This window comes from Mya arenaria, chromosome 4 (genome assembly GCF_026914265.1).
Source record: "Mya arenaria isolate MELC-2E11 chromosome 4, ASM2691426v1".
Classification (NCBI taxonomy): Eukaryota; Metazoa; Mollusca; class Bivalvia; order Myida; family Myidae; genus Mya; species Mya arenaria.
Genome location: NC_069125.1, coordinates 35634298 through 35705236, shown reverse-complemented (window position 1 = coordinate 35705236; position 70939 = coordinate 35634298). Strand labels below are relative to the sequence as shown.

Below are 70939 nucleotides of genomic sequence, written 5' to 3'. Positions count from 1 at the left end.
CCCAAGGGCTTTTGCAAATCAACAATAAAAAATCGGTATTACTGCAGCTTAATGTATATACGTACGCTAGTTTTAACCATTGGTTAAAGTTGTCCAGCGGTTATCTTTGAACAAATCTGTCATTTTATCCAATACATTTATACCCTTATATAAGCGCAAAATTTCGACAGCTTGGATAACTTTAAACTAACCGAAACTCATTAAAACAGCCCACAACGCAACGAAAAACATTCTGCCGGTCAGTTAACGTTTATCCAAATGTCCAAATATCCAAAAGATAATCGCTAGTAAAGACTTACTTACGTTAATACAATTCACTGCTGATAACAAACGTTTAGTGCCCGAACACCGCCCCCCCCCCCCCGCACACCCTCCCTCCCTTCCCATCCAAAAACAGCCAAACAAATGCATTTATATGGAATCAATGTGTACATTTGTTTGAGGCCCCGAAAAACCGTAGCACTAGCCTGTTTATATGAAGGAAGTAAGATGAAGCATTATATCATACTCACCTTACCTTTTCGATATAAATGTCTATACCTACACGAGGGTTTCGCATACAGAGAATTCGCAATGCACAACACACACTCAAAATGAAAACTTAGGTACAGAAACTTGAAGACCACAAGAGGGTATTAATCAAACTTACCAGGCTAGCTCCGGGTGGGACATATATATATATACAAAAAAGTATATCCGAAATCGTTTCAGACACGATTAATTTGAATTTCCATGAAAATAGATTTTTGATAATATACCAAACCTGACCCCACGAGCATAATGGCTAGCTTACTCTACATATTAAATAAATAAAACCCAAACACTTGTCTCAATGTTCACGGGACATTTTATCTCGAAAAAAAATAACGAAATAGGTATGATCGAGGCAATCATTTATAAGCGTATTTATTTGCATTAAGTGACATACCAAAAAATAACACATCTGTTTTTGTTTTTCTTCTATCACATACAAACTGGTTCCGCTTAATGGTTTAAACCGGTTTATGTCAGGAAATGCAATAACGACACTATAGATACCAGTCATTACAAATGTCTAACGAACAATATCCATTTGCTTACATGTATAATCCCAAGCATGTTAAAAGAAAAGGAATACATTTCAACAAAGGTACCATTAGTATCAATGTAAATTGCGGTGTTAGGGTTCCTATCTCATCAGTAATTATATATTCGAGCTTCCTCATAGTGGGTTAACACGAACGTCTGTTGGCTCACCATTGTGCGCAAGAAATATTGAAAAAATGAAACGCTTCTTTTCATAGGGATAGACATCAAAAGGTTAGCGTTACTTGAACAGTCAAAGTGACACTCTTATTCAAAATCAATACATACACATGTATAACAAAAATCAATTTTGACTGATAAACCTTAACTACTTACTAAATAATGCATTTAAGGAAAATATTAATTACTGATAACAAGATTGTAACCGTGTATTTGATAGCAGAAATCGCAAAAATGTTAAATGATTGGTGAATGCTAATCGATTTACTGTGGTCTACTTTAGTCTCTCTATGTATGAATACCATGTTTTAATATCATTTCTTTCAAATTAATCTCGGTATCCTTCATATGAACCATTGTTTTCGACATTTATTCATCCTTTTTGGAATATCAAAACAATATTATTATTAATTGTGGTAAATATTATTTGGAAGTAAAAGTGCATCTTTAAGAATTGTGTACTGTTAACTAAATAAGAGAACTCTGGTTTCACAAATTTGATGAAAGGACAAGTTAATGTTAGATTAACATGTAAAATTTATGAAACCTTAATTTGACACTGAAATATTTCGATAAATTTACGATAATGCAATTTATAAGTTTCGATAAGTTCAAAAACTCATTATCGTTATTACATCCATATTATTTGATGACAAATATCCATCAGATTCAATTGCTGTCGTCCATACATAAGTAACACAATTTATAAGTGAAACTGGGTCCCGTGGTATTTGTGTTCGTTCAATTACGGATATCGAAGTGGACTATTTCGTTTAAGCTACTGGAACATTCCCATGTTTATGACTTCAACATTAAAGCTATATTATACTCAATTCAATTTAAAATATCAAGCCCATGTGTTGCTTCAACCTACAGCGTTACTATAAAATCGTTAAAATATGATGATGGGTTAACATATATGTAGTGACTTCCTTCTTTAAGCAAAGTGTTTACATTTGGTGTAGTAAAAGAAATAACTGACTTTGTATTTTATTTCACCCAAAAAGCGCTTGCGATGATGGCTGCTATATCAATGTGTAAAAGTCATCTAAAATCGCGCTTTTTGACTTTAATTTGTTTTTATTTTTAAATAGAACTGTAATATGAATATATATATTAGATTTCAAGGATCGACAAATGTCATTAAGTTATTTTCATAGACAGTACAGTACAAGAAATACGAAGTGGTGCATTTTTGTGTGCGACTCATCTGGCATAGGGGATGGAATTTTCAAGGACGCCTAGTTTCACAATTAATGCCATGTGTCATACAAAAGTCCATCTGTGTTTATTGTGCTGTAATACATATCTTCGGTTGAGTTCAAACAAGTATTTAGATTTTCCCTTTATTTCAGCTGTTAGGATTATATACACACATATTTATTATATTCAAAAATATACACAATATTACTTGACAAGACTACCTTGAAAGAAGTCTTTAGTGAGAGGTCATTATCATAACGTTCGAATTAATTGTTGCTTTCCAACATATCACTCGCACATTATTCATTTACAGAGTTTTTCAAACGAACTGGACATTTTCTGGAATAAACGACATCGTTGTTTTTCGAAAATCAAACTCAAGACAGCCAGACATCTATTCAGTAGAGCACCGTGACTGGTTAACTTAATTATCTTCGTAAGGAAACATATAACATTTACTCCTAATGTGGAACATTTCTATTCGTGCCTAATAGAGGAATAAGTTAAATGGAAACCAATTATCGGATCTGTCATAACTGCGGACGAGGTGAAAGATCCTCCACAGTATAATTCTTCTAAGGCATGTAGAAAACTCCTGTTTTTTGTATTCTGTATCGCAGACTAATGTATTTCGGCCCATAATGATCGTACCTAGCTTGACTTACTCAACAGTGTTAAAGTGCTCTATATTTCTGTTATTTTTGTCGGCTAATTTCCATTAAGACCATATCCAATTCTTCACTGTTATCCACTTAGGGCAGGGACAAGGAAACATATACATCTCCATATATAATGTCATGTTCCAAATACTTAAAAGCATATATATTGCGTCGCATTTGAGATGGGATAAAGAAATGTAAGAAAAAATGTAGGCCGATACACTCATTTGAGTAGGAAGTAAACGCTCTGATCTCGATGGCTGACACAAAATGATAATATTGTCCAGCGTGATCTGTGTCGTCACTTTTCCGCTCTCTTATGTTTTTGAAATACAGTAATTATAATAAAATAAGGTAATATATCAAATCTATATATTAAACGTTTTTTTTTTATGAAAAGCCTTACATTTATGGTTATTGGGGTCGACGGTCGCAAGAGCATATTTGCCTGAAGGCGACACCTTGGACGCTTTACCTTCATTTTTTAATTAGGGTCTGCCCACCTAAATCGAGCATGTTGTAAAAAGGGCCATTCATGAAAGAATTGAAAGGTCAAAGTAACGAACTAGTTCTGTACAATCATTTTTCAGAGTTGATTAACAACTCCCTGAGAAGTATTTGGCTCTAGGCCGGCCGTTTAGAAAAATTAACTTGAATATTCAGACATAACCATTTTTCATTGTCATTTCGTTTAATAGTGCGTTGTGGAACTTTTTGAATATGTAACAATTGTCTTCCATAAATCATACGACGCCTGATAAATATTCGTTCAGTTGAAGCAGACATAATATTAACAAAGATGGCGGAAAGACAAACAACCGTGTCTGTTGTATGTCAATCATGAACGATTTGATGTATTGTTGTGCCATGTAAATCATTTGCTTTGCCATAATTATTATTAAAATAAGCAGCAAGGGAACTTTTGATTAAACTTTAGTTTATCTAAATATATATCTAGAGAATTTTCGATTATAACGTCAAAATAGGCAGCCAGCGAGGGGCTTTTCGAATATAACGTTTTTGATAAAATGCAAAGAAAGAAAAAGTCTTTGATGTGATTAGTCTGTTGTTGTTTAAGACGTTTGTTTAACATGCAATTCACCTCCTTTATTTGACATATCAATGCCACTCTGACATCGATGGTTGCTCTCTCATAATAGGTGGAATTTAGTTTTTTAATGCTAGATTGAGCGGTCGTTCACTTGTTTTAAGCACTTAGTGAGATGGTACTGACGGTACTGTGCCAATGCGCCAACAGTAATTACGATATTCCTTATGTTTGTTCAATGTGGTTGTTTTCATGTGACATATCGCTATCTCGTGTAAGTGCTTGTTTAGCATTGAAAATACGGCATTTAAACAGGATCTTAGTAAAATTTAGGGCTTCTCCCGGCAGTTTTAAATATTTTCTAATAAAAAATCTAAACTGCTCAAAGAGCCAGTGTATGAAAGCAAACCTGTACTTTATTTTGATCGTATATGGATGGGCTCTAGTTTGTCAACGTTCTCAATTTGATTTCCGAAATACATTAACATATTAAAGTTAAAGTAGTTATGTATTTAAAACAAATGGAATGAAAATCACTCAACATAGCAACAGGAAGATCGTTGGTGTGAAATTGTATTCCAAAATGGAGAGCGTAGTCCAATATTTATACGAAAAGCTACAGAAACAAGCTCAGTAGCAAAACGTTTAAACATAATCCCAGTTTAATGGTACTGGGCATAAAATCACAAAGAAAAAACCCATGGAAGAACAGTACAAAACTCCACAAACAGCACAGTGCATACATACTATATAAAAAAATAGGTATGTTTATCAAGGATTGTTAGGTACCGCCTTGTGACGGACAGTAAAATGTAAATTTACTGGGGGTTTAAACCAGTTTGTGTGCACAACCTCACAACCCCATTTATTTGATTACATTAAAAACACATGTATATTTTTCCCTTACGAGCCTGTGAAGACAGTATGCTCCGAATTCTGATAGAACACACCAGGTCGTATTTCCCCATTTCATTATGTTTGTCTTAAATACAGGGTAACATAACATCTCAGGCCGCTGGGCAGATACTATCTCTATCCAAAACCTAAACCTGATATTCTTCATGAATAATATAGATTTTCCCATAGGGTTCAAGCCACCATCAATCAAATCAAAAACATTCACTTTCGCAAGATTTGTGTACAAAAATGTAATAATTTCCTGCTGACACGCATGATATATTTGTTCATAAAACAGTTCAAGTCTAGTCAAAACATGTCTTGTCGGACATCATTCTGCATTTGTGATATGAGCTGACGATGCTAGTTTTCTATTTTGATCTGGTGTTACCGTAGATTATTATTTTTGAAAGTACAACATTGAAGTTCAGACTATGTGTGTTGTTTTGCAAACAAATTAATGTTGCCCTCGGATGAGCTAACCTTGACCTCTTGACCTACTTTCGGAATAAACTTTGGACCATGTGTATAGTTTTGGATGAATTTAACCACTACAAAAATACTCAACCATAGCTTAATCCCTAAGTGCATTGACATAAAACAATAAACTCATTCATTTCATAAAGATGGTTTGAAACATTCTCTCAGTTGAACGATTTAGGGCCAACATGGCCCTCTTGTTTAATTACCCTTGTATTATGTAATTTGTAAATTTAGCTTAGTAGAAGTACATTTATGTGAGGGAAACAAACGTGCGAGAAATAAATGATAATGATAAGCTAATAGTGTTATTCTTGCCACACATTTACCGTGAATATACATTATAAAACATAATATTTCTAGGGACACGGATGTGATACAAATTTTACTTAAATAAATGTTGTGTTTGCAATTCGAATGTCTTAAACTGACATTATTGCTATAATATACTGGGTCCCTGGATATGTTTTTCTGTACACAGTTGTCTATTCAACGCCTTTAACCCCTTAGAGGCCACAGTATTATTTGTTGCTGCATTTTAAATACGCATGGGAAGGATGACATTGTTTTTCATAATTAACGCCATTGATTAAGGAGACCCACCTTTTTTAATATCCCGTTTCCAAAGTTTCCCCACCTCTTGTTCTTGCTGAATTCATGCATGTATCGTTCTCATCGATATACAAATACGAGTGTTATACTTATTTAAAAATGTTTTCGCGTAATAATATATCTCACAATGTTAGTCAGATCTACATGTATACATACGCTATTAATTTGTACCAATACCATTATCATTTTGCGACTTGTGTTTAACTTCATTGTAGATCGTTTTTTAAAATTGTTCTTTTTTATATAACTGCGTTATAATATATCTCACACAGTAAGTAAGATCTACAGATATACCACCGCTATTAATTAGTACAAATACAACCAGACAAAGCAGTCTCTGTATTTTACCTGTTTTATCCAGAATACAAGACAGGTATGGGCCAAAAAGGAGTTCAAAACACAACCCTTTTTCTTTATTACACTTATATTATGAAACTGGTCAGGTATAATAATAATACAAATACATATAAGACACACTCTAATAGATACGAATATGAAATGGGAAACAGAATAGTTATATTGATACACTGACCTTTTATTATTTGTGTTTGACCAATCAGAATAAGGCTATATTTGCTTTACTGATTTGATTCATTTTCTGTATTACTTATAACTTGTGATTTACTTCCATTTACTACATAATCAACAACAACAAATAAAAAAACGTATTTTATAATCATATCTAATCAGTAGCATCAATACCAACAATAACTATTGCAACAAAACTAACAACAACAACAACAACAAGAAAAACATTTGCTAACACAATGTCACAATTATTACAAATTTCATTTTTATCAATTCCACATAAAATTTGTAATTCTTTGTACACTTTCCCAAACTCCATCTTGATAAAGATAACTTATTGACTAATAATAAATGGCAGCCATAAAAGATGAAAGTGTACTCCGAGATAACAGTGTAATTTAATGCATTATACACATAACATTGCAACAATGAGATTGATTATAGGCATCAAGATAATTCTCAAACAAATCTAACAAGGAAGATTAGTTGATTTCACATCAGTATGTACCGAAGCATTTTTTTCTTAAAGGTTGGGTTGGAATTCGTTTTACTTTAATTCATCATGTTTCTTTTTCAGAGCAAAGATGAGGAAAATGCCAAAACATTAAAACATCAGCACGATGGTCCTTAAAATATTTTATCAAATGAATTGAAATAAGGAATGAGCCCGGTTTGGATGTCAATGGAAAACGTTGACATTGTAGAATGCCTCGACTCAACAAAATGCCAATCTGAAATGATTGTAGAAACCCGTGTAAAAGATTGCGATTAAAAATGTATTTAGAAAACCAATCTAACAGATCGCTAACCAGAAGTTGCTATAAAAACAATCTAACCGAACGCCAATCAGAAGTGGCTATGGAAACCATTCTTACTAGTCGATCGCCAATCAGAACTGGTTTCCTTTCACAATAATACTGTAAAACTAAAGATATTAAAACGATTTCTTTAAAAATGTAAAGGGTACGTGTTTACAAGTAAGGACATGTATTGCGCATTTTAAATACTAAATTTAATGTCAACCACAAGTAACCATTACAAAATTACCTTACCTAAATGACAATCAATAGTCATACTTATTTTCTTAGTGAAGTTGTTATCCTTAGGCGAAATCTTTTTGGAAATTAAGTAGAAAAACGTTTGATGATTCACATTTTGCATTTTAAAAATTCGGGCCGTTTAAGGCCGACATTATATATGCAGTCAAAAACAGTTCGGAACGAAATCCGTTGTTGTTATTAAAACACAGGGAAGTAAAGTTATAATTATTAAATCATTAATCGTCAGTTGTCATTTTGAAAAGTAAAAGACAGAAACAAATCGCGCGATTTGCCCATATTAGGCTATCGATCATACTCTATTTCTTTGGTGGGCACAGGCAAGAAATGACATTAATTAATATATACATCAAAAGTCAAATTAAAGGAAATAAATGTTTTGACTGTATACTTACCGATCTAGTATTCCATCGGGAAATTTTAGTCAAATTTGCTTAGCAAGTCAGGATACTCGATGAACCAAAAGATATGCAATCCTTAACATTGCGGAATTCATAACATACGGGAACTTTGGTTTCTCAAATCCGATAAAATAATAAGATAACATAAGTTTAAAATTTAAAAAATCGAGCCTTGATTTAGCCATGAAACATTTTGATTGATTGATTTAAGAAAATTCATGAATTGTTTTTGAAAAATGGTTTATTTTGTAAAAGAGTTTGGGTTTGTTCGGCAACTTTATTATTGTAATTAGAAACGTAATCGTATATGACAAATATCCGTCGGAATCAGTTACTCAAACAAAAAAATGTAAATATAAAACAAGGGTTCCGACAAGAAAAACACCGCTGTATTTAAATCGTAGTTACGGATAATGAATTTAACAATTTTGCAAAAGCTGCTTTAAGAACGGTTTCTATGTTTTAAATTTTAATAGTAAAGATATATTCTGCATAGCTTAGTTTATATTGCATCCATGTGCTCATTGGAAATAACAGGGTTACTTATATTCGTGTTTTTTTGTAAGCTTACATGTAGGGATATTTTCCTTTGTAGACTTCAGTTATTTCTATAATGCAACAGTCAGTTGATGTCCTATGCCGTGTAAGCATCTTTAACAGCACTTTATTAAAAGACTTCATTAATGAGAATTAATTTGATCCATTGACACTAAGCCATGTTTAAATATGCTTCGTAAAAACACCGATTGCAAACAGTACATTAACACAAATTACTATATTTGTTTCATCTATAATAAGAATGAAGATTTTTTGTATTTTTAGACCAACACCATTCATTAACCCCTCAATTAAAATAATGGACGGCCACGCAGCGTGCGAGAGGGTAAGATTATTCGATGAGAACCAGAAACATATGAATGTTCCTCTATCTTGAATATCTTAAATTAGTCTGTTGTTAATAAAATGTAGGAAAAACAAACGCTTTTTATCATTACCATTTACCGAAATTAGATCGTGTGGATTTCCCTAAATATTCCTTCAACATTAACAATATAACTTGACTGACTTCTTCAAAAGAATCTGTAGTGAGAGCTGATTATCATATCGTTCCAATTAATTGTTGCATTCTGACATTTCACTCGTATATTATTAATTGCCAGAAGTCATAAATTGACAGAGTTTTTCAAACCAATTAAACAGTCCATGGAATAAACGACATCATCGCTTTTCGAATATACGTAAATCAAAACCAAGACAGTTAGACATTCATCAAGTAACATATACTGACTGGTAAATTTGATTATGTTCGAAAGGAATCACATTACATTTACTCCTGATGTAGAACATTCCTACTCGTGCATAAAAAGGTACCAGTGTAACGCAAACCAATTATCGGATCGGTCATAACATCGGACGAGGTGAAAGATCGTCCACAGAATAATTAGTCTGAGAATTGTAAAAATAATCCTGTTTGTATTCTGTATCACATACTTAAGTGTTTCGGTCCGTAACGATTGCCCCAAGCTTGTTTTACACAAGTGTGTTCAAGTGCTCTATATTTATGTTATCTCAGTCGGCTAATTTCCATTAAGACAATATCCAATTCTTCACCCTCATCCACTTAAGGGGACAGCCAAGTAAACATATACGTCTCCGTATATAATAGTATGTACAGGCAACTCAGAAACATATAAATTGGGCCGTATTTTAGTTGGGATAAAGAAATGGAAGATAAATATAGGTCAATACACTTATTTTATTATAACACAAACGCTCTGATCTCAACGACTGACTAAAATGTTGATAGTATACAGCGTGATCTTCTGCGCAGTCACTTTTCATCTCTTACAAGAGAAGCACTGTAAAAATAATGAAATCGTAATCAAAGCTTGGTAATTTAAATATAAAAACTATTAAAAATATCTGTTTTTATAAAAAAATGAGTGTTTTGGGCAATAAATGTGTATTTTTGTAATTGCAGACTCTTTGGTATATTTAATTTTCTGGTAACACGCTGCGTGATAGTCTTCATTAAGTGTCAATCCTTTTCCTGATAGCATGTTCACATGAGTTGTTTGAGGGTTAGTTTGTAGCGAATTCCCCCAAAAGTTTGTATATTGAGATATATCTTTGTGATCATCAACTACCTAAATTGCGTTTGCAAAATCGCTTCAACTGCTGTTGGTTGCATATTTCTAATGTGATGGATACTTATAAGTCAGTTAATATACATACATATATATCATCATATATATCATAGTAATGTACACATTGCATAAGAATTAAAAAAATATCAGATGTGAACAAAACAATCGTTACTATTTAGTATTTACGTTGATTCCATTCCGCCTTTCAAGTTATTTTATGCCTATAGTTTTGTTTTATGTGATATAGGATGCAATATGGAACATTATGTTCACTATCGATAACATAATGTATACTAATTGATTATAACTTAATTAAACAACCAATTTAATGACATTATTGTACGATTCAATGTTAAAAAGTCATAATAATTGGTAATTCTAGCGAAACTTTAATATTTTTATTTTTTATTTTTTGAAAAGGTTTAACAAATGTCAAAACTCAAAACTACTTTGCAGTTACAGCTTGTATTGCTGTTCTTTCATTCAACTCAGGGCTTAAAAACTAATAATATATATAAGTTTTGGTACGTGTTTTACATATGTTTGATCTACAAATAACAATCTTTAAATTGGAAGCTAAATAAAAGGCGGTTACTATGCATCCGAAATTGATATAATTGAGTATCAGGTTACTTATATGTTACACTAAGGGAACTTATTATGAGATGAGGACTATCACACAAAACTACCTTATGTAGCCTTTATAACGACCAATTCCAAATCTCGACTTAAACCTGAGCTACATTCAACATTTATCAAATGAAATTAGTAAAACTGATAGTGAATTGTAAAAACACATCAGTGTTTTTAGCGGAATGTTTATGTGAAAAGAACAAAACTTCCTTGCATCGCCTTTTAAACGATTTTATTTTCCCTTTGGTCAAGTTTGCAACGACATAACGGACAATAATGCTAGAAAGCATGAGGTTGAACGATTGTCGGTATGTAATTATTTGCTTATTGACATATCAGCCATAAAATGCCATTTATAACATTAACCTCGAATATTTAGGAGGGGAAGCGTTAATTCAGAAGGCTTGAGCTCAGAAATGAAATATGGTTTTCCCGCAACGTATCTAAATATCTCTAAAAGAACATTTTTAAATCAAAACAATATCAAAATTTAATGTCACATGGGATAATCCGTATAGAGTTTTGTTTGTGTTGATGACATTCTTCGAGCCTAATGATATAAATCCTAAAACAAAATTGCGCTTTAAATCGAAGCTAAATATCTTTTCAGACTACAATCACATAACAAAAGGCAACTGCAAGTCCCAAGACGGGATCATTTTCACGTCTTATCACGTACTATGAGTTGTATATAGCGTCAGAACGTGACTCAAGGGACGCGTTAACTTCATGTTCGTTCATTCGGGTTTAGTACCTACAATAAAGTACGAAATCTGTAGATAAAAACAACATTCTTGTAAGAATTCAAAACGATATGGCGTTGTTTGCAGTGAAAAACCTCGTGTACAGAATGGGACCAGAATTTTTTATGTCTATGTTAACGCTATTTCTGTATTCAATTAGTGCAATTAGACATCTCTCGTTCATGTCTTTGTATACAGCCACTTTACAGAATTTGTACTTCCTACAAAAATAAGGTAAAATACGAACTTGTTCTGTCCAACGGTTTTTCAGAGATGCTTTATAATTTCCAGAAAATAATGATAAGGTCAAAGTATTTGGCTCTAGACTGTTTTGAAATGTTAACTAGCTTCGACAGACTTATATCATTTTTTTTCATTTTGTTAAATCCCCGCCGTATGGTGACAGAACATGGGTCAATACTATTTGTATATGTAACAATTGTCTTCCACAAATCATATGACACCTTATACAAATTAATTTAGTCGCAGCAGACATAATATGAACAAAGAAGGCGGAGGGAAAAACATTCGTGTCTGTTGTATGTTAATCATTAACAATATGATGTATTGTAATGTCATGTAAATAATTTTCTTTGCCATAAACTTAAGCTTATTGAAATAAGCAGCGAGGAAATTTTCGATTATAACGTTATTGATAAAATGCAGAAAAAGTAAAAGTATTTGATGGAATATGTCTACAATTGTTTTGGACGTTTGTTTAACATGCAATTTACCTCCTTTTTATAACAGATCAATGACAAGCTGAAACAGAGGGTTGCTCTTTCATAATAGGTGGCATTTAGTATCAAACTTAAGATTGAACGCTCGTCAACTGGTTTAAACATCAGTGAGACGTTACTTAGTTATCATTTTCTGTGCCAATGCCAACTAAGTCGATATCTTTTAATATTTGTTTAATGCGATTGTTATCACAAGGCTTAACGCTTGCTTCTTGTTAGTGTTTACTTGGCGTTGAAAAGTAGGCATTTGAACAGGATCTTGGTTAGACGTTATCACGTTTCCCTGTAGTTTCATTATTTTATAATCATTGATTAGTTTTTCTGGAATCCTTTAAGAACCAATGTGTTTCGACAAACCTTTAGTTAATTTAGCTTGAACTTGTATAGGCACTAGTTTCCACTCTTTCAATTGATTTCAGAAATGGTAACACATGTTAAAGTAAAGCTAGGTTTGTATTTCAATCGGAATGAGAATCTCTCATCATAGAAACAATCGATCGTAAGTGTGGAATCGTATGAAAAGTTGAGAGCATAGTTCTTAATGAGCAAGTCCATATTACTTCCAAAAATGCCCTCGCTGAAACTTATTTGCACCATACTTCGACAGAACACACTAGGACGTTTTGCTCATTGGATTCTATTTGTCTTGGTAACAGGGTTATATAATGTCCGTAAGTCTGTGATTGATGGAACAAGCTGCAGGCCAGAAATGTCTATACCCTGTACCTAAATTTGACATTCCTAATACAGAAGTTTGCTTTCCTGTCAGAGTCAAAGGACACTCAATCCAATCACAAGCGAACCTCTTTTGCACGACTGTTTACAAGAATGTGATAATTTGCTGCTGAAACGCTAAACACATTTTCTATTGGAGGGTTCATGTCCAGTCCAAATCTGTCTTGTTTGTATCATTCTCACTGATTTCCCTGAACTAAGTGGCTTTGTTGTCACATTGTCTCCGTTAAAAAAACGGTCTTAGTGATTCACCAATTAAAGAACGTATTCCGTACAATTTATGCTTACTCTTAGGAAATCGTTAAAAGAAACGATGACAATTTCCATTGTATGTTGGACGTTAATCGTGTTGTGTTTATTTATTTACATAATTAGATTACAATTGTTTTATTGCTCTCATAAGTCCCCTTAACTTTTGATCAATTGAACTCGTTTTTAATACTTTGAATAGCCCTTGTAGTATTATACTTATCTAAATAACTAGCAGTTAGGCTAAGTTAAGCATGAAGTGCTTTTTTCCTTCTCTAAAGAGTTGTTGGCCCGAACGAACGTTCAGAAACCTATATGAGACATCTCCGTCATCATAATTCATCTTGGTTCAGTCAGATTTCAGATCGTTAAACATCACAATGAACATTTAGCTTAATTTGTCGGTCTGTTTTTGTTTTGCAATTTGTCATTGAATAGCGAACGGAAAAAATATCTATATTTATGGGAAGAAAGAATGATGTGACTTTCCAAAACGTTCTTGAAATTGGTGGTTTTTGACATTGAATGGTTTTGATAAGCTTTGCTTCAGACAAATTACCAATAAAATAATACTTGCGTTAACAAAAATGTTGACAATGGATTCTTCTTTCTTTTGCAGAAGTCGATTAAACTGCAATGTTATTTATTTCCTTTGGTCTCGTTCCGAATAAACTGAAAACGAAACTTGTATTACACGTCAAACTGCGAACGCTCAGATGGGTATTAAACAAATCCTATAACAACCGGATGCAACATTTATTACATGTTTTGAGTCTTTATTCCCATAAATTAATTTCAACATGATATAAAAAACTATTGAATAGTTAATATCACGGTCACAGAAAATCTATCAATGAAGACATTTTGCTTTATGTAAATTCCACTTCCTGTTTAGACTTTATATGACTTCAGGAGATAAGATTTACGAAATGCAATAATGCAGTATCTTATTTAATACATATCATATACAAAACTATTGTAGTTTTTGTCACTAGGTGATTTAGGGCGCACTAGCAGCCCCCTCCCCAAATCTCTTAAATCGTCTTAATGTTATTTTTATGTCGAAATCGGACAAATAAATATAATAAATTCTCAAAACACACCATTTTGGATTTGAAATGGTTAAAACAAATTCGAGGGAGTATTTTTGATCGCCCCTACCTACACTTTAAACCATTAGTATTTTTGTTTCATTTGTGCTGTCTAAGGAATATATGCTGGGGGCGGTGATGAAGACGTAGGGGATTGGTAACGATTACAAGCTAATGCTACATACATGTTCTTTATGGTCATGTGAAGTCATCAGTCCTGAATGTATTTATTTGCATAAAAACCTTACAAACGCTACACATAACACTCCTTTTACTAAAGTAACATATAAAGCTGCACTCTCACAGACTGACCGTTTTGACAATGTATTTTTAGTTTTTGTCTTCGAATCAGCAAATGTTTGCCAATTTCTGCCTTAATGTCTAGAAACCAGTTATACAAGACTGCAAGCAAAATATCAAATGCAGTTTTTAAATATGTTATGTTCGAAAATTGGTGTTTCATGGCTTAAAGCGTTATTGACGCTTTGAGAAAAATGAAATTTTTCGGCAGTTTCCCAAACAGTTGATATCTGTTCTATTGTGAGTTATTTTATATGTATGAATAGAAGGCATTGGTACCAAAATCCGAGATAAAAACTAAAACAAATTTCTAAAGTCTCAATCTGTGAGAGTGCGGCTTAACACCCTTAATAGGTAATGCCAAAGCAAAAGAACCATTAGCTGTAATGAGTATCAGCGTGAATTGCGGTGTAATTCTTTAAACGCCATCAGCAATGACATATACGATCTACCTCATAGTGTGTTATCCCATAAATCAGTTGTCTTTGAAATATTATTCAACATTTTCGTAGGAAACCTTGAACTAAAGTATTTTTATTATGCAATTGCACTGCATTTTCCCTTTACAATTTGCATGTGAAAAGCATAGTGGTATCTCAAAGATGCCTTCTTCAACGGTGCCATGAGATGTGAACTTAACTTGATAAGGTTCGAGATTGCAGGACATGCAATCCTTAACTGCATTTTTATCGGATATCCTGCATAATTCATGACATACGAGAACTTTGGTCTTTTTTAAATCCGATAAAAAAATAACGTAACATAATCTAAAATTTAAAAGAAATCTAGCCTAGATTTAGCCATGAAAGATTTTGATTTATTTACGAAAATGCATGAATAGTTTTTGAAAAGTGTTTTGTTTTATAAAAGACAACTTTATTCTCGTAATTGTATATGACAAATATCCATCGAAATCAGTTACTTAAGCAAAACAATATAACAGGGGTTTAGACGAGAAAAATAACGCGTTATTTGAATTCTAGTTACGATTATTGAAGATAACAATTTTGAAATAGCTACTTAAAGAACGGTTTCTATGTTTCAGACTTCAATAGTAAAGATAAATTCTGCATAGATCAGTTTATATTGAATCTATATGTCCATTGGAAATAACAGGGTTACTTATAAATAATGTTTTTGTAAGCTTACATGTAGGGATAATTCACTTTGTAAGCAAAATGTGTGTACGTTTAATTATTTAAATTTAGCTATTTCTAAATTTCAACAGTCAGTTGATGTTCTATGCCGCATGAGCATCTTTAACGGCACTTTAAGACTCTTCATTAGTTGAATTTAAATGTGATCCATTTATACTATGTCATGTTTAAAAGTGTTTGAGGAATGACACTGTTTGCAAACAGTACATTAACACAAATGACTATATTTGTTTCATCTATAATTAGAAAGATTTGTTGTATTTTTACTCCATCACCATTTATTAACCTCTCATTTTAAAGAATGGCTGGCCACGCAGCGTGCGCGAGGGTCAGATTTTTCGATGCAAACCGGAAACATATGAATGTTCCTCTATCTTGAATATCTTAAATTATCCAGTTGTTAATAATATGTAGGAAAAGCAAACGCTTTTTATCATCACCATTTAACAAAATTAGATTTAATGGATTTCCTTAAATATTCCTACAACATTAACAACATAACTTGACTGACTTCTTTAAAAGAAGTCTGTAGTGGGAGCTGATTATCATAACGTTCCAATTAATTGTTGCGCTCTGATACATCACTCGTTTAATATTAATTGCCAGATGTCATAAATTGACAGAGGTTTTCAAACAAATTGAACAGTCCATTGAATAACGACATCATCGCTTTTCGAAAATCCGTAAATATAAACTAAGACAGTCAGACATTAATCAAGTAATGCATACTGACTGGTAAATTTGATTATCTTCGTAAGGAATCACATAACATTTACTCCTAGTGTAGAACATTCCCTCTCGTGCACAAATGGCTACCAGTGTAACGCAAAAAAAAAACAATCATCGGATTCGTCATAACATCGGACGAGGAAAACGATCCTTCAAAGCATAATAAGTCTGAGGAATGTAAAAAAAACCTCCTATATGAATTCTGTATCACAGACTTAGGTGTTTCGGTACGTAACAATTGTTCCTAGCTTGTTTTACACAAGAGAGTTCAAGGGCTCGATATTACTGTTATCTCAGTCGGCTAATTTCCATTAAGACAATATCCGATTCCTCACCGTTATTCACATAAGAGGACAGCCAAGTAAACATATATGTCTCCGTATAAATTATTGTTTACAGAAAACTCAAAGGCGTATATATTGAGTTGTATTTTAGATGGAAAATAGAAATTGAGAAAAATGTAGGTCAATACACTTATTTTATTATGGAAAAAAAACGCTCTGATCTCAACGGCTGATACAAACGTTAAATTATCCAGCGTGATCTTCTGCGTAGTCACTTTTCCGCTCTCTCATTACAAACTTCAGTAATTATAATGATTTCGTTATCAAAGCTTGGTAATTTTAACATTATAAGCTATGTTAAACGTCATTGTTTATATAAAAAACTGAGCGTTTTTGGCAATTAATGTCTTTTTTTGCAATTGCAAATCTGTTTGTTATTTAATTTTCTGGTAACACATTGCGTGATAGTCTTCCTTAAGTGTCAATCCTTTTCCTGATAGCATGTTCACATGAGTTGTTTGAGGTTGAATTTGTAGTGAATTCCGCTTAATGTTAATTTATTAATTAAGATATATCTTCATCAACTACCTAAATTGCGTTTGCGAATTCGTTTTAACTGCTGTTGGTAGCATATTTCTAATGTGATGGATACTTATTAGTCAGTTAATATACATACATATATATCATCATATATATCTTAATAATGTACACATTGCATAAGAATAAAAAAAAAATATCAGATGTGAACAAAACAATCGTTACTATTTAGTATTTACGTTGATTCCATTCCGCCTTTCAAGTTATTTTATGCCAATAGTTTGTTTTATGTGATATATGATGCAATACGGAACATTATGTTCACTATTAATAACATATGTGTACTAATTGGTTATAACTTAATTAAACAACCAATTTAATGACATTATTGTACGATTCAATGTTAAAAAGTCATAATAATTGATAATACTAGCGAAACTTAAATATTGTTTATAATATTTTTTGAAAAGGTTTAACAAATGTCAAAACTACTTTGCAGTTACAGCCTGCATTGTTGTTCTTTCATTCAACTCAGGGCTCAAAAACTGATCAGATATATAAGTTTTGGTAAGCGTTGTACATATCTGTGATCTACAAATAACAATATTATAATTGGAAGCTAAAAAGGGTGGTTAGTATGCATCCGAAATTAATATAATTGAGTATCGGGTAACTTAAATGCTAGACTGAGATAATGACTATAACACAAAACTACTTTATTTTGCCTATTAAACGACCAATTCCGAATCTCGACTCAAACCTGAGCTACATTCAGCATTTATTAAAGTCAAGTCATAAAAATGAAAGTGAATTCTAACAAAACATCAAACAATGATGTACCAAAGTACAATGTTAGTTTGAGTGGAATGTTTATGTGAAAAGAACTGATCGCAGAGCATCGCCTTTTAAACAATTTTATGTTCCCTTTGGTCAAGTTTGCAACGACATAACCGCCAATAATGCTAGCAGGCATGAGGTTGAACGATTGTTGGTATGTAACAATTTGCTTATTGACATATCAGCCATAAAATGCTATTAATTACGTTAACATCGAATATTTAGCAAAGGAATCGTTAATTAAGCAGGCTCGAGTTCAGAAATGAAAGATGCTTTTCCGCGACGTATGTAGATATCACTAAAAGAATATTTTCAAATCAAAACAATATTAAAATTTAATATCAATTACATGGGATAACTCGTAAAGAGTTTTGTCTCCTCTGTTTGGGTTGATGACATTCGTCGAGCCTAATATTATTAATCCTAAAACGGAATTGCCCGTCTATTCGAAACTTAATATCTTTTCAGACAACAATAACAAAAGACAACTGCAAGTTCCAAGACGGAATCATTTTCACGCATTATCAAGTACTAGCAGTTGTCTAGAACGTGACGCAAGGGACGCGTTAACTTCATGCTCGTAAACTCCGGTTTACTTCCTACAAAGTACGAATTTTGTAGATAGAAAACATTTGTGTAAGAATTCAAAACGATAGGGCGTTGTTTGCAGTGAAAAACCTCGTGTACAGAATCGGACCAGAATTTTTAATGTCTATATTAACGCTATTTCTGCTTTCAATTTATGCAGTGAGACATCTCTCGTTCATGTCATTGTATACAGCCACTTTGCAGAATATGAACTCCCTTGTTCTGTCCAACCGTGTTTCAGAGATGCTTTACCGTTTCCAGAAAATATTGATAAGGTCAATGTTTTTGGCTCTAGACTGTTTTGAACTGTTAACTAGCTTAGACAGAATTATACCATTTTTTTCATTCTGTTAAATGTTTGGCCGTATGGATACAAAACATGGGTCAATACTATTTGAATATGTAACAATTGTCTGCAATATATCATATGACGCCTGAAACAAATTAATTTAGTTGAAGCAGACATAATATGAACAAAGAAGGCGGAAGAAAAAAAAACATTCGTGTCTGTTTTATGTCAATCATTAACAATATGATGTATTGTAATGCCATGTAAATCATTTTCTTTGCCATAAACTTAAGCTTATTGAAATAAGCAGCGAGAAAACTTTCGATTTTAACGCTATTGATAAAATGCGGGGAAAATGTAAAAGTATTTCATAGTTGTCAACAGTTGTCTTAGACGTTCGTTTAACATGCAATTTACATTTATTTAACATATCAATGACACTCTGATATAGAGGATTTCTCTCTCACAGGTGGCATTTAGTTTTCAAACGTTAGATTGAACGCTCGTCATCAGGTTTAAACACTCAGTAAGACTTAGTTATTATTTTCTGTGCCAATGCCAACTAAGTCAATATTTTTTATGTTTTTGTTTAATGCGATTGTTATCACAAGACTTAACGCTTGCCTCTTGTTAATGTTTATTTGGCGTTGAAAAATATGCATTTGAACAGGATCCTGGTTAAACGTTCAGACTTTTCCCTGAAGTTTCATTATTTTATAATCATTGATTGTTTTTTTTTCTGGAATGCTTTAAGAACCAGTGTGTTTAGACAAACCTTTTTTTATTTATCTTGAACATGTATATACTCTAGTGTTCACTCTTTCAATTTTATTTTAGAAATGATAACACTTGTTAAAGTAAAGACGCATGTTAAAGTAAAGAGAGTTTTGCATTTCAACCGGAATGAGAATCTCTCAGCATAGAAACAATCGACCGTTAGTGTGGAATCGTATGAAAAGTTGAGAGCACAGTTCTTAAAAAGCACGTCCATATTACTTCTCAAAATTCCTTCGCAGACACTTACTTGCACCATACTTCGACAGAACATACTAAGACGTTTTGCTCATTGGATTCTATTTGTCTTGGTAACAGGGTTATATAATGTCCGTAAGTCTGTGACTGATGGAATCAGGCTGCAGGCCAGAGAATATCTTTATTCTGTACCTAAATTGGACATTCCTAATTCAGAAGTTTGTTTTCCCGTCAGAGTCAAAGGACCATCAATCCAATCACAAGCGAACCTCTTTCGCACGACTGTTTACAAGAATGTAGTAATTTGCTGCTGACACGCTAGACACCATTTTCTATTGGAGGGTGCATGTCTAGTCAAAAACCTTTCTTGTTTGCATTATTCTCACTGACTTCCCTGAACTGAGTGCCATTCTTGTAACAGTGTCTCCGTGAGAAAATACAAGAAAAGGCTTTAGTGATTCACCAATTTAAGAACGTATTCCGAACAATTTATGCTTACTCTTAGGAAATCATTGAAAGAAACGATAACAATTTTAATTGTATGTTGGACGTTATTTAAAGCAATTGTGCACCAGATGATCAATTTGCAAGAAAAAAAGAAAATTGTCGTAATTTGTCATAAACTTGGTATTAATGTGTACAATGCATTGGAACTTACTAACACTAAGTAGCACATAGTTTACAATTTATTAAAGATTAGCAGTTATTTCGTATTTTTCCATTAAAAAAAGATTACTGGGTATGTCTACCTAGTAGAATTCATTCCTTATGCGTGATTGGCTAGTCGGTGTTATCACGTGATATTACCGAGTTAGGCGTATAACTTAATTATGTCACCCTTTTAGAGTAAGCCGTCGTAGCTCAGTGAATACGACGCTGGATTGCTATTTTGGAGACACGGGTTCGAGCCCGGTCTCCGACACATTTTATTTTATACATTTTGGTACTTTATTTTACAATTATGATAGAAAAGTGTAACACATTCTATTAAATAATTGTCCTGAGATTCGTTACAGTAAAAAACTTTTTTGGTGCCAATCTGGTGTACAGTCCCTTTCATCGTTTTTTGTTCATGTATTTACATAATTAGAGTATTATTGTGTTATTGCTCTCATCATTCCCCTTCCCTTTTCAAAGTAATTTTTACTCGTTTTTAATACTTTGAATAGCCCTTGTAGTATAACACTTATCGTAATAACTTGCTTTATAGAAACACATTTATGTTAGGCAAACGAATGTGTGGCAAAGTAATAATGATAAAGTTAGCTAAGTTAATAATGTAATTCTTGACAAACAATTACCCGGAATATCCGTTAGGAAAATTAACATTTCTAGGAACACGGGTGTAATACAATTTACTAAAAATAAGTTATGCGTTTGCTATTCGAATGTCTAATACTGAAACTATGGCGATCCGCTGGAAGACCCGGCGCGCATAATTTTCTTCTGTATACAGATGTATTATATATTCAACGCCTTTAACTCATTAGAGACTAAAGTATTTTCGGTCGCCGCGTTCTAAATACGCTTGGGAAGGATGATATTGCTATTTCTTATGACCGCCATTGATAACGGAGACCACCTTTTCAATATCGTGTTTGCCATGTATTCATTCCCGCATCTCCTATCCGTGTTGAATTTATGCATGAATCGTCTTCATCGATATACAAAAACGAGTATTATGCTGATCATAACATGGATCCGCGTTATAATATCTCTCATATTGTTAGTCAGATTCATAGATATATAAACGATAGTTGAACTAATACCTTTATCTTTTTCGAATTGTGTTAAAGTTGCATGATAAAACGTTGTTTAAATATATTTTTATCGTTTTAAATTACTTTGAAGATACTCATAAAATTAATTATGTCACAGTTTTTGCAACTGTTTCGTGATCATACCGAGTGAAATAGTCCAAGCAATTTTTAATATATTATCCGATTCACGAAAAAAGAAGGGAAAACAATAACTACCAAATTAGTTACGAGATATGATATTATCAATCTACGTCCCCGTAACAATAAACTTTCGGGCTAAGTTAAGCATAAAACGCTTCTTCCTCGTCTTAAGAGTTGTTGGCCCGAACGAAGGTTCAGAAAAATTATATGAGACATCTCCGTCATCATTATTCATCTTGGTTCAGTCAGATTTCAGGGGTGCGTTTCAGAGACGATCGTTAAGGCGATCGTTAGCTGATTTTGGTAGCACGACCAAAATTACCGATCGGCACCGTTTCAGAGACGCAACGTGCACCTGCTTTATCGTTAATTTTGCTCGTAAACCTACGACCGGTAAGAGGCACTCGTTAACTTAACGATCAAGATGGCGGACGAAGATTTTCTCCATATCAAAGTATATTTTTACTTTTTATTAACATTTGAGAGTTTAATATTACGTGTAGCATGTTCGCAGGTGTGGAATTTTCAAACTATGTCTAAACATAGCTGAAAACAGTACGAAAATGTTCTATATCCGCCGTTCTGTCAAAAACGGATTCTAACTGTAGAAGATGTAAGCTTTTTGTTATATTTTGTTAATGTGCTGATATTGAGTACATCTAAAACATGGAATATGATGTTGAATTTGATTTGGTTCCATTGCTGTTTAATATGTCATGTAAAACATGTTCTTGAAATTCTTCTATTTCGGATGGTTTTTAATTCGGATAAATAAATGCATGTACATATTTTGTTGTTATATTACCGGTCTTTGTGGCATGTAGTCAGTGAATTATTAAACAGTGTTACCATATTATCATGTCATGATATAACATAATTATTTTTCTTAATTTTACACATCTAAAACTGATGCTAAATATGTAAATATAGATACTGTACAGTAATGTAAACAACACTGTAACAACAAATAAGTTGATTATTGGCTACTTTAATACCATGAACACTATCGGGTGACAATGTAATCATTTTAGTTCACCTTTACTTGTAATTGAAACTTGTTTTAGTAAGGTATCATATGGTTTATGTAGAACTTTGTAGTATATGTACATATGTGAGTTTTCAACTGACATGTCTTTTTCAGTCATACCATTTGATGCCAAGTGTACAATAAAAACTGAAATGAAAATTGCCAACAGAAGTGTCATGGTCTTGGTGGAAAATACTGTGCTCTTCATTGACCTCTGTTTAATAATGGTATGGAAAAGGGAATTAAATTGTAATGTTGGTTTTATGAATAATAATGGAGGTGTATTCAACATATGAACACATTGTTATAAGGACTTATGTAGAAATTAAACTGAAAACCATATTATGTATCTGCAGTTAATGCACAGGCTATGTACAGATGCTTATTGATATTCTATGTTTTCATTTTTTTAGTGTTTTTACTTGTTAAATATTTGTTTTAGTTAATTATTTCAGACTGGTGATAGAAAACTATCAGGAATGCTTCAAGCTGGCAATGGAGGGAAATGTAAAAGTAGGTAGGAAATGATAAAATGCAATAGGATATTAACCAATGTTATGAATAATACAATAAGATTAATTTATATTGATACAATGTTAGGCATCTTACTTTGAGCAGTTAACTGGTTAACATACTTGTTATTTAACTTATATGAACATTAAACAAGAAATAAAATGTGACCAGAATGGTGTTTTTCATGTATTTTTATATTTTTAAAAACCCGACTTATTTATTTTTTTAAAAAGACAATAATTTTTCATAAAATATGCAAACTATTTCAGTTGAAATATGGGAATGTAAATTATGTGTTACTTGTAGTTTAACCATTAAAGGGTGTTTTCATAAATGTTTTATATTGTGCTGTATTAAACAATATTTTATAACTTTTTGTCTTTTTTCAGGACACTGAGAAATCACAATGTTTCAAACATCTAGAATATGCTCACAGTCAGTCTTCAAGATACTCACCTTAAAGGTTCCAGTGTGATTTAGGAGACTGTCAGAACAGTACTTTATACCTACATACACTGGAGATACCAGACCCAGCAGATAAATACAGATATATTGAAACATAACCTGAAATTAATTGCATATCCCAATACAACATAAGACTTTAAATTGTTAAATAGGCAGTGAGGCATTTGTGTGTAATCTTCCTTATTTGAAATTTCTTTTTCTTTTTTTTAAGTTTGACTTTGCATTTAAAAGCCATTAGCATTAGATTTTCCAAAAATATATGTATTTTTATACAGTTTCTACTGTGATGTATATCCAGTTGTGCATGTTTCCTCTAAAGATTAAAACACTTTTGAATTATCTAGGAAAATTTAAATGATACATTTATTCAAACTGATAATATATAAAACACACACTACCATTGTTGATTATGTAAACCTTCATACTATCTTTTTATAGAAATTATGTGAATCTTTTGATATTTCTAAATACATTTATTTTTACTTTTACTGGCTCATGTTTAAACACAGAATGCTATATAAAGTGTATACTCCAGTGTATATCATAACATGATTGAAATAGATAATAGATATTATTTGCATGAAACTCTGAATACTTAACCACTATGGCAATCTGCACCAGTTAAGATACTTTTTGTTGAATAATGTGTTTTGATGAGACGAGCTTGTAAAATAGCTGTATTTCTTTAAGTCATTTTGTGTATTTGAAGTATGTCTGCAAATGTAGATTTTATCATGTATTTTGAATGGATCTGAAATACTGTTTATTTAACTGTTATTACAACGATTGAAACAATAAAGATGGATTTATGAATTGTCTTCATACAAAAAATCCAACCAGTCAAAATTGTATTTTCGAACTGTTTCCCAATACAACAACTCTCAGTCACAGTTTTGGTGCATAAACGTATGAACTTTACTCGTTATCTAAACTAAGGCCGGTTGTTGATGATTGGAATCAGTCATCATCAGCATCCACCATACCCACCACAACCACCACCACCAACAACTTCACCACCTTCATCATCATCCACATCATCAATCATCAGCAACATCTACGCATCATCATCTCGTCATGATCATTGTCGTCATCGTCACATCATATTTAGTATCATTGCCGTCGTCGCATCATCATTATTATTATCATCATCTTAGTCGTCGTCGCCGTATTATCATTTTAATAATCAAAATATTCTTCTTCGTCGTCATCGCATCATCATTATAGTGTCATTGTCGCATTATTATTATTAAATCATCATTACCGTTGTCGTCGCATCATCGTGACTATCATCAGCACCATGCTGCACGTTTGCATTTACTTTACAGAACATTCATTATACGCATACTATAATATTTCACTTATCAAAGACAATCACCAGCCTGAAAAAACAACGTATTTTGTTGTTGTCCAATTTTCATTATAATTACACAAATTTAAAGGGAGAGTCGGAACCCGCCACTGCCTCCATCACAAAAAATCCGGATGATGATGTACTTAAGATACAATTGTAACATAAATAGCAGATGGTTAATCAGAATAGAGACCACGAGTTTGTATCAGTTGTATCAATCATTATAAAAAGGAGAGTTACATTAATTGATAATCAAGAGATTATCAGTATTATAAATATTATTATTTCATTGTTATTATTATTATTATTATTATTATTATTATTATTATTTATTATTTTTATAATTATCATTCATAAAAACGACAGGTGCGCTCATCAGGTTAATATGACGTAACGTCATTTCAATTCAGACTGGGTCACTTGCTTTAACGCTGTGCTTTATCGTTATTTTTTACGTACGACCGGAGAGTTTACGAGACGTTTCTGAAACGCCTTTATGATTATCGGTAAGTTGGTCGTTATTATGATCGTAAATTTACGATAATGGCAGATCGTAAAATCTATCTGAAACGCATCCCTGGGGTGCGTTTCAGAGACGATCGTTAAGGCGATCGTTAGCTGATTTTGGTAGTACGACCAAAATTACCGATCGGCACCGTTTCAGAGACGCAACGTGCACCTGCTTTATCGTTAATTTTGCTCGTAAACCTACGACCGACTAGAGGCACTCGTAAACTTAACGATCAAGATGGCGGATGAAGATTTTCTCCATATCAAAGTATATTTTAACTTTTCATCAACATTTAAGAGTTTAATATTGCGTGTAGCACGTTCACTGGTGTGGAATTTTCAAACAATGTTTAAAAATAGCTCAAAACAGTACGAAACTGTTCTATTTCTGCCGATCTGTCAAAAAAAGGACTTTAACTGTAGAAGATGTAAGCTTTTTGTTATATTTAGTTAATGCGCTGACATTGTGTACATCTTAGGCATTGAATATGATGAAGAATTTGATTTGCTTTCATTGCTGTGTAACATGTCCTGTAAAACATTTCTTGATATTCATATTTTTCGGATGGTTTTTAATTCGGATAAATAAATGCCTGTACAATAAACAGATTCAATGTAATGTTACCGGCCTCTATGGCATATTATAGTCAGTGAATTATTAAACAATGTTACCATTTATTGAATCATGTCATGATATAAACAATTTTCATTCTTTTCCTTATAGTTAAACATCTTAATCTGGTGCTATTAAAGTCTGTAAATATACCTGTACTGTAAACACCACTGTCACAACCAATTAGTTGGTTTATTTGATAGTTTAATACCATGCACAATATCTGGTCACAATGTAATCATTTTAATTCATCTTCTATACCCAGGCTAGCTCATGCTACTATAAATGTAGTTAGTAGGGAAAGGGTACAAGATCTAAACAACAGTTACATATGTCCAGGTGTGTGGTACCAGCAATATATAATAAACACAAGTCTTGTTTCACTTCACACTCTGTATTGTAGATGTTAAAGTATACAATGCGACAGGACTGCATAAACAGAAGTTCTGCAACCTGCAATTAACAAACCAAATAACATACTATTACAATACATATCAATTCAAACACAAACCTTTCTAAAACATATAAAACATATTCATATACACAATTAATCATATATTCAATTACTGGCATCCATGGCTGTCAGTGGTATAACGCTTAGCAATGTACAATATACTCCACAATGTATTTCAACAACAACAACAACAACAACAATATACATTTGTCTTACCGATTAATACAATCGACTGCTTTCACCCTGCCACGTCTCACTCCACAAACATCTGTGTGCTTTATCAATAAGGTGGTTACTGCATATACTGTAATAAATTACATGCACAGGTTAAATGGGTAAAAGGGATGTTTTGGTGATCAAGGAGATGTTCATGCAAATATTGTCACTTTGACCATCGGTGCAAACGCAAGATTCCAAAGACAGAAAATACATTAAATACAAAGAATTCCAACCCGACATGACTTGGACATATGAACAATACCACAACGAAATAAACTAACCCAATACTGACCATTGACAAAGCCCTGGAGAAGATTTAAAACATAAAATTTTCTTCAACTAAAATGGCGATTCTACGTTTCAAGTTTCCCGGATGTACATGTGAACAACAGTCCAAACGTCCGTAACAAAAACGGTCAAAACCAACCCGGTTACACTTCACTTGTAAAAGCTGATTGTTTTTACTAAGTTATCATATGTTCTTTGTAGAACTTTGCAGTATCACTATATGTATACATGTGAGCATTCAAATGACAAAAGATACATCTTTTCTTTTTTCAGACATACCATTTGATACCGTGTGTACAACAAAAACCTAAGATGAAAGATTGACAACAAAGTGTCATGGTCTTGATGGAATATGCTCACAGTGCTCCTCAGACCTTTTAGACATATATTTAATAATGGTATGGAAAAGGGAAATAAAATCTAATGCTTGTTTTATAAAAGATAATATACTGTAGGTATAGTTAACATATGAACACATTGTCATAAGGACTATTAAAGTAATTTAACTGCAAAACCATTTAATGTATCTGCAGTTAACGCACAGGCTATGTGCAGATGATAATTGATATTCTATATTCTCACTTTTTAAAGTTTAAAATTCAATAGGACACAAACCAATTTTATGAATAATACAATGAATTTTATATTAATACCTTGTTGAGCATCTTATATATAAATTTTGAGCAGTTAATACTGGTATAACATATGTGATATTTAGCTAGGTATAAACATTGAACTAGAAACAAATGGGTACCTGAATGGTGTGTTTCATGTTTTCTTACATACCCTACTTATTTTCATTTTTTTAAATTAAAAATAGTTTTTATAAAATATACAAACATGTAAACTATTAAAAGGTGTAACATAAATGTATTGTTGTATTATGTTGTGCTGTATTAAACAATATATTATAACTTTTTGTCTTTTTCAGGCCACTGAGTCATCCAAGGTTTCAGACATCTAGAATATGCTCATGGTCAGTCTTCAAGATACTCACCCAAGTATTCCAATATGAATAAGGATACTGTGACAAAACAGTACTTACCAACATCCACTGGAGATACCAGACCAAGCAGACTTTAAGCTACATATATATGGACACAGACAATACAATTCATTGCATATTCCAACACAGCATAAAATTTCAAACTGTTTCATAGGCAGTGAGGCATTTGTGCTAACCTCATAAGTTGAAATGATTTTTTTTTTAAGTTTGACTTTGAATTGAAAAAGCCATTAACATTTGATTTTCCAAAACATATTTTTATACAGTGTCATCTGTCCATTTGTACATATTTTCCTCCAAGCATTTAAACAATTTTGAATTATAATGGAAAAATTTAAATGAAACATTTATTGAATCCTATGATAATATATGAAACACACACAACCATGGTTGTTCATGTAATATTACCATTGATTTAATTTTGATGAAACGTTCATACTACTTTTTTATAGAAATTTAGTGAATGTTTTGATATTTCTGAATACAAATAACTTGTTGTTGTTGTTATTTTACTTTGACTGGCACATCTTTCAACACACATTGGTGTAAATAGTGTATACTCCAATGTAGGTTATAAAATAATAGAAACAGTAGATAATATTTGCATGAAACTCTGAACATATAACCACTTTGACAATCTGCACCACTTATTAAGCTACTGTTTTGTTAAATAATGCGTTTTGATGAGACTAGCTTGTAAAATAGCTATATTTCTTTTCGTCATTATGTGTATCGAGTCTTTGAATCATGCCAGCAACTGTTTATTTTATCAAGTATTATGAATGGATCTAATATACTGTTTATTTAACAGTTATCACAACGATTGACACAATAAAGATTGATTTATGAATTGTCTTCATACAACATATCCAACCAGTCAAAATTATATTTTTGAACCATTTCCCAAATGCAATACCTCTAACTCAAAGTGTTGATGCATAAAAGTATGAACTTTACCTTATATGAACTAATGCCAGTTGTTGGGAATACGAATCAGTCATCATCATCATCATCACCAACACCACCACCATCATCAATCATCAACAACATTTACGCATCATCATTGTCATCATCGTTACATCATAAATAGTATCATTGTCGTCGTACCATCACCATCATTATAATCATTATATTCATCATCGTCGTTGTCTCTGCATTATCATTGTCGTCGTCATCCCACCATCATTATCATCACCTTAGTCGTCGTAGTCCTTGTATTTTTATCATCATTATTATTATATCATCATCGTCGTTGTCGTCGCATAATCGTTACTATCATCATCAGCACCATGCTGCACGTTTGCATTTACTTCTCAGGGCAGTCATTATACCCGTACTTTAAATAATAACTTTAAAATTAGCTGCCTGCATGAAACCAGTCGTATTTTGTTGTCCAATTTTATCAGAGTTACACAAAATTTTCTACGGAGAGTCGGGTGTCCCGGCAGAAACAGAATCATATTCATCATTGTGTAATAGTAGTCACTTGCAAGCACCCATTTTGATGTTATTATATTACTCATATTCTTAGAACAAATGCCTTTTGAATACTCCACAAGCAGCACAACGCATAAGACTTACATTTAATTGTGAGGCGGCTTCCGATGGTTTCAACACCCAACCCAGTGGCGGGTCCAGGGATACATAACTGGGGTGTACACAACCGTAGAAACACGCTATGTATGTATCAGCATTTTACCCGAAAAGGTATCAATTTATGATTTAAATAAACTTCATTTTCTCGCTAACGACGGGGGGGGGGGGGGGCCCGGGCCATTGTGCCCCCACGATATATAGCCGCCACTGCCTCCAACACAATGTTCTACTATAGATATAAGTGTAGCATTAGAAGCAAATAGTCAATCAGTTTGTATCGTAACATTAATAGATTCCATTATTGGATGTATTATTATTATTATTATTATTATTATTATTATTATTATTTTTATTATTATTATTAAAAGACAGGTGCGCTCACCAGTTTAATATGACGTGACGTCATATTACTTCAGACTGTGTCACTCGCTTTAACGCTGAACTTTATCGTTATATTTTACGTACGACCGGAGAGTTTACGAGACGTTTCTGAAACGCCTATATGCTTATCGTTAAATTGGTCGTTATTATGATCGTAAATTTACGATAATGGCAGATCGTAAAATCTATCTGAAACGCACCCCAGATCGTTAAACATCACAATGAACATTTAGCTTAATTTGTCGGTATGTTTTTGTTTTGCAATTTGTCACTGAATGGCGAATGGAAGAAATATCTATATTTATGGGAGGAAAGAATGATGTGACTATACGAAACGTTCTTGAAATTGGTGTTTATTGACATTGAATGCTTTAGATAAGCTTTGCTTCAGACAAATTACCAATAAAATAATACTTGCGTTAGCAAAAATGTTGCCAATGGATTCTTCTTTCTTTTCCAGAGGTCGATTAAACTGCAATGTTATTTATTTGCTTGGTCTCCTTCCGGGTAAACTGAAAACGGAACTTGCATTACATGTCAAACTGGGAACTCTCAGATGGGTATATAACAACCAGATACAAGATTTATTACATGTCATTATTCACATATTGGTTAATTTCAACACGATATAAAAACTATTGAATTGTAAATATTACGGGCACAGAAACCTATTAAGAGATGCATTATTTCAATATCTTATTAAAAACATATTATAAACAAAACTATTGTAGTTATGTCACTAGGCGATTTAGGGCGCACAAGCCGCCCCCTCCACTAATCCCTTTAATCGTTCTTATGTGGGGTTTTTATGTCAAAATCGGACAATAAATATAATATATTCTCAAAACACACCGTTTTGGTTTTGAAATGGTAAAAACAAATTCAGGTATCTTCGATCGCCCCTACCAACACTTTAAACCTTTTCAATTTCGGTTCTGAGGGAGGGACAACTGTCAAAAGGTTATGCCCCTAAGTTACTCTCCCTCTTACTTTTATTCCTGGATCTGGGCCCTTGCCTATACTAGAAATACATGCTTAATACTAGTAATTTTACTCTACATACGATTTTAGACGACGTTATTTACAAGATTAAATGTTTCTTTCTTAGTTTATATAATTTATAATAATACATCCTTGTAATGCATATACGTTTATTACCAGGCAAAGAGCTGATATGCGATCCGCCCTCTTCGTGGATTTATTCGTTCCATTCGTGTTGTCTAAGAAATATTTGCTGGGCGCGATGATGAAGAAGTATGGGATTGGTAACGACGACAAGCTAATGCTGCATTCATGTTCTAAATGGTCATGTGAATTCTTATCTCAAATAAATATGACAAAACTTTATGACGGAGGTCGTCAGTCCTGAATGTATTTATTTGCATAAAAAACTTACAAACGCTATACATACCACATTTGGTGTTCTCCTTTCACAGAAGTAATATTTAAATTTAAATCTGCACTCTCACAGACTGACTGTTTTGACAATGCATTTTTATTTTTTGTCTTCGCATCAGCAATTTTTTGCCAATTTCTGCCGTCAATGTCGTCTAAAAACCAGTTATACAAGACTGCAAACAAAATATCAAAATGCAGCTTTTAAATATTTTATGTTCGTAAATTAGTGTCTTATTGCTTAATGCGTTACTGAGGCTGTGAGGAAAATGAAAAAAAATTGACAGTTTCCCAAATAGTTGATATCTGTTCTATTGTGGGTTATCTTATATGAATAAATAGTAGGCATTGGTACCAAAATCCGAGATAAAAAGTAAAACTAATATGAAAACTCTTCATCTGTGAGAGTGCAGCTTAACAACCTTAATTGGTTATGCCAAAGGAAAAGAATCATTTTCTGTAATGAGTATCAGCGTAAATTGAGTGAATTGCTGTGTAATGCTTTAAATGCCATCAGCAATGACATATACGATATACCTCATAGTGTGTTATCACATAAATCTGTTGGCTTTTAAATATTTGTGCAACATTTTCGTACCTTGAACTAAATTAATTCTTATTATGCAATTGAACGGCATCTTTCCATTACGATTTGCATATGAACAAGCATAGTGGCATCTCAAAAATGCCTTCTTCTACGTTGCCATGAGATGTGAAATTAACTTGTTAAGATTCGAGATTGCTAGATATGCAATCCTTAACAATTTTATTCTGCGGAATTCATAACATACGAGAACTTTGGTCTCTCAAATAAGATAAAAAATAACGAAAGATAAGTTTAAAATTTAAAACAAAATAGAACCTTGATTTAGCCATGAACGATTTTGATTGATTAACCAAAATGTATGAATTGTTTTGGAAAAATGTTTTGTTTTATAAAATAGTTTTGGGTTTTTCGACAACCTCATTCTCGTAATTACATTCGTAATAGTATATGACAAATATCCATCGGAATCAGTTACTTAATCAAAACAATGTTAAGGTATAACATGGGTTCTGACGCGAAAAACAACGCGTTATTTGTATTTTAGTTACGAATATTGACGATACAATTTTGTACAAGCGGTTTCTATGTTTCAGACTGCAATAGTAAAGATATATTCTGAATAGCTCAGTTTCTATTGAATCCATGAGTCCATTGGAAATAACAGGGCTACTTATAAATTTTGTCTTTTTGTAAGCTTACATGCAGGAATAAGTCCCTTTGTAAGCAAAATGTGGGTACGTTTTATTTAGTTAAAATTTAGCTATTTCTATATTTCAACAGTCAGTTGATGTCCTATGCCGCGTAAGCATCTTAAACGGCACTTAAAAGAATCTTCATTAACGGAATAAATTTTTTATCCATTTACACTAGGTATTTAAAGGTGTTTAGTGATAAAATTGTGTATAGAACTGGTTGCAAACAGTACATTAACACAATATTTACTAAATTTGTTTCATTTATAATTGGAAAGAAGATTTTTTTGTATTTTTACTCCATCACCATATATTAAACTCTCATTTAAAAAATGGCCGGCCACGCAGCGTACGCGATTGTCAGATTTTTCGATGCAAAACGGAAACATATGCTTGTTCCTCGATCATGAATACCTTAAATTATTCAGTTGTTAATAAAATATATAGAAAACAAACAGGCGCTTTTTATCATCACCATTTAACAAAATTAGATATAGTGGATTTCCCCAAATATTTCAAAAGCATTAACAACATAACTGACTACTTTAAAAGAAGTCCGTAGTGAGAGCTGATAATCATAACGTTCTAATTAATTATTTCATTCTGACATATCACTTGTTTATTATTAATTGCCAGATGTCATAAATTGACAGAGGTTTTCAAACAAATTGAACAGTCCATGGAATAAACGACATCATCGCTTTTCGAATATACGTAAATCAAAACTAAGACAGTCATACATTCATCAAGTAACGCATACTGACTGGTCAATTTGATTATCTTCGTAAGCAATCATATTACATTTACTCCTGATGTAGAACACACCTACTCGTGCATAAAGAGGTACCAGTGTAACGCAAACTAATTGTCGGATCGGCCATAACATCGAACGAGGTCCTCCACAGCATGATTAGTCTGAGAATTGTAGAAAAAACTCCTGTTTGTATTCTGTACCACATACTTAAGTGTTTCGGTCCGTAACGATTGTTCCTAGCTTAATTTACACAAGAGTGTTCAATGGCTCTATATTTATATTATCTCAGTCGTCTAATTTCCATTAAGACAATATCCGATCCTTCGCCGTTATCCACTTAAGAGGACAGCCAAGTAAACATATACGTCTCCGTATATAATAGTATGTACAGGCAACTCAGAAGCATATATATTGGGTCGTATTTTAGTTGGGATAAAGAAATGGAAGATAAATATAGGTCAATAGACTTATTTTATTATTGAACAAACGCTCTGATCTCAACGACTGACTAAAACGTTGATAGTATACAGCGTGATCTTCTGCGCAGTCACTTTTCATCTCTTACAAGAGAAGCACAGAAAAAATAATGAAATCGTTATCAAAGCTTGGTAATTTAAACATAAAAACTATCAAAAACATCTTTTTTTTTATAAAAATGAGTGTTTTGGGCAATAAATGTGTATTTTTGTAATTGCAGACTCTTTGGTATATTTAATTTTCTGGTAACACGTTGCGTGATAGTCTCATTAAGTGTCAATCATTTGCCTGATAGCATGTGCATATGAGTTATTTGAGGTTGAGTTTGTAGCAAATTCCGCCAAAAGTTTGTTTATTGTTTAACATATATCTTGGTGATCATCAACTACCTAAATTGCGTCTGCTGATGGATACTTATTAGTCAGTTAATATACATACATATATATCATGATATATATCATAATAATGTACACATTGCATAAATTGTTGTTCTTTCATTCAACTAAGGGCTCAAAAACTGATCAGGTATATAATTTTTGATACGTGTTTTACATTTGTTTGATCTACAAATAACAGTCTTTAAATTGGAAGCTAAATAAAAGGCGGCTACTAAGCATCCGAACTGAATATAATTGAGTATCGGGTAACTTAAGTGTTAGACTGAGGGAACTTTTAATGAGATAAGGACTATCACACAAAACTACTTTCTGTTGCCTTTTAAAGGACCAATTCCAAATCCCGACATAAACTCGAGCTACATACAGCATTTATCAAATTAAAATAATAAAACTGATAGTGAATTGTAACAAAACATCAATGTTGTTTTTAACGGAATGTTTATGTGAAAAGAACTTATTAAAGAGGGTCCTTGCATCGCCTTTTAAACGATTTTATTTTCGCTTTGGTCAAGCTTGCAACGATATAACCGACAATAATGCTAGAAAGCATGAGGTTGAGTGATTGTTGGTATGTAATAATTTGATTATTGATATACCGGCATAAAGTGCTATTTATAACATTACCCTCTTATATTTAGGAGGGGAAGCGTAAATTCAGAAGGCTTGAGCTCAGAAATGAAATATGCTTTTCCCGCAACGTATGTAAATATCTCTTATAGAACATTTTCAAAACAAAACAATATCAAAATTTAATGTCACATGGGATAATTCATAGAGAGTTTTGTTTGTGTTGATGACATTGTTCGAGCCTAATGATATTAATTCTTAAAAAAATTGCCCTTCTGATCGAAGCTAAATATTTTTTCAGACTACAATCACATAACAAAAGGCAACTGCAAGTCCCAAGACGGGATCATTTTCACGCATTATCACGTACTAGCAGTTGTATATAGCGTCTGAACGTGACACAAGGGACAAGTTAACTTCATGTTCGTTAATTCGGGTTAAGTACCTACAGTTGAGTACGAATTCTCTAGATACAACAGCAGTCTTGTAAGAATCCAAAACGATATGGCGTTGTTTGCAGTGAAATACCTCGTGTACAGAATCGGACCAGAATTTGTCATATCTATATTAACGCTATTTCTGTTTTCAATTAGTGCAATTAGACATCTCTCGTTCATGTCTTTGTATACAGCCACTTTACAGAATTTGTGCTTGCTACATAAGGTCAAAATACGAACTTGTTCTGTCCAACAGTTTTTCAGTATTGCTTTATAATTTCCAGAAAAAAAATGATAAGGTGAAAGTATTTGGCTCTAGACTGTTTTAAAATGTTAACTAGTTTAGACAGACCTATACCATTTTTTTCATTTTGTTGTTTGCTCGGCCGTATGGAGACAAAACATGGGTCAATACTATTTGAATATGTAACAATTGTCTTCCATAAATTTTAAGACGTCTGATACAAATTAATTTAGTTTAAGCTGACATAATATGAACAAAATAGGCGGAAAAAACATTCGTGTCTGTTGTTTGTCAATCATTAGCAATATGATGTATTGTAATGTCATGTAAATCATTGTCTTTGCCATAAACTTAAGCTTATTGAAATAAGCAGCGAGAAAACTTTCAATTATAACGCTATTGTTAAATGCGGGAACTAGTAAAAGTTTTTGATGGAATGTGTCTGCAATTGTCTTAGACGTTCGTTTAACATGCAATTTACCTCCTTTATATAACATATCAATGACACTCTGATATAGAGGATTGCTCTCCCATAATAGGTGGCATTTAGTTTTCAAACGTAAGATTGAACGCTCGTCATCTGGCATTAACACTCAGTGAGACGTTAGTTAGTTATCATTTTCTATACCAATGCCAACTAAGTCGAGATTTTCTATATTTGTTTATCCACCCAGATATGTATTTCGGGAAATGTTATTATACACATGCTATTATACACACTTCTGTTTTATTTTACGATATTTCGTAAAAATACTTTTATGGCATTAATAAATGCCCTATTTCATTCAAAGCTTGTGTTACGTTTTCCCTTCATCAATACGAGTTCGACCCGGCCTGTCACTTAGTACCTTGACGTTGAACAATACATAATTGTTTAATGCGGTTGTTATCCCAAGACTTAGTTAGTTGGTGTTTATTTGGCGTTGAAAAGCATTCATTTGAACAGGATCTTGATTAAACGTTAAGACTTTTTCATGTAGTTTCATTATTTTATATTCATTGATTAGTTTTTCTTCTGGAATGCTTTAAGAACCAGTGTGTTTAGACAAACCTATTTCGCTTGAACATGTGAACATATAAACAGGCTCTATAATGTCCACTCTTTGAATTTAATTTCAGAAATGATAACACATGTTAAAGTAAATATAGTTTTGTATTTCAACCGGAATGAGAATCTCCCCTGATAGAAACTATCGATTGTAAGTGTGGAATCGTATGAAAAGTTGAGAGCATAGTTCTTTAAAAGCACGTCCATATTACTTCCCAAAATGCCTTCGCAGACACTAATTTGCACCATACTTCGACAGAACACACTGGGACGTTTTGCTTATTGGATTCTATTTCTCTTGGTCACAGGGTTATATAATGTCCGTAAGTCTGTGACTGATGGAATCAGGCTGCAGGCCAGAGAATATCTTTATCCTGAACCTAAATTTGACATTCCTAATGCAAAAGTTTGTTATCACGTCAGAGTCTAAGGACCATCAATCCAATCTCAAGCGAACCTCTTTCGCACGACTGTTTACAAAAATGTAATAATTTGCTGCCGACACGCCAGACAACATTTTCTATTGGAGGGTTCATGTCTAGTCAAAACCTGTCTTGTTTGTATCATTCTCACTGACTTCCCTGAACTGAGTGCCTTTGTTGTAACATTGTCTCCGTGAGAAAACACAAGAAAATGTTTTATTGATTCACCAATTAAAGAACGTATTCCGAACAATTTATGCTTACTCTTAGGAAATCATTGAAAGAAACGATGACAATTTTCATTGTATGTTGGACGTATATCTCTTTTTGTTTATTTATTTACATGATTAGTTAATAATTGTTTTATTGCTCTCATCAGTCCCCTTTTCAAAGTAATTTCACTCGTTTTTAATACTTTGAATAGCCCTTGTAGTATTAAACTTATCTTAATAACTAGCTTAAAAGAAACACATTTATGTTAGGAAAACGAGGTGTGGCAAAGTAATAATAATAAAGTGAGCTAAGCTAATAATGTAATTCTTGACAAACATTTACCCGGAAACATAACATTTCTAGGAACACGGATGTAAGACAATTTTCTAAAAATACATTATATGTTTGCTACTCGAATGTTTAATACGGCAATTATGGCGATCCGCTGGTGGACCCACACATAATTTTCTTTTGTATACATATGTATATTCAACGCCATTAACCCCATAGAGGGCGAAGTAATTTCGGTCGCTGCGTTCTAAATACGCTGTGGAAGGATGATATTGCTATTTCTTATGACCGCCATTGATAAAGGAGACCATCTTTTCAATGTCGCGTTCGCCATGTATTCATTCCCCCATCTCTCTTCCTTGTTAAATTTATGCATAAATCGTCTTCATCGATATCCAAATGCGAGTATTATGCTTATCTTAAAATGTTTTCGCGTTATAATGTATCTCACAATGTCAGTCAGATACATGTATATACAAACGCTAATTGAACTAATACCTTTATTTATTGCGACTTATAATAAAACATGATAAAACCTTGTTTAAAAAATATTCATTTTAATTATTTTCAAGATACTCATATAATTATTTATGTCACATTAGGAGTTTTTGCAACATAACTGTTATGTGAACATACCGAATGAAATAGTTCAAGCAATTTTTAAACTGACCCGATTCACGAAAAATGAAGGGAAAGCAATCACTACAATATTAGTAAAAAGATATGGCATTATCAATCTTCGTCCCCTGGTAATCATAAATTTGTTGGCTAAGTTAAGCATTAAATGCTTTCTTTCTCGTATAAAGAGCTGTTGTCCTGAAGAAAGGTTCAGAAAAAACTATGTGAGACATCTCCGTCATCATAATTCATCTTGGTTCAGTCAGATTTCAGACCGTAAAACATCACAATGATCATTTAGCTTAATTTGTCTGTTTGTTTTTGTTTTGCAATTTGTCATTGAATGGCGAATGAAAGAAATATCCACATTTATGGGAGGAAAAAATGATGTGACTTTACGAAACGTTCTTGAAATTGGTGTTGTTGTTTTTTAACATTGATTGGTTTAGATAAGCTTTGCTTCAGACAAATTACCAATAAAATAATACTTACTTTAGCAAAAATATTGCCAATTGATTCTTTTTCTTTTCCAGAGGTATTTATTTGTGTGGTCTCCTTCCGGATAAACTGAAAACGGAACTTTTATTACACGTCAAACTGGGAACTCTCAGATGGGTATTAAACAAATCATATAACAACCGGGTGCAAGATTTATTACATGTTTTGAGTCGTCATTCCAATATTGGTTAATTTCAACATGACATAAAAACTATTGAATAGTTAATATCACGGTCACAGAAAATCTATCAATGAAGACATTTTGCTTTATGTAAATTCCTCTTCCTGTTTAGACTTTATATGACTTCATTTACGAAATGCAATATTGCAATATCTTATTTAATACATATCATATACAAAACTATTGTAGTTTTTGTCACTAGGTGATTAAGGCAGCCCCCCCCCCCCCTCACCCAATCCCTTAAATCGTCTTAATTAAATAAATGTATGTAGCATTAGCTTGTAATGGTTACCAACCTCCTACTTCTTCATCACCGCCCCCAGCAAATATTCCTTAGACAACACGAATGAAACGAAAAAATCCATAAAGCCGGCGGATCGCATATCAGTTGTTTGTCTGGTAGGCATATAATAGTATATGCATTACAAGCATGTATTAATATAAATTATATAAACTAAGAATATAACATTTACTAATGCTACAAACATGTTCTAAATGGTTATGTGAAGGCCATCAGTCCAGAATGTATTTATTTGCATAAAAACCTTACAAACGCTAAACATAACACTCCTTATACAGAAGTAACATTTATCACCGATCACAGACTGATCGTCTTGAAAATGTTTATTTTTTACTTTTTGTCTTCGAATCAGCAAAAGTTTGCCAATTTCTGCCTTAATGTCTCGAAACCAGTTATACAAGACTGCAAGCAACATATATCAAAATGTAGTTTTTAAATATTTCATGTTCGAAATTTGGTGTCTAATGCCTTAATGCGTTACTGACCCTGTGAGAAAAATGAAAAATTTCGCAAACATTTGATATCTGTTCTATTGTGAGTTATCTTATATGACTTAATTGTAATGAGTATCAGCGTGAATTGCAGTGTAATGCTTCAAATGCCATCATCAATGACATCAAACGCCATCAGCAATGACATATACGATCTCCTCATAGTGTGTTATCACATAAATCTGTTGGCTTTTAAATATTTATTCAACATATTCGTAGGAAACCTTGAACTCAATTAATTATTATTATGCAATTGAACGGCATCATTACGATTTGCATGTGAAAAAGCATGGTGGCATCTCAAAGATGCATTCTTCTACGGTGCCGTGAGATGTGAAATTAACTTGATAAGAATCGCGAGTGCTAGACATGCAATCCTTTACTGCATTTGTATCCTGCGGAATTCATAACAGACGAGAACTTTGGTTCCTCAAATCCGATAACAAATAACGTAACATAAGTTTAAAATTTAAAAAAGTCGAGTCTTGATCTAGCCATGAACGATTTTGATTGATTTACGAAAATGTATGAACTGTTTTAGAAAAATGTTTTGTTTTATAAAATAGCTTTGATTTTTCGACATCTTCGTTCTCGTAATTATATTCGTCATAGTATATGACAAATATCCATCGGAATCAGTTACTAAAGCAAATCAAGGTAAAGGTATAACATGGGTTCTGACGAGAAAAACAACGCGTTATTTGTAATTTAGTTACGAATATTGACGTAATTTTTTTTGCAAAAGCTACTTTAAGAACGGTTTCTATGTTTCAGACTGCAATAGTAAAGATATATTCTGCATAGCTCAGTTCATAATGAATTTATTTGTCCATTTGAAATAACAAGGTTACCAGTAGCTCATATTTTTGTAAGTTTACATGTAGGGATAATTCCTTTTGTAAGCAAAATGTGTGTACGTTTTATTTAGTTAACATTGAGCTATATCTATATTATAAGAGTCAGTTTGTGTCCTATGCAGTGTAAGCATCTTCAACAGCACTTTAAAGACTCTTCATTAACTGAATTAAAATTTGATATTTATACTAAGCAATGTTTAAAAGTGTTTGGTGAATGACACTGTTTGCAAACATTACATTAACACAAAATAGTACATTTGTTTCATCTATATAGAGAGAAGATTTATTTCTATTTTTGTCCATCACTATTTACTAACCTCTCATTTAAAAGAATGGCCGGCCACGCGCGAGTGCGCGAGGGTCAGATTTTTCGATGCGAACCGTAAACATAAACATGTTCCTCAATCTTGAATATCTTAAATTATCCAGTTGTTAATAAAATATAGAAAATAAAAAACAAACGCTTTTCATCATCACCATTTAACAAACTTAGATTTAGTTGATTTCCCTAAATTTTCCTACAGCATTAACAACATAACTTGACTGACTCCTTTAAAAGAAGTATGTAGTGAGAGCTGATTATCATACCGTTCCAATTAATTGTTGCGTTCTGACATATCACTCGTATATTATTTATTGCCAGAAGTCATAAATTGACAGAGGTTTTCAAACAAACAGTCCATGGAATTAACGACATCATCACTTTTCGAATGTACGTAAATCAAACCTAAGACAGTCAGACATTCATCAAGTAACGCATACTGACTGGTAAATTCGATTATCTTCGTAAGTAATCACATAACATTTACTCCTGGTGTAGAACATTCATACTCGTGCATAAAGAGGTACCAGTGTAACGCAAACCAATTATCGGATCGGTCATAACATCGGACGAGGTGAAAGATCCTCCACATCATAATTAGTCTGAGAATTGTAAAAAAAACTCCTATTTGTATTCAGTATCACAGAGTTAAGTGTTTCGGTCCGTAACGATTGTTCCGAGCTTGTTTTACACAAGAGTGTTCAAGTGCTCTATATTTATGTTATCTCAGTCGGCTAATTTCCATTAAAACAATATCCGATTCTTCACCGTTATTTACTTAAGAGGACAGCCAAGTAAACATTTACGTCTCTGTATATAATATTATGTACAGGCATCTCAGAAGTATATATATTGGGTCGTTTTTTAGTTGGGATAAAGAAATGGAAGATAAATTTAGGTCATTAGACTTATTTTATTATAGAACAAACGCTCTGATCTCAACGGCTGATACAAATGTTGATAATATACAGCGTGTTCTTCTGTGTAGTTACCTTTCATCTCTTACAAGAAAAGCACAGTAAATATAATGAAATTGTTATCAAAGATTGGTAATTTTAACGTAGAAACTTTTTAAATATTTACTTTTATAAAAATAAGTGTTTTGGGCAATAAATGTGTATTTTTGCAATTGCAGACTCTTTGGTTAATTTAACTTTCTGGCAACACGCTGCGTGATAGTCTTCATCAAGTTAAATTCTTTTCCTTATAACATGAGTTGTTTGGGGTTGAATATTTAGTGAATACCGCTCAAGATTTATTTATTGTTTAAGATATATCTTTGTGATCATGAACTTCCTAAACCGCGTTTGCGAATTCGCTACAACTGCTGTTAGTCAGCACAGTTCTAATGTGATGGATAGTTATTAGTCAGTTCAAAACATTCATATATATCATCAAACATATCATAACAATGTACAAATGGCATACGAATTATGTTTTTACCAGATGTGAACTCAATAACCCAATTAACAAAATCATCGTTACTATTTATGTTGATTCAATTCCGCCTTTCAAGTAAATTAATGCATATTGTTTTATTTTATGTGATATCGGATGCAATATGGAACACTCTGTTCAGCATTTATTAAAGTCAAGTAATAAAAATGATAGTAAATTGTAACTAGACATCAGTGTTATTTTTAGCGGAATGTTTATGTGAAATGAAATGATCACAGAGCTTCCTTGCATCGCCTTTTAAACGATTTTATTTTCGCTTTGGTTAGGTTTGCAACGACATAACCAACAATAGTACTAGAACGCATGAGGTTGAGTGATTGTTGGTATGTAATAATTTGCTTATTGACATACCAGGCATAAAATGATATTTATTACATTAAGCTAGAATATTTAGGAGGGACATCGTTCATTCAGAAGGCTTGAGTTCAAAAATGAAACATGCTTTTCCGCGCGTATGTCAATATCAATAAAAGAACATTTTCAAATCAAAACAATATCAAAATATAATTTCACATGGGATAATTCGTAGAGAGTTTTGTTTGTGTTGATGACATTCTTCGAGCCTAATAATAGTAATCCTCAAACAAAATTGCCCTTCTGATGGAAGATAAATATCTTTTTAGACAACAATAACATAACAAAAGGCAACTGCAAGTCCCAAGAAGGGATCATTATTTTCCATGCACTATCATGTACTAGCACTTGTAGATAGCGTCTGAACATGACACAAGGGACAAGTTAACTTAATGTTCGTTAATTCCGGTTTAGTACCTACAGCTGAGTACGAATTATGTAGATAAAACAGCATTCTTGTAAGAATTCAAAACGATATGGCGTTGTTTGCAGTAGAAAACCTAGTGTACAGAATCGGACCAGAATTTGTCATATCCATATTAACGCTATTTCTGTTTTCAATTAGTGCAACAAGACATCTCTCGTTCATGTCTTTGTATACAGCCATTTTACAGAATTTGTATTTCCTACGAAAAAAGGTCAAAATACTAACTTGTTCTGTCCAACCGTTTTTCAGAGATGCTTTGTAATTTCCGGAAAATAATGATGAGGTCAAAGTATTTGGCTCTATACTGTTTTGAAATGTTAACTACCTTAGACAGACTTATACCATTCTTTTCAGTTTGTTAAATGCTCGGTCATATCGAGACAAAACATGGGTCAATATTATTTGAATATGTAACAATTGTCTTCAATTTATCATATGACGCCTGATACGATTTAATTTAGTTGAAGCAGAAAAAATATGAACGAAGAAGGCGGAAGGAAAAACATTCGTGGCTGTTGTATGTCAATCATTAACAATATGATGTATTGTAATGTCATGTAAATCATAGTTTTCGCCATAAACTTAAGCTTATTAAAATAAGCAGCGAGGAAACTTTTGATTAATGATAAAATGCGGCGAAAATGTAAAAGTATTTAATGGAATGTGTCTACAATTGTCTTAGACGTTTGTTTAACATGCAACTTTCCCCCTTTTGATAACAGATCAATGAGAAAGTTGGGAGCATAAAAAAGCACGTCCATATTACTTCCCAAAATGCCTTCACAGAAACAAATTTGCACCATACTTCGACAGAACACACTAGGATGTTCTGCTCTGTCATTGGATTTTATTTGTCTTGGTAACAGGGTTATATAATGTCCGTAAGTCTGTGATTAATGGAATCAGGCTGCAGGCTAGAGAATATCTTTATCCTGTACCTAAATTTGACATTCCTAATGCAAAAGTTTGTTTTACCGTCAGTGTCAAGGGACCATCAATCTAATAACAAGCGAACCTCTTTGGCACGACAGTTTACAAGAATGTAATAATTTGCTGCTGGCACGCTAGACAACATTTTCTATTGGAGGGCTTATGAACAGTCAAAACCTGTCTTGTTTGTATCATTCTCACTGACTTCACTGAATTTAGTGGCTTTGTTGTCACGTTGTCTCCGTTAGAAAATGCGAGAAAAGGTTTTAGTGATTCACCAATTTATAAACTTATTCCGAACAATTTATGCTTACTCTCAGGAACTCGTTAAAAGAAACGTGACAATTTTCATTGTATGTTTAACGTTAATTTATTTACACAATTAGAATATAACTGTTTTATTGCACTCATTAGAACCCTGAGCTTTTCAATGTAATTGCACTCGTTTTAAATACTGTGAATAGCCCTTGTAGTATTATACTTATCTAAATAACTAGCTTTATAGAAATACATTTCAGTTAGGAAAACGAATGTGTGGCAAAGTAATAATGATGAAGTTAGCTAAGCTATTTATGTAGTTCTTGACAAACATTTACACGGAATATACGTTAGGAAACATTACATTTCTAGAAACACGGGTGTAATACAATTAAATTAATATAAGTTATGTGTTTGCTATTCGAATTTCTAATACGGCAATGATGGCGGTCCGCTGGTTGATCCACGCATAATTTTCTTCTGTATTAATATGTGTTTTCAATGCCGTTAACCCCTTAGAAGCCAAAGTAATTTCGGTCGCTGCGCTCTAAATACGCTTGGTTAGGATGATATTGCTATTTCTTATGACCGCCATTGCTAAAGAAGACACTCTTTTAGATATCGCGTTTGCCATGAATAGCAGTTTTTGCAACTGTTTTGTGATCATACAGAGTGAAAGTGTCCAAGCAATTTTCAAAATAATCCGATTCACGAAAGAAAATGGGAAAAAAAAACACTACCAAATTAGTTACGAGATATGACATTATCAATCTACGTCCCCTGGTAACTATAAACTTTCGGGCTAAGTTAAGCATAAAACGCTTCTTTCTCGTCTTAAGAGTTGTTGACCCGAACGAAGGTTCAGAAAAATTATACAAGACATCTCCGTCATCATAATTCATCTTGGTTCAGTCAGATTTCAGATCGTTAAACATCACAATGAACATTTAGCTTAAGTTGTCGGTCTGTTTTTGTTTTGCAATTTGTCATTGAATGGCGAATGGAAAAAAAATCTTTATTTATGGGAGGAAAGAATGATGTGACTTTACGAAACGTTCTTGAAATTGGTGCTTTTTGACATTGAATATGGTTTGGATAAGCTTTGCTTCAGACAAATTACCAATAAAATAATACTTGCGTTAGCAAAAATGTTGCTAATGAAAATCTTCTTTCTTTTGCAGAGGTCGACTAAACTGCAATGTTATTTATTCCATTGGTCTCCTTCCGGATAAAACTGAAAACGGAACTTGCATTACACGACAAACTGGGAACTCTCAGATGGGTATAAAACAAACCCTATAACAACTGGATGCAAGTTTATTATATGTTTTGAATCTTTATTCCCATAATTTTGGTTATTTCAACATGATATAAAAACTATTGAATAGTTAATGTCGCGAGCACAGAAAATCTATCAATGAAGACCTTTTGCTTTTTGTAAATTCCTCTTCCTGTTCAGACTTTATATGACTTCAGGAAATAAGATTTACGAGATGCGATACTGCAATATCTTATTGAATTTATATTATTATACAAAACTATTGTAATTCCTATCTCTAGATGATTTAGGGCGCACCCTCCCCCCTTAAATTATCCTAATGTTTTTTTTATGTCGAAATCGGACAAATCGCCCGTGCATTTACTAGTTATACCGGCTTAATACTAGTAATTTTACTTTGCATACGATTTAAGACGACGTTAAATTCAAGATGAATTGTTACTTTCTTAGTTTCTATAATGTTATATTAATACATTCTCGTAATACATATACTACTATGTGTCTACCAGGCAAACAGCTTTCGGAACTCCTCGGCCATTTTATCGTAAACAACCTCGGATGTATTTCGACGGATTATATACTCAAAAAGCGGTACGTTTAAGTCCTCCGCTGCAAGTAGATCGCGTAGTAGTTTTATTTTGCAGTTAAACTTGATGACTTTACTCTTGGAAATCTTAATTTTGTTTGCAATAAAACACTTCACTGGCAATCAATTTAAACTTAGATCAATAAATAAAACATTCAATTAATGATATAATTCAAAAATGTACGAACTACTTCAACTGATGTACCGTCATACATCCGGGGTTGTTTTCGATAAAAATGGCAAAGGAGCTCCGAATGGGCAGCTGATAAGCGATCCGCCGGCATTACGGATTTATTCGTATTATTCGTGCTGTGTGAGGAATATTTGCTGGGCGCGTTGATGAAGAAGTATGGGATTGGTAGTATCGCCCTTTCTAGGTTGGTTTCTTTCATCATATTATATGACTATAAAGCGAAATGAATAAATAGAAAGGCCCTTCAAAATGCGTGGCCCGCTTTTTATGACAAAAACAAAAACAGTACTATTCCTAGTTAGGCGAATCTTTAAAGAAATAATACAGTATTTTAAAGAAATATTAAACGGCGTAGCATTGAAGCAAAATAAGTTACATGGATTTTATTATTGGTGTTCATATAAAATATGCAGCCGGAGATAACTCTAAGCATAGCCGAAAAAAGGCATCAGTAAAGCGTTGTTGATGTATGTGTGGTATGTTTGTGTTGTTTGCAGTTGTGTTTGTGGTGTTTACAATAGGGTGTCTCTATTTTATTGCGTCACAGGGTTTATTTTTGTTTTCTTGACTATTGCCTTTAAAGCGCACGGATGTAATACAAGGATGCAAGTCGAGATCAGATACCAAGTTATCAATACTTTGTTTTGGAAACGGAACCAAAATAAATGACAGATTGTAAACTCTTAGGCGAAATAAATTGGGGGGGGGGGGGGTGCGTTGTATAAAGCAAATCTTTTGGGATTCGTCTTTTTGTTTTTCGTTTACATTCCTACAGTAAAATAGCATCACATTCTAAAAGCCCTTCGTATGATGAAGCGTTATTGTTTAAAATCAATAGCGAAAATTATAGATACTAGCTCAACCCTAAATAGTTGGCAAGATACTAATGAGAAGAAATCGGCAATTTAAATCAAGTTGTTGAGAACACAATCGTCAGATCTAGTTTAACTTGTTTACAGTTTCGTCTTTGATTGTATGTTTAGAATTCAGAAAGGTCTAATAAGTGGCGGACTACTCGATAAACAGGTTAAACTGTCTATGTAAACAAACAAACGAGACCATTTAGGTTTAAATTCTTTACAGAAAAAGGAAATAATTACTAGCTATGTACTGAGCCGTCTGGAGCCAGTGAGAGCGCATACATCAGACAGTAGCGAAACGGTCAACAGTTTACGAACTAGTTTCGGGCTGAAAACGGTATCCTGATAATTGTAACTAAATTCTGCGAATAAGCAGGGAAATTTGCCATCGAATTTCGACATTTGTTTGCTCATTTTATTTCCATTTCCTTTTTACAATTTGTGTAATTTAGTATGCTAAATACAAAATGTCAGTATTCCATTGTATTCTCATTTTTCGCCCTTGTTAGTCCTCTTTTTATGTCTTTCGCAATAATCTAGAGTCCCTTTATTAGCTCAATAATATGTGCTTGTTCCAAAAAAAACAGTATCCTTCTTTTGCCGGGATGGAGGAAGGGAGAGAAGGATTACATAACTTTTCAATTCCTTTCGAAATAAAACAAATCGTTATACATGTATAAAATAAATCAGAATTTTAGACCATTTATTTTGCATCATATTCTAATTTATTGCGGGCTGTATTTGCTTTTCCGATCTTCTAGATCTGTGGGAAAGTCCTAAAGAAACACATTTATCTAATCTCCCCCTGTTTCTTTTCTTTGCTTCTTTAAGTCTCTTATTTAAAATCAATATATGCACATGTATAACAAATGTAAATTGTAAAAGTAATAAATCTTTAACTCAAATAACTTACTGAATAATGTATTCATGGAAAAATATCAATTACTGATAAAAAATATTGTAACTGTGTATTTAATAGCTGAAAATGCACAAATATTGAATAATTGGTGAAAAAAGATTTACAGTAATCAACTATCGTCTCATAAGATAGAAATAAGAACCATTGTTTGTGATATTCATACATCATTTCGGTAAATTAAAACAATTATATTAAATGTCGTACATCTTATTTGGGAGTAAGAGTTCATCTTTGAATATTTCGTTTATTACAAACACATTCAACTTAAAATACTTTTGCGTCTTAAAAGGTTGCAAGCAATGCCCCTTTCATAATTACAATATACAAACCCGTTAACAACTGACATGGTGATTTCCCTCGAGTAATCGATCGTTTGATTAAAACCAGTATTCAGTAACCTCACTTTTAGCTGAAACCTGTGTGATAACAATTAAAGTTCAAATTGTGTACACAATACAGGGTATTTGATAACATCCGGTATGTAAAACAGTGCATAGTGGGACAAAATATCGGCCTACTTTCGATTCAAAGTGATTGACATGAAAGGTAGGTGTTTTACTTAAATAAATAACAGGTAAAGGTACAGTCCAATTAAAGATTTTTGTGTGTTTGCCTGTTAGAATTTTGCTTTATTTAGTTTGTATGAATATGATATATACTGTTTGGTTTTTTTCGAAAAATGTTTAATCCGGCATTTCATATGAACTTAAGTTGATACAATAGTGTCGTATACATGTATATTTACATGTACGTCATATGATACAAAATCTGCAGCTATGTGTTAAATAACTATACACTTTGATACTTGTTGTAGATAGGTTGTCTTAAATAAGGCAAATATGTCCTTTTCAAAAAGGGCGTTGATTTAATACTGCTGTTATAAAAACACATGGAAAATACATGTAAACATAACGTGCTGTATCTATATATAGACGTTTGGGCAATATTTTAATCGATCCATTATCTATTTATGCACTGATTTGATGCCCAAATTCACATCTTGTCTAACAACTAAAATACGAGCTAAAACATACATATTTTATAGAAAAGAGAAAAAAAACACACACTTTATAGCACATTTAAACCGTTTAAACAGGGACAAAGTCAGGACTTATACAGAGTTAGAGGGAATGTACTTTGGGAGCGCAACTTAGAAAGTACGCCCCTTTCTAAAGAACACGAACAATTGAGGCTTGGGGTTGTTCTCAAGGAAATATTGAGTATGTTTTAGACTGAACTATTGAATTTAAGTGCATTTTTTCATATTGTCTCTCGAATATATGGACACTAAAGAAAACGTAAACAATTAACCGAGTGCGCCGCTTTTTAAATTCGCTAGTTCTTAATAGTATTATATACCACCAAATGACGACCAAAACAACGATCAATGACGTTTTCCCATAGGCTCCAAGCCATCTTGTGCTGTGCTGGTGACGGGCGGGGCAGGATTTCTGGGACAACACGTAGTCGGGCTATTACAGACACGTGCCGATCATGTGACCGAAATAAGAGTACTTGATGTCGTTCCATACGAAAACAAACTAGGTAATGAATTGTACAATTTTGGATTTTCGTAACCGTTGTTATATTTATGAAACTGTTCGTATGTACAAAAGTAAAGTAGTTATGTTTTAAAAACAATCGAACTCTTATAATTATACATATACAAACTGGCTTTAACACAAACATAGTAGATGGTTGAAATAATATGAGGTTTTTTTGATAGCGGGCATAAGTTCCTAAACAAATATAATGAGCCATATACACGTAAGTTTGTTACAATAATGTAAACAATCTTACATGATAGTTCGATGTTTTGAACACCTTTGGCTATGCTTACAAACAGTCTCAAGTCTGAGTTAAGACCCAAGTGGCAAAAGTGTAAGTCTTCATTTCTTTGTAACTTCTTTCTAGTTGCCTTTTGATGATCGAATTGGCTGAATTTTAAAACTATTTAAAACGTACAGTTGTAAATTTATTTAAATTTAGTTTTGTTAAACGAATGAAATTAATATGATTGTTATTTAATATTAAAAGTGCTTTTCTGAATCTGAGTCTATCTGTACTTGAGACTGTTCATAATCATGGCCCCTAGTGACTTTGCCATTGCCCCACTGTACAATTACATACGGAACTGTTGAAACTTTACCCTATTACATAAACAAATAGACTACCCATCAAAACGATTATTTTTCAGACTACGTTCACAAGAAGCCACTACGTTCGATTGTCGGCAGCATCACGGATGAACGAGTTTTAGGTGAGGCGTGTCGAGGCGTCACGAGCGTGATTCACGTGGCCGGATGCACGGATTCCAGAATGTTTCCGGACAAAGACAAGGTTACGGAAGTCAACATTCATGGTAACGTTTATATACTTTCTTTAAGATTGAACTGCTTGCTCTTATAATTCAAACTATATTTATTTTACAAGGATTGGTAAGAAATAAAAAATACTCTTGCTGTCGATTGCACGATGCTGTGCGGTAGTGTGGTCTTTATTTTTTTTTATCGGGAAACCCTAGTACAAGGAGAAAATTCAGTTTGTCCGACTTGTTGACTGCAGACCGAATGCACATAACGCCCGGAATCAAACCAAGGACGCATTGGTAAGAAGCTAGGGTGCTAGTCACTATTCAATCCGGACAACCTTGCTTTGTGAGTTTGGTATGTGGTCACCAAGCCAGACAAGTGGGTTTCCTCCGGGTACTCCGATCTTCCCCGCAACACAAGACCACGCTCTCGCGTAACATCGTGCCAACGAGTTGTATAACTTGTTTCATAATCGTTGTAAAATAAATAAGTTTAAACTAAACTAAACAACCTTGCTTGGTCTTGACATATTTACATTAATTATATACCACTTTCTTTTCAATGCCCATAAAGCTTCAATTGACATGATATATTATTTTCATACACGCCTTAAAACGGTGCACATAGTCCGAGTATTTCATTATGATTAAATTCAAGTTAGAATGTATAGCGTTAATTATTGAATGGTTAATGTGAAATCTTTGTGAGCTCAGTAGTAACTTCTTGATATCTGTCTGTTTCTGATCAACAATGCTGAACATAATCTTGAACACACTACAGGAACGCTTGTGTTGCTCCTTACGGCACTTGGAACAGTTGGAGTTGATAGGCTGATTTACTGCAGCTCAATGTCGGTCGCTATCGGTTACGACAACGAAGTAACAGAGGGGATGGACGAAAGTCACCCATTGCCAAGCCGAAGGATATTTGAGCCATACGCTTCTTCAAAACTGGCTGGCGAAAGGGTTGTCCTGGGAGCAAACAGTATTGTTATTCTATTCTTATTTTAATTTGTTTTGTTTGTAGTTCATTTCTTAACATTCATAACCATAGCACTTTTCAATAGTGGATTGTCAGATGTGGGATGATGATTTAAACTACTACAGCTCATATATAGATTTAATACGTATTATACTTAATACAATATTTTCAAAATGAACATTTTTCAAAGAAATTTTGTTTACCTTCAAGCCAGCATGATCACATGTGTTTTTTTTTTCAAATTGATGAATCTTAATAACCAATATTTGTAATAATGAGAAAAATAACATTTGCAGGTGACCTTTTTCGAACCATAAGTATCCGCCCAGTGGTCATGTACGGAGAACTGGACAACGCGTTCGTTACCATTGCACAGGAGATGTCCAAAGACACCTTTGGCACTTTGTTTATGACCAATACAAGTCATGTCAAGCAACAAACAGCGTATGTTGGAAACGTGGCCTGGGGCTTTGTGTGTGCAGAAATGAAGCTGAATGAAGAAAGGCGACAAAAATATGTTACAAGTGACCATAATGACAACAAGGACAGGCAAAATATATGTTTGGAACTCCGACAGAGGTCGCAGCGTATAAGCATGGCCAGAGAATCGAACAAGGACAATGAAATCGTTCAAATGATTGGAATAAACGGTAAACAATCAAATTATGGCAAGGACGCATACTTTGTTGGTGATGACACTCCACATATCAGCCCATTCCTTTTCCATACGCCCTACTTGGAGGCTAGTGGTTATAGTATTTTTAGTGCGAGTGTACCCGTGTCACTGGTTATATTCTTCATGTTTTTGCTGAAATGTTTCATTGGATTTCTGCGGATGTTTGGAGCACATTGGAATTTTCCTGTATCCTCTTCAGCAATGCATTATACGAAACGGCCCTATACCTTTGATGACAAGAAGGTTCGAGAAGAGCTGGGTTATTCCCCAATTTATACACCGGAGGAAGCTCAAAACAGATCAATGAAGTTTTATAAACGAAACACGTACAAGTCAAAACAGATCAATGTTGTTAAATAACCGAAACACTTTCATGTCAAAACAGGTCAATTTGTGTTGTATAAACACAACTCTTCGAAGTCGAAACAGATCAATAATGTTTTATGAAAAACACTTATAGGTTGAGACGACACTGTCTTTGAAGCAATTACGATTGTTGATTTCTAGTGCCGACCTTCCCGGTTTCAGAATTTTTTATTGTGATTGTAAATATTTTTTCTTCTGAAACACATTAAAATTTAACCTAATAAAAACGAGTAATTTTGATTTATTGGTCATAAATTCCATGCGTGTGACTGCTGAATGCCGTCATAAATCATTTATGCTACAACAAATAAATTCAACAATTGATATTTCCCGCAGGATGATGGATTGACGAAGAACGAAACTTTTCAAGACTGCAATTCAAGGAAAACTTCGCAAGAGTGAAGAAGTTAAATTCAATTTTAAGAACAAATTGATCAATTGAATAGTGAAAAAAATCCCATTCGACATGAAATGATGTGTTTGAGAAATGGTAATTAATGACAATCGAATATTATACATATATTTAACCGATGAATATGACCTTCTGCCAGTGAATATCAGATCATATTTAATGGCAGCGCTCAACACCGTAATGTAGTACACCATTTCAGAAATATATTTTGAATGCATGCTGTTTTTATTAATTAAGGGCAATAACTATTGAGTAAAGTATCAAATTTAGATGAGACTCGATGAATAAAGAAGCAAATCGATCTTTACTGATATGGTACATGGTCGAGTGATTTGCATAGTGCAAGTGATAAGTGTACTGTAAGAGAAGCAACCCTGCCCACTGTGCCCAGCAGCCCTTTTCTGACACCATGCTGCCTTTTAAATATTTTACCATGCAGGCTGTATCTTTAATCGGTGTCGTAGAGGTTATATGGATCGCTATTGCATATCATTTTCCTCGGACTACCTTGCCTTATGATTGAAAACAGTGATTGATTTTTTTTTTAATTTAAATCATGCTCAACCAAATAATCAGGGTTCAAATAATGCTCATTGGTTTAAATAAACTTCAATCACTTTAATTATCAATACCCTTCTCTTACGGGAGTTTTTATACTGGCGATACAAAATACCTGAACCTCTTCCCGCATACAGACCGCAATACCCTGATACTTACGAAGATATCAAGTATTTGAATCCTGGAGTTCAAAGCCACCAGTTCTGTTTACCAGACAAGATCGCAATGCTCTATGTTTGTATCGAGCTACTTGAACTGAAACACTATGAAACCCTAAGATGTGCCACAGCTCTGGATTCCATAGATTATTCTTGACGCTCATAAGATACTATGATATACTTGAACGAAATAAATAAGTATGTAATGTAAAACTAACCTTTGAAAAACTCCGCCAGCAATGTTACCTTTTTAAGCAAATGGACTATTTAGAACTAAGGGTGGTAATCGTGCAAAGATGCGGCTACGCTACACTATACTCCGATGTGCCCTTTTGTTTGACAAGCCTGCCTATTTACACAACAGGTATTAAAAGCAATTACATATAGCTTGATTTCTCTTACAGGTTTTAACTGTATTTGATGTCTATTGGACATATTATCAGGTAAAGTTTTCAGAAATGAGTATAAAATAACAAATACATATAATTTTGACACAAACGTAACGATTTTTGAAAATAGCTAAGGCATTCATAACCTATTATTAGTATTGAAAGTAGTAACAACATATACACAATATGAATTGAGCATTGACCATTGCATGTGCCTCATTAAGGCTAAATCAATGCGTATCAAAAGTGCTCCATCTGGCCTAGCAACCTGCCCTGTTCAAATCCTGGCTGGAGCACTTTCTCTGTTACAAAGTACGATGATGATAAGTTCTCACACTCGCTTTTAAACTACAGTCCCTAACTCTATACCCAGCCCAGGCGTAAGTGAACTGAGTGGTCACCAATCTAGAGAAGTGCTTTGTTTGTGCTAGAGTTTCTCCAACAAAACAAGACCTGTGACACTCTCGCACAACATCATTGAGAGTAACTTTACAATTGTTTTAAAATAATTGTAGCTTTAACTTAGGCTTTACAGGCCTTGCCACAAGACAACCGAAAGAGGATAAATCTTACTATCATAAATGTTGGGGGTAACTGCCTTAAAACTTGTCATTTAATCAAGGCTCTCATTGAAACTTCAAGCAGTTTACGAGAACCTCAATCTTGTTTAAAATTTCATAAAAGTTTGGGGTAAACCTTTTAAATTGTCATTAAAACTAGGCCCTTATTGGAAGTTTAAGCTGTGTACTTTACCTCATTATCATTAATGTTGGGGTAACCGCCTTAAAACTGTCATTCAAGCAAGGTCCTCATTGGAAGTTTCAACTGTTTACAAGAACCTCAATCTTGTTATTATAAATGTTGGGGGTAAACGCCTTAAAATTGTCATTAAAACAATTCCCTTATTGGAAGTTTATGCTGTATACTTAATCTTGTTTTCATAAATGTTACTGCCTTTGAACGGTCAGTGAAATAAGGAATTCATTGGAAGTTTAAGCTGTTGATGAGTTCTCAACCTCGTTTTCATAAATGTTGGGGTAACAGCCTTTGAAGGGTCAATGAAACAAGGAGTTCAATGGTAGTATGCGGTTTACGGGTACTCAACCTCGTTATCATAAATGTTGAGGCTACAGCCTTTGAAGGGTCAATGAAACAAGGACTTCAATGGTAGTATGCGGTTTTCGGGTACTCAACCATGTTATAATAAATGTTGGGGTAACAGCCTTTAAACGGTCAATGAAACAAGGACTTCAATGGAAGTATGCGGTTTACGGGTACTCAACCTCGTTATCATAAATGTTGAGGTTACAGCCTTTGAAGGGTCAATGAAACAAGGACTTCAATGGTAGTATGCGGTTTTCGGGTACTCAACCATGTTATAATAAATGTTGGGGTAACAGCCTTTAAACGGTCAATGAAACAAGGACTTCAATGGAAGTATGCGGTTTACGGGTACTCAACCTCGTTATCATAAATGTTGAGGTTACAGCCTTTGAAGGGTCAATGAAACAAGGACTTCAATGGCAGTATGCGGTTTACGGGTACCCAACCTTGTTATCATAAATGTTGGGGTAACAGCCTTTGAACGGTCAGTGAAACAAGGACTTCATTGGAAGTATGCGGTTTACAGGTACTCAACCTTGTTATCATAAATGTTGGGGTAACAGCCTTTGAACGGTTAATGAAACAAGGACTTCAATGTAAGTATGCAGTTTACGGGTACTCAACCTTGTTATCATAAATGTTGGGGTAACAGCCTTTGAACGGTCAGTGAAACAAGGAGTTCATTGGAAGTATGCGGTTTACGGGTACTCAACCTTGTTATCATAAATGTTGGGGTAACAGCCTTTGAAGGGTCAATGAAACAAGGACTTCAATGTAAGTATGCAGTTTACGGGTACTCAACCTCGTTATCATAACTGTTGGGGTAACAGCCTTTGAACGGTCAATGAAACAAGGACTTCAATGTAAGTATGCAGTTTACGGGTACTCAACCTCGTTATCATAAATGTTGGGGTAACAGCCTTTGAACGGTCAATGAAACAAGGACTTCAATGTAAGTATGCAGTTTACGGGTACTCAACCATGTTATTATAAATGTTGGGGTAACAGCCTTTGAAGGGTCAATGAAACAAGGACTTCAATGGAAGTATGCAGTTTACGGGTACTCAACCTTGTTATCATAAATGTTGGGGTAACAGCCTTTGAAGGGTCAATGAAACAAGGAGTTCAATGTAAGTATGCAGTTTATGGGTACTCAACCTCGTTATCATAAATGTTGGGGTAACAGCCTTTGAAGGGTCAGTGAAACAAGGACTTCAATGGAAGTATGCGGTTAAGGGTACTCAACCATGTTATCATAAATGTTGGGGTAACAGCCTTTGAACGGTCAATGAAACAAGGACTTCAATGTAAGTATGCAGTTTACGGGTACTCAACCTTGTTATCATAAATGTTGGGGTAACAGCCTTTGAACGGTCAATGAAACAAGGACTTCAATGGTAGTATGCGGTTTACAGGTACTCAACCTCGTTATCATAAATGATGGGGTAACAGCCTTTGAAGGGTCAGTGAAACAAGGAGTTCAATGGTAGTATGCGGTTTACGGGTACTCAACCTCGTTATCATAAATGTTGGGGTAACAGCCTATGAAGGGTCAGTGAAACTAGGAGTTCAATGGTAGTATGTGGTTTACGGGTACTCAACTTCGTTATCATAAATGTTGGGGTAACAGCCTTTGAACGGTCAGTGAAACAAGGAGTTCAATGGAAGTATGCGGTTTACGGGTACTCAACCTCGTTTTCAATATAGAAATAGAAGACATTACAGCAGTCTTCAAGTAAGCTATCAGCTTGTCTCAACACATACATATATATCAATTAGAGCTCAGCTTAAACTTTTGTTATCATATCAGTCATTGAAATTAGACTTTTGGATGAACAAGCCTGAATTTCTTTACTATTGCTTGACATCAAATTTTCTAACAAGCCCTGCTTGTAAAATTCAGAATTTAAGCAAGTCTGGAAGGCATTTTACCAGTGCAGGGCTTGTGTTACTTTCAACCACTGTCATATGCATGCTGATAATAGGATAAACCATTTGCGCGAAGGGTGTGCTTCCTATATAATGTAAACAAATAATAAATGTACATGGTTTTCCAAATTTAATCAAGCATATTTCATTAAACAGTACTATCAGATCATTGATAAGGAAACATTATAAATTTGTGAAAGCATTACATTAATATATAAAAAATAGGAATGACTTCATTTACTAATAATTTTCTAAGCAAGCTTAACAAACAGACAAAAGGAAACAGTCTATTGAACCAAAAGTGTTGGGTTGATACCAATGAAGTTATTTGTACAAGAATCCAAAGACAAGGAATAATTCACAGAATATTCCTCCTTGACATTACAATAATATACATGGTAAATGTGTAACCTAAAAATAATTTAATAAAACACACTATCAGAATAATTTCGATATATGTTCTGTTATATTAAGCAACATTGTATTTATACAGTATATGCGCCATCTATAAGTAATTTGACGATACAAACTATCCAGAAAAATTTCATCATATATTCTGTTATATTAGCAATGGTGTGCAGATCCAAAATTTAGTTATGAAATACATATTGTATACGAGAATATTCCTCCTTGACATCTTTAATATACATTGTACATGTGCAACCTATAAGTAATTTAACGAAAACACTATCAAGGGTAATTTCGATATATATTTTGTATTTTTAGCAATGTTGCAAATGTGTTAACTTATTTATAAGTAATAAAACAAAAAACTATCCTTAAAAATACATATTAAGCAACATTGTGCAATATTAATAATAAAATAAATCTTGTATACCTGGGTCGGTACTCATAAAACTTCTTTAAGAGTCATTTTCTAACTTAAGTCTCTTTCCTTATTTTGGTATCTCTTTAGTCATATGAAATAAAAAATAAAGAATTTCCAAAATACATTTTTCATTGACCTTATTGAAAAAAGCATTCTTTAATGTTAAAAACACTTATTTCTTTTAATTTGACTATGAAAATCTTAAGAAATCGACTCAAGTTATAAAATGACTTAATTAAGATGCATTATTGAATACATTCCTACGTATAAAAACAACTTTCTTTTAAAGCGTATTTAGAACATATAAATATCCAAAGCACTTATGATATTTATACATCTATTTATTAGTTTGAAAGACAATTATTTATACACAATGCTGAAGAGAAAGAAATACTTCCTACATGATTGGGACCCTACCTTATGCCATTTAACAAGGTTTAGAATACAACCAACAATTACAGCCAATGATATTGCAGATAGGCAATCACAAAGTACTAGCCTCAATCATTAACAATTTCTACTTTCGCAGGTGTTAAAAGGTCCCCCCACTGCCACTTATCCGATACACAATCCCCGCATCAGATTTTCTGTTGACAATGAATCAGCCAATGAGGTTGTATTCTAAGTCAGTTAGATGATCTGAATTAAAATCTTAATGACTAAGCTCACTCCGCCCATTCTTAATCATTAAGATTTTAATTCATGTCATCTATCTATTACTTATATTTGAATGTTTGACTACTGAGCTTGTCCCTGCATTTTCATTGTTTATTGAACCTGACATGGCACCATATCACTGCAGAAACAATGCTACACTGATATGAATGTACATATTTTATAGCTTTAAAGCTGCACTCCCACAGATTGAACGTTTTGACAACTTTTCTATTTTTTCTCTTAGAACGAACCAATTTTTGCGAATATGCATGGAAACCAATTATTTAAGAGTGCTGACAAAAAATTAGATCACAGATTTTCATATTTAAATTCAAAAATTGATGTGTTATGGATTTATCTTAAACCGTTTGTAACTGTTTAAGCCATAAAACATTAATTTTCGAACGGAAATATGAAAATCTGCGATCTGACCTTTTGTCAGCAATCTTTTATCATTGGTATGCAGATTTTACGCTCTTTCCAAGACAATAAATAAAAAAGTTGTACAAAGGGTATATCTGTGAGAGTGCAGCTTTAATACAACAAAATAAATTTAGTATTATAATATTGATAAATGATGTATAGTTCTGGTGCAGGAGTATTTGTTAAATGAATTGTTGTGAATTTTGAATTCATTTTAAATACTGTCAGTGCGTTTAACCATTATGAAGTCAGCACATGCTTAACAAAGAAGAGTTAATAGAAAAATCTAACAAAATAAACAACAATAATGAGGTATATTTACTGGCAGAGACGGAAAAACAAAACATATTGGATACATAGAAAATACCTTTTCAAGGTAAGAAGGTAAATACTTAACAACTATACAAGTAAACAAGGTGCATTTTTCTATATAAATATAAATATAGACATACGTAGATATAAAGTGCACATTTGAATTATTCAAAGCTTCTAAACTAATAGTTACCGTAAACAGATAGTATGATTAGTGATACAATAGTCGAATGACAAGACAAAGCATTGATCAAAATTGATTAAAATTAACTAAGTTTGTAGCTTTATTTATTTAAACATGGACTTCATATTCACCCTGTCAACTCCTCTCTTGAAGGCTAACAAAGACAGGAAAAGACTTCAAACATTGGTCTGCATTTAATTAATAATATTTAAACCCCTCAACAGAAGTAGTTATAAACATAAACATAAATGTTTCTATTTACTTTCATTGCCAAAAGAAAAACTTAAATTGATAAAATACATACTTCAATACGTGGAATTATGCATGCATGCTTGACATTAATCCTGCTATTAAAATTAAGTAGATTTAGACAAAGGACTATTTTATTTAATTCCACACTGCATGTGTGAACTATTATGTGTCTGGGTCTGAAATTTTATTGGGCAACGCTAAGGTCAAAGAAATTACAATGGTTTCTAAAGTATGAATAAAAACATTGCACTGACTATGCATAAGACCTATTATGTCTTAAGTTTAGTAGGGCAGGCCAAATAAGACTTAAAAAGGGTAGATTTTGAGGTCATTCCTAATGAAAGGAAAACAGTCATGGTTGTATTAAATATCACAGAGTGTAAAATTGGTTAAGTTAATTGGTTTTAATGGAATATTTTTAAAATACTTGCACTTCAATTTTAAAATACTTACACTTCAATAACTATGAGAAAAACATTTTGACAAAAATAAACTGGAATAACTATATTTCTTAGGCAATATTTGAATTAAAATATCTTCTGAGGCAGAAATCAAGTTAATTATTGAAAAAGGTTGAATCAAGACTAAATGTAACATTTAACAAGCATTAAAAATGTACATGTATATCTCTTTCTTAGGCAAGCAAGTGCTAATCTCAAATAAATACACTCTTTGATGTATTACCCCAACAGTCTTTTATTCTTACATTCATTTCAAAAATAGATAACGCTTCTATTAGGGTTCCTTTTAATCAGTGAAAGAAAGCCATATTAAGAAAATCTTTAGAATCATTATAAAACCATTATAAAATTTGCATAATGGCAGACATTCAAAGTGTTCAATATCAATTACTTTTATATATATCTGCCATAACCCTAAAACCGAAGATGTTTATTTAAAATACCATGAATAAAATCAGCATAATTGTATAATTAATTGTGAATAGGAACTAAACCTGTAATAGAAGTAAAAGAATTAAAAAAGTCTATATGCAACTTTAAACAGACTCTCTCACAGTTATATGAGGCCAAGGCATATACGTAGTTACTTTTAAAGGGACTCATAGATTTTTTTAAATTAGCTATATTACGCATGTACCTATTTTACTAACTGTGGACAAAAATCAAACAGCATCTAGCAGAAACCAAATTTAAAACAGAATTTTCAAATTCAAGTCTTAAATCAGTGCTTCTCAACAAAATAAAGCATAATTATCTTGTCATCTTTTTCAAAACATAATAACAAAAGAGATCTTATTTGAACTTTTAATGGTGTTTTATCATTCAAACAAGCATTTTATTCACATTTAACATAAAATTAATTTGTTTGATGTCTGACCCTATAAAATGTGAAAGTCCCTTTAAGAAGTGTTTTTTCAGGTTGTTATGTACAAGATACAAGAAATTCTATTTAAAGTGGGGTATATATGTTAACAAGAAACATTAGCTCAATCAGCTATTTCCAACATATTGAGACTTGTAACTTAAGAAAATGAAAGCTTGCAACATGCAGGAATTGTTTATAAATGTTCAAATCTCTTTGAATAAGTAAGGCATTTGGAATTATAATAGAAGACCACCCATGCAAGTGATAATACATCTTTACTATCAAAAACGTCACATAACAACAATTCTGGTGCTTGTGCCATATATTTCAAACAGGTTCCCCATTAATGTTGCTGATTAGATAAGCTAAAACATTGGTAAAGTTGGCAAAAATCAACATTATTCTGAAATCTAACAGTGAAATTTTCTATAATATAAATGTTTTAACGTGGATTTAAAAGATAATGACTGTATTTCAGTGCAAAGCTATGCAAGAGCACCTTTAATGTCAGTGTTTTAAACCTTTTTGTGAATGAGACAAGGGCTCTAAGAATTGTGAAATTAGTGACAAATTGCCTAAAATTGTGGATTTATCATAGCATATTTTAAACAAAAAACAAACACAGCCCCCTATAAGAACTTGGATTAAAAAAATCAGGGGAAAAGACTTCCTTTAAACACATTTGTACTAGTTTTAAATGTTAATAAAAAGAGGGTGGTGGGAGGAGGGGGGACAAATTGCTGCCCCCGATTTTCAGTCGAAATTTTTTTTATTGAAAGTTAATACTTAGTCACAACAAAATGATATCAGAAAGAGCAACTGCTAAAGTTTCACATTCACAGTTTTATAGACAATATACAAGCTTGCTATAGACATAAAACTAAAAATTCACTGCTAAAACCATTTCCAAACAGTTTGAATATAAATTAAAATCTATGTTAATTATATGAACTTCATTGTAATGTATGGCAGTAAATTGAATGGAAATATATTAGCATCAAAGATGCAATTAAATAATGGTTTATAATGAATGTGCCAAAAAAAAATTTGACACGTTTGTGAAGAAAATAATAAAACACTAACTAAGAATAATGCTTATTAAAATTTGTTAAAAGATCTATTCACTAAATAAATCTTAATAAAGCACCAGTTATTAATACCCTAACAATTCCAAAACTAATTAATTGAGAATTAAGAGTTTAGTTTTACAGAACTTAAAGTGACTTAGACACTGCTAATAAAATTGTTTTAAAACTTGTTCTTTGAAGGCAGTGATCCATTTTATCTTCTCGCAGATCTTGTGCAGCTGTCTGAGCTTCCTCTTTACAGAGGAACCAAAAGTTATTATGGATTTTGACAAACATTTTGAGAATCTATGTATAAAATTTAAATAAGTGCATCAAACTGTCATCCACATGAATAGCACTTAATTCCAGTAGTATTCTTCTCAGCATAATAATTTACAACAACCATATGAGTGCCTTGGCTTCCAAGTTTGCATTAGACTCTGAGCACTGTAGAGCGGGGGACACACTGACAAGACCTTGGTAAGCTCATTTGCATCCGTCATATATTACATAGCACTTTCAGTGTTGGAACACTGTTTACCTAACATGCCACTTCACCTCCTAAACCTAACGGAGTATTGCTCTGACTAGCAATTAGGCTTCTCACAGGGCTAAAGTCAGTAACAGAGGCCCTGACTGGGTCTCTGTCCCTTAATTCTGAAGGTGAGTCCTCAGCAATGGGCGAACCATTGTTCCCATAGTTGACAACCCAACCAAGTCCTTTCTCCTGGGCCGCTGCCAGATACCGCTTTCTGCGGTTCATTTTATATATTTTTATTCTCTCCCTTTCTGCCTCATCATCTTCTAAAGCAAACTCCCATCTAAGACTCTCCTCACTTCTTAACCTAGCAGCTTCCTCTGCAGCTTTATTAATTGAACTCTTTGATGGTTCTACTCTTGTTGTTCTATCCTTTTTTAGCGAAGCACCGTTTGTTGCACTACTCTTGGAGCTTTTCGCTTTACTCTTTGAGCCATTTTTCGATTTCACAGACATTGTTGAAAGACTTTGAGATATGGACTGAACTTCATTTAAGTCTGAGAATGACACAGAACAAATCTTTCTATCAGGTAAACTAATGTCTTTATAGTCAAGAATACTTGCAGATTGAGTATGTTTCAACACTACAGACTCAGATATAGTCCCCGAAGGCAGCTTAGGGGCTGAGCGTGGTTTTGAAATCTTTGACACCTTGGTGCAATCATTCTGAATGATCGTTCGCAGCTGGGTGGTGGCAGGGGTGTTTGAGTCACCGGCAGGGGCTGATTTGCAAGAGGGACTTGGAGAGGCAGTGCCTGCTGGCTGAGGAACTGAGGAGTCAGAGTCTGCTCCTGGAATAGAAAATTAATAAATGTATATATATGGTAAAGGTTTTAATGTTTTATCTTGGGCTTTACAGTCATGTTAATAAAAGTATGATACATGTTTTCAGAAGCTTATACAAACACATGGAAGTCAGACCATTAAACATTTACATAGCCAGGCTATTTTAATGTTACAATTACCGGCTGTACAGACGTGGGTTCACTTCCACTAAAACAGAAAACCAGAATACTTATTTATACTTAATTATTATTATATTTTATACTTTTCTGCAATTTCAGTATCAAAGAGTAAAATAGCTATAATATAAGTGTCTTTTGATGCATTACCGGGAAAAATATAATTAGTGTCAAAACATGTGCAAGTCCCTTTAATGCCACTCAGATTTCAATTGAAATATATACAAAAAGAGTAAAAAATACAATCTTCAATAATTTACGTATAATGTAGTTTTGGTATTTTGTTTTGCATACAGTTTAATTAAAAAGCAACGCCTTTTCAACTGATACCAAAATTATATGGGGTCACCAGTCATGCCATCAGTTATCATTTTTGTGGTGATCGTATGATGTTTGGTTCCCCCGCTTGCAGTATATGCGCAGCGTTGCAACAGGAATACAAAACAAAAAGTTTGCTAGCGTTTTGTAAACACTTGCCCTACTAAATGCACTGCAGGCATCAAAATTTAAATTAATTATCATGGTGAGAGGTCTCAGCTATCTCAGAAAACAAGCTTATTTGAGGGTTGTATTCCTGAATTATTGTTTTGAATAAAAAGATAAAGATCACATATTTAATGAATAAACACATCTTTTATAATATTATCATTTATAAGTACATTTGAGCTTTTCACACTGAAATAAATTGGTCATTAGTCAAGCTAAAACCACATTTGTTTCATTGATAAGCAAAATATCAAATAGATTTTATAATTGTTTCACCCTGTATCAAAATACACACAGTATTCACAGTATATGCAAACAGTGGCGATTAACTTACACCCCCTGGCTTAAACAAGATATCAAATATTGGCTTTGTTTAACAATTGTTTAACAATATTTGTCAATCAGTTACCAAATGTGGTAAAGATTTCTTTACATATAGGTATTGAATATTTCATGCCACTTAGCTATTGGTTACAAATGACAAACAGTACGTTATAAGGTTACATTCTATTTTGAATTTTACAACTTATAATAATATTTCATTCATTTAAATAAATTTATAGTTGATTGACATTTCGTAAATGAAATTATTTTAAATCCTTTAACTCTTGGTCCCTTAGTAATATTCTATTAAAAAAAAACATATTTTGTCCACCATATATCTTACCAGATTGTATAATTTAGTGTTGTACAATATTATATATAACGTTTTCAAGCTTAAAATGAATTATGCCTATATAAGTGTGGGACATACATAGTACAAATCAAATACAATATATATGCTTTCTGATTTAAATGTACAAGAATATATGATAAAATCTTATTTTACGTCAGGAAAAAATTATTTCAAAACATTAATTAGAATTATTTTGGAAATGTAAATTGTTGTATAATCGCACTTAGGTGAAACATCAATATTATGAACCAGTGGTGATCCTTAACTATTTTTTTATTAACAAATTTGATAACATACATAGGATGACTCACTGTACTTAATAGTTTACTGTGAAATACTGTCAATTTTTCTGACTGTTAGAGATTATAAAAAGCAACCTTGGAGATATGACCATGTTATAACAAGCACTCCTTTTTCGATGACAAAAATACCTCAACAATTTAAGAGACAAATATTTTGAAATTAAATATTATTAAGTATTATGTTTTCACTGTAAGTCAACATTAATACATTAACATATATCACCTTAAGCAATGTATTCCTCGTCCTTCTGCAAACCAACCACTTAATCCAAGCCGGCTGAATGGCTCTTTGATATAGGAACTTAATGCCTAATGAAAACTTGCCATTAAAATACAGCCTAGCCAAGATTTAATTTATAAATGCTTAATAGATCATTCGTGTTTAACAGAATACAAACTAGCCGACTATGCTTTATTCTTTCATTCAAAATCAACTCCTGCTGAGGATATTAGATACCAGATAGGAAAATATATCTGATTTATATTCTTGTCATTATCAACCTGTGAACAATTATATCAGTTCGTTTCATTTTTCTTAATTGATATCCAGACCCCATATCTTTGTTTTCAAACAATAGAAACATTAAAAGCATGACTATCAGAAAAGATCAGATTCTAAAAAACAAAGGACGGGATTAATTTGAGATTATGTTAACTGCTTCAAAAAGTCCCTTTTTTCTAAATGATAGGCCAAGCAACAAAAGTACTTGTTGTATAAAAAAATAGTATAATGTTTTGTCAAGCATGGCAAGATTATATACTTATATATTTCATATGATTTTAACATCAGAAGAGCTGCAAAGATATAAGATGTGGTTGATTTTATATAGAAAAAAATACAATTTATAAGATAATTAATAATAAATAATGATAAAATAATAATAAGAGGAAGAAAAATAAAAGTAAATAATAATAATAATTATATATAATAATTCCATCATTAACTACATTATAGTTTTGAAGTTTTAAAGCATATATAAAAAATAATGTAAGGCATTTGTAATTCAAGTACTTAGATTATAAATCTTTGCTTAATTTTCTTAATATTAATTTAAATATGTTTTACTTAAAAAGACTGCACAAACTGTGCTCATTGTTGAAAACTTCCTTTGAATGCTTTCTGGTCAAAATGCATCTTCATATTGGAACTCAAACTCAAGTAATTTAGTCTCAATCTTAATTTCAAGCTAACGTCCCTTTCTTGTTTTTGCTGCTGTTTTTGACAATGACATTTTATTTCTTCAAAAACAGATCAGCTTAAAAATAACAAACAGTACATAATGTAATAAAGAGTTTGCATTTTGAATCATACCTTCATAATTATGTAGCCTTCTTTTCAAAACTTATGAAATTTATTGCAACCAATTGAAGCCTTTGCTTGTACAGTATGCTGCTGCAAGCATGTCAACCAGGATTTGACATTTGAGGGGGCGTAATTTAGGGTTGAAACCTTTCAATTTGTGCCATTCCATCAGAACCAAAATTTATTCGATACAAAGTGTTGGCAGGGGGTATCATGGGTACTCCTCAAAGAAAATTTTACCAATTTCTAGTCCGAAATGGTGCATTTTGGGTGTATTTTTTTTTCCTACATGTATATTGAAATAAAAAGTACATTGGGACAATTTTAAGTTGGGTGCGCTCCCCCACCCCCTTTGGGTTTGCTAGTGTCAACCTAATAAGTTGCTTTAGTGTTTACCCTCATGCCCCTAGCAATAGTACAGCATAATCAACAGCTGATTCACATTTAATCATGAAAAAAGCCTGTGGCGAAAAAACATCTGCCAATTTCCATTTAGTAATAAATTGACTGTGCCACTCATTTACCCAACTTATGAGTTAGTAAGCAAATAAAACCAATAACTATTACTTAGTGTCAGCCCAGTGGAACATTAGTTGTATAAAATCATTCATCATTTTTACAATTAATAATCAATTGTGAACAAAAGAGGCCCCTGGTCATTGTTTGGATATATTTTTCATTCATCGTTATGCATACATTTTCCCGGAAAAAGGACTGGTGTTCATTTAAATAATCAAAATACATTGTAGTAATCAATTGTGACTGAATTCAATTCAATAGTATTTATATATAGAAAAGTATAGAAAAAAATCAATTTGTCATACGTGTGAAGTCTTGCAAGGTATACAGTTAAATTTAATAAGATATTCCATGGTTTTGATTACATTTATTCCGTCACTTGGTCCTTAAAAGTACAAAATATTGATATATGCATGAAAGATACGTATTAATTTTAATGCAGTATTACGTTTTACTCAAATTACTTAAATGATCAAAACAAAACAAAACATAAGCTTTGAGTACAGAAAATAAGTTTTTAGCCTTAATAAATTGGACTTTTAATTCATAGCTACATGTAAGTTGCTTATAAAGTGTAATAATTTAACTTAAATGGGAAGCTGTTATTATTTTCTTCGACAATCTATCAACAATCAACATAATGGGTCTTCTAGATTGTCATTCAGACTATTGAAATGTACAAGTGTAGGGGCAAGAATGACTCCAAAATTGAGAACATTAATATTTACATGAAATGAGAAAACAACATCAAATCGACAATGGCAATATTGACTTCTTAAAAACTTATTTTAAAATGCATCAACATATTGAAGGTGGTCTCTAAAACTTCATACATGTACATGCATGCAACAAAAAATCATATTAAAGTTCATCTAGGGGAGAAAGTGAATAGGTTATCATCTTAAATATATTTTAATGTCATTTAAAACCTTTTTACTAAATTATCATCTCAAGGTTTGCGCTTGTATGCAACAACAAAGCAATCTTTGCTTACAACATACCAGTTGATTTTGCATAAATTGGTATCATATGAATGTGATTGACATAAAAAAAAAAATGCGGCGGATCCGTGGTCTAGTGGTAACACGCTTGACTATCAATCCAGGGGTCGCAGGTTCAATTCCCTGTCGCATCACTAAAAAAATACTTATCGTCTTCCGGGAGGGACGTTAAATGGGGGTCCCGTATGACAGTGCTATACACTGGTGCACGTTATAGGCACAGGGTAGCTCTACCAGGGTTAACTTCTGTCAGTGCACTATGCTCCAAAAAACCTAAAATGACTAAAAATCTAAATGGAGCACTCGCTGAATGGGCAAGGCCTGAGTGCGAGCGAGTATAAATAAGCTTACACACCACCACCATGATTGTCACAATAATCCTTTAAAATTTGATACGAGGTGCTATACTCCGGAATGAATGAATTTAAAGAATTGTGCAGATCAAATAGATTTTTAGAGTTTAAAATCAAAAGATACTGATAGTTTAATATTTACCATTCATCTGATTTTATTTGTATAATTGTACACTACCATAAGAAAACTCACCTCCTTGATCAAAGTTTCCTATTCCTTCTATTTCTAAAGAATCAGGGCTTTGATCACTCTTGACACACTGCTTTTTAGTCTTTTTCTTCCTTTTAGACGCCGATTTTTTCAACTTTTCTGCTGCCATTTGTGACTTTTTTACAATTTGTTTGGCATTAAAGTTTTTATCCATTCCATGCGCATGTCATATCCTTCGTGGATTTCCCTTACAGAATTCATATACATTAAATGTTGTTCACTCTTCTAATTTTGACAGCCGAGCTCCGCCATATTGTTTACACAGCAAATTGATAACAACCGGAAGTAGTTACACAAACATGTTTTTTCGTCATTAACACTTTGAATATCAGCTCTAAACTTCTAAGGGAAATAGAACAAAACATGGATCACGAATTACATTCTAAAAGAAGAATGCTGACCCGAAAAATATCATATTATTTATATAATTTATTGGTTACTATGGGATTTTTTTGGGTTTTGTTGGACCGGTGTTTCAGTAATTTTCCTTTCTTTTATTAAGTCCCATTAAGGGGGAGTTATATATGCCGGGTCCCGGGACTGCCGATTATCGATTGTTTCCCTTTGACCATTATTTTTACAAATTGTGTTGACTCTGGACAGGCTCGCGGAGTCTCCTGCAATTCGTGTTTTATAATCCCTAAATTGGTCATGTGACAACACATGTTTTTTTAACAATTGTTGGATGAGGTGGATGGACAAGTTTGTTTAAGTCTAATTTAAACGTGTCAGGCGTTTGTGGATTTTGAGGTTAGTTTTGTATCTGTTCATGTTCTGTATTTGCAATATGTTAAAAATGCCTTGTTTGTTAACGTTTTTTGAATAATATTTCATGTACATGGCTGTACTTGTATATTTCATTATGGCGGCATATTTCTGAAGAACAATGTACTGCACGTATTAAATAATACAGTCACGACCTCTATCTATTTCGCCATTATTAACTTTGCGGTATTTAAAAGAGACGGATGCCATGATCGCGATGAGAGCCTTAGTGCACGAGTTCGATCCACAATCGGTAGGGTTTTATAAGTGTATTGTTTCTAATGGGATTTGCACATATGAAATAGATGTAGTTCAAACCAGCAGATCAATGGGGGTGTTTAGTGTGAGGGGGCGCCCCCGGCGCGCGGCCCCTACTCAAATCGTTCAAGTTTACTTTTTATTTCGATCTAAGAGGAAAAAAACAACACTTTTTTAAAAATGATCTACTCCCCCCCCCTCGCCCGCAAACACTTTAAGCCAAATAAACCCGGTTCTGATGGAGGGGCGCAAGCCAAAGGATACGCCACTCTAACGTGAATTCCTGAACCCGCCGTTTAAAGGGTTTTGAAAAGCAATTTGTGATATTAAGTTTTAATCAATTTTGTTCATGAATTTGTTAAATAATATAATTTAACTTTCTCGAAATATGACAAATATTAAAGACAACGTCTCTAGACTTCTTATTTTGAGCATTTTTTTTGCATGGATTTTAAAAATACAGATCCTGTCTGATAACATCCTGATATTGTACTTTCTTGTATTCTTAAAAATGAAATTGGATTTCATTCGGAACTGCCAGGCCATTTCCCATCAAAAATAACCTTATGGACAGTTTACATTATCAGAAATCATGACCCGAGCCTGCATAAAATTAAATATCTTGGGACCATCTATGAATAAGCCGGGACCTCTAACTGATAACTATCGGGATAGCTTATTGAAAAGAACCGGGACCGCTGTAGCCGGTACCTTAGCTAGTAACTGCCGGTGTCGTTGGTTGAGAAAAGTCTGGCCCGCTGTTGCCATGAATGCCTATGTTTTGTCCACCTTGTAAAACTGATGGGGGGGGGGGGGGGGGGGGGGGTCCACGTTTTCAAAAATGAGCGGGAGATTTTTTGTCCGGGAATGTTTTGTCCTAACCTCCTGCGTTCATGCATCGCCATTTTACGTACTTCATACCAAAAAATCTTCTTTATTTGGTATTTCCTGATTCTACCCTTAGGCTAATAATATTTAAATCAACTATTAAAAGAAACAGTGTTGTAAACAATCTTCTGCAGATTGCAATAAATAAAGCATTACCGATTCACCGTGTTTAAATAAACTTTTGCACATGCCTTCAACAAAAAAGAAGCTCTTCTGCTGACTCGATTGTTGCCATGTAT

General features: G+C 33.1%; 2 protein-coding genes and 2 long non-coding RNA genes across 4 annotated transcripts; 2 read left to right on the top strand and 2 right to left on the bottom strand.

Annotated features, from left to right (window-relative positions):
• The first annotated feature begins 26294 nt into the window (after positions 1-26294).
• LOC128229624 (uncharacterized) lies at positions 26295-29006 on the top strand. The gene is made up of 3 exons (XR_008260110.1): positions 26295-26357; positions 27777-27901; positions 28435-29006. It is a non-coding gene; the product is annotated as an uncharacterized LOC128229624 (long non-coding RNA).
• On the bottom strand, positions 26597-27585 carry LOC128229625 (uncharacterized). Its single transcript, XR_008260111.1, has 3 exons — positions 27508-27585; positions 27213-27300; positions 26597-26995 (listed from the first exon to the last, which is right to left on the bottom strand). It is a non-coding gene; the product is annotated as an uncharacterized LOC128229625 (long non-coding RNA).
• Positions 29007-48913: 19907 nt separating the features above from the next.
• Positions 48914-53078, top strand: LOC128229618 (3 beta-hydroxysteroid dehydrogenase/Delta 5-->4-isomerase-like). Its single transcript, XM_052941380.1, has 5 exons — positions 48914-49049; positions 49908-50048; positions 50701-50865; positions 51596-51799; positions 52093-53078. Exons 1-5 carry the CDS (start codon positions 49043-49045, stop codon positions 52830-52832), a joined length of 1257 nt encoding a protein of 418 aa, XP_052797340.1. The 5' UTR covers positions 48914-49042; the 3' UTR covers positions 52833-53078.
• Positions 53079-57505: 4427 nt separating this feature from the next.
• LOC128229621 (eukaryotic translation initiation factor 5B-like) lies at positions 57506-69031 on the bottom strand. Its single transcript, XM_052941383.1, has 2 exons — positions 68772-69031; positions 57506-63767 (listed from the first exon to the last, which is right to left on the bottom strand). The coding sequence occupies exons 1-2, from the start codon at positions 68941-68943 to the stop codon at positions 62980-62982; spliced, it is 960 nt and encodes a 319-aa protein (XP_052797343.1). The 5' UTR covers positions 68944-69031; the 3' UTR covers positions 57506-62979.
• Positions 69032-70939: the final 1908 nt, after the last annotated feature.

What these genes read in the sequence shown, in the direction of transcription:
- LOC128229618 (XM_052941380.1), top strand. An exon ending in TACGGAAGTCAACATTCATG is followed by an intron (nt 50,866 to 51,595) that starts GTAACGTTTATA and finishes AACACACTACAG; the next exon opens with GAACGCTTGTGTTGCTCCTT. An exon ending in GGTTGTCCTGGGAGCAAACA is followed by an intron (nt 51,800 to 52,092) that starts GTATTGTTATTC and finishes TAACATTTGCAG; the next exon opens with GTGACCTTTTTCGAACCATA.
- LOC128229621 (XM_052941383.1), bottom strand. Translation starts at nt 68,943, where the DNA reads ATGGATAAAAACTTTAATGCCAAACAAATTGTAAAAAAGTCACAAATG. An exon ending in AGGAAACTTTGATCAAGGAG is followed by an intron (nt 63,768 to 68,771) that starts GTGAGTTTTCTT and finishes TTTCTATTCCAG; the next exon opens with GAGCAGACTCTGACTCCTCA.